We start from the raw sequence: 59149 nt of genomic DNA on the forward strand, positions 1-59149 counted from the left end.
CTACTTATATAAATAAATATAATAAATTAATAATAATAATATTTTTTATCAAAAGATAGTTTAGTATAATGGTCATACAACTATCATGTATTCTTTCTTTTATTTCTCTTATGCAGAAAAAAATCATTCACATCCATTCTTCCATATTTTATCAACAAATAGAAAGAGGATAGATGGATCTTCTATCCATCCCCTCCTTCATCTATTTTTCTTTCCTTTTCTATCTTTTCTCCAATCCAAGGTTTATCTTAACCTTCCACTTCATCTTACATATTTTCATATACAATATTTTTGATTTATTTTAATAAAAATCCTTGATTAATAATCAAAATCAGTGGCTCCTCTCATTAACTCCCCCTATCATTTCTCCTAATAATAGGGCTGCTAATGTATTTGATCTGATGCAAAATTTGAGATGAATACAATTGGATTTGGATCTTATAGACCGGCAAGAAAATCTAGTGCTTGCAATTTTTTATAATATTTAACATTTAGTTTTATATTTTAGTTGTTTTCTGATCAATTCATATGATTTTGTATTTTTCATTTGCAGCATTGTGATTGTTTTGAAGGTTGATCACAGACAATTTTGGTAAGTTGATGCTATAGGATGAAAGATTTTGTTTTGTTTATGAGTTAATTTGCACCAAAATATAGTTGCTATGTTGTTTCTTTCTTTTGACAGAAACAAGATGTATAAGAATTAATTAATGCATAATTTTTATCAAGTCAGGCAATTAAAAGGAGAAGGAAACATGTGTAATTTTGTGATGATGAATGGGCTTTATGATGGAGCATATCTTGATTAGTAATGAATATGTTATTTTCTTCATTCTGATGTTCCCGAAAAGAATGCTAAAAATGCTGGTAGGAAGTTTCCAATACTTAAGGTTCCTTACATGGGGTTCCCATGTAAGTTCCTTTTTGAACAGGTAATGATATCATGCTCACATTCCAGGAAAGCAAATTAGGATGGCATATGCATTTATCGATTTAATCTCTAAGCATCCATTTGGTTGGAGTATATTAGATTATAAAATAATTTTATGACTCCTATGAATTATTTATTTAAAAAAATAATTATAAAAAAATAATTTTTATTATATTTAATTGATAAAAAAATTATTCTAAAAAATAATATTAGAAAAAAATTACCGTATTTAATTGATGGTAATCCTATATACGAATTTGATCAAATTTATAAATATATCCATCAATATAAAATATTTTTTTAATTTTAAAATGATATTATCATTCCCAATCTATTTTTACATAACGACTATAATCACATAACCATTTGCATAATATTATCTGCATCTTATTTTTTTTATAAAATTTTTTTATTAAATTTAAAAAAATATTAAAATAAATTTAATGACTACATATGTACTTTATTTTTTGAGCTTTGTTCTTTCGATATTTTCATTGTCATCTATGTCTCATTCTGCACTTCTCTTTATTAAATATGTTGAGGATGTTTTTATCAAATATGAATTACCACCACTTAAAAATTTATTAAGTACCAACCCTCATGGTATTTGTTTTATTTTCTTTCACCGGAAAATAAACATGAGACTTACTAATTTTTTTTACCATCTCTCTTTTCCACTTTTCGTATTAAGCATAGTAATTTGATATGGGATTCATTTTTTTATAGCAGATTACCTCCAATCAAATGAATCCCAAGGGCCTATTCTTTTGTGGGTAAAAGATTTATACAGAAACTATATTTTTCAGAATAAATATTTCTTAAATAATATTTAAACAGTAAAATAATTTATTTATATTTTTTTGTATATTGATAAATAATTTAAAAATATATTATTCATGTCCTTTTATATTATTATTTTTCTGAATAAATTACTATGATGTGTCCATATTTTTCATAATATTTTTTAATATATAAATAATATTATTATTATTATTATTATATTATATTATATATATATATATATATATATATGAGGCGGCACTTAAGTCTCCCCAAAAACTGTTTTTTTTTTTTTTTTTTTAAAGTAACAAAAGGCAGCTTATATTTGTTTCCAGGAATATCTCAGGGCATATCAGCGGCCCCAAAATTAAAACCAAAAAAATAAGTGCAGAGAACCGAGGAGAAGAGCGTTAGTTTGATTCGGAGTGGAACCTGGCTGCCGGCCTTCCCGGGGGTGCGGTGGGAGATGGCTGCCAATTCGATCTTGGCCCAGCACCTTACAGCGTTTCTGGGCAGGGGACGTGGTAGCCCGTCGGAGCGCCTCGTTGGCGGCCGTGACGCCTTCTGCCGGCGGCCAACCCTGTCGACGACGAGGAGGAGGATTGCCTGCTATGCTGATGAGCCCACCAGAAAGAGACCTTCTGGCCACGACGACTCCACCGCTGGGATTCAGCTCTACTCTCAGATTGAAAGGTACGCCACCTCCCCCCTCTCCCGTTAATCGTCGAACAAGATTTGATTTCTTGGAGTACGATAGTGAGGTTTTTCATCATGAAATATCTGTAAAAGATTCCCCAAGGATGACGTCGAAGCGATCGAATTCTCTTTTATTGAGATTAGAAAACTACTGCGGCCATGGAATGACATCCAGACTCATCTAATCCTGCCTGAGTTAGGGGACTAGATGGAGGAATTGGCTAATGGAATAGTTAGCCACCAGGAATCGTTCTTGTCCATGTATTCTGCTGTTTAAGGACTTGATTAGCGTTGGTGTGGAGGTCCTTGGATATCTGATAACATGAGGTTTAGAAAACTACAGCGGCCATGGAATAATATCCAGAATCATCTAATCCTGCCTGAGTTAAGGGATTAGATGGAGGAATCGGCTAATGGAATAGTCAGCCACCAAGAATTATTCTTGTCCATGTATTCTGCTGTTTAAGGACTTGATTAGTGTTGGTGCAGAGGTCTTTGATATCTGATAACATAAGGCTCGTGCCAGTGTCCTGATAGTGCATGCAACTGCTGCACGATAGTAAGGCACTGGCGCGATACGGGCCAGGCCATTCCGGTGTTGCCAACTGAGTGTAATCTATATTTGAGAGAGAAAGAAGCTGGCCAGACTTGTCCGATGTAGTTTTCTTTCTTGTCTTGAAATTCAAAAGATTCTCCAGCCGTAACAAATGTTCTAGTGCCTCTGTAGATATGGTCAGATTTACAACTTGACAACCAAGTTAAGTCCATTTAGAGATTGATGCATGAAGAAACAAAACTGATAACGAAAATGTGCAAGGCTTACCTCTCTCAATCTTGAAGAAAGGAGAAAAGGGTACAGTTACCTGATTATTGCTAGAAGACCTTGCAACCATGTCTTAGTGTTTCTGAGATACTCCAAAATATTGGTTTGTTGTGTTCAAACAACATGTAGTTGCCCTTGAGATGGAGATATGAGCATCAAACTAAGCCAACCTGTCCCAATGACCTAGCAATGGGGCTACGAGTCAAATGGTGGAATCATATCAGGGTCCAAACACAATTTTGCTGAAAAATATTTCCTTTTCCAAGTGATCCTACATTTGATCAAGTTCTTTGTACGTTTTGTGCCATTCTTCTAATCCCACACCTTTTCTAGTTTGCAAAATTTTATTCTGGATCTCTATGATTGTATTGCCTCTTGAAGTGTGAAGACATACTCAATTTTTTTAACATATATATTACAAATTTGATCAGTTGGAAAGAAGCATCTTATGTCATGAAAATATTTTCACAAATGTGAAAATATTGATCTCACATGTGTTCATTGTGTTTGTCAAATATAGGTGTGCTTCATTATGCAAAAGAAAAGGTTACATGGTATATCTGCTGGTGTTGTACCTGGACATGGTATACCTGCTAATGCTGGCATTACAAAAATGAGATGCCTACCATCTGCTGGTGAAAATTGGTACCACCGGTACTGAAACCTTTAGCAGTCCAATGTGGTAAGGCCCCTGCACATCAATATTTCATTCCATAGTGCAAAGCCTACAAACACAACCTAGATTTTTGATCTATTCTTTATGATTTACATATGGTCTAAATAAATATTTGTGGCTTTGTGCTCTGATTATTAATGGAAAAAGCATTTGGGGGAGGTTGCTAATAGAGATGTTGAGGAAGGCCAGTGGTGCTACGTGCGGAAATGGTGACGATGCTAATGGTAGTGACTGAGTGAGCAAGAGCAGGAAATAGGAGGGGTTCAACATTCCTCGTTTGGCGGCAGCAAAGTAGCATGGGGAGAGAGATAAGGAGACATGGAGGAAAGTGGATGGAAAGTGGGGATGGTGCAGTCTAACCGAGGAAAGAGGGCTGACTCGGGTGGGCTAAGTCAATTTTTTGTGAATCCGAGCCTGGACCAAATTCTTGTTGAGCCAATAGATTCTGGCCAAGCTAGCTGGCTAGCTCTCAATTGCGTAGGCCTGCCGAAGGTTTGGTTGGATGTGTTGGGCCAAAATGTACAATTCTGGTTCCAAACTAGGGTTACAGGGAAAAATTGACATCTATGAATAGAAAGTTTCCTAGTGCAGATTGAGAAGATTATTGTATCCATGGGGTATTGACTAAGAGTTATTTTAGTTCAAAAAGACCTAATAATTTGAAGAGGCAAGAAAATAGGGTATTGTTTCAAGTTAAAGCAGTAATTCAGGTTATCAAGTGACAATGCATCCATGGCTCAAGACATTTCTTGTCAAGATAAGTTTCTAGTTGGATCTCTTATGTAGCTATATGATAGTAGCATTACAGCTGCGAATATAGATAATGATCTAAAATCAAATATTGTATAGTGCTATCAAAAAAGATTATAATTTTATATGGGAAGAGTTGAAAGTAAAGTAGTAACTGCATATGCTGAGTTAAAATGTCCAATTGTTAATTCACTTACCAAAGCCTTGGGAAGTAACATCAATAGCATACCACCTACTAATGGTGGTGTTTTACGTTCTTCCCTCTGTAAGTGTTTATCCTATCTGAGTATAACAGAAGCATGACTGCTTATTTTTCTTCATGTAGTCTTCCTCTAATTTGATTCCATAGTTACATTTCTTGTACCAGTCTACATGAATTAAAATGAGAGGGTCTTATAGATGATGTAGCGGAAGATTTTCACTTGGTTGTTCCATTAACCTAGTGGGCACACTGATAAATAACAATATCTCAAAAGAAATTCAACCAAAGGTGGATGGAAGTGGTGATATGCCACTTGACTCTTGTATGATCCTCATTATTAGTGGGGTAATGATATGCTTATAGACAAACCAAGTAGAATGTTTGTCAATGCCCATGACACAAAATGAGAGGCACATATTGGAGATAACCATGTCAAGGTAGGGGCCTTTAAATCAAGAAGAATGAGGAAAGTAAAGGAGGCTTTAGAGCATAAGTCTTCTATTTTTTTTTTTTTTTTTAAAGAATGTCTTTGAGTTCAGGTATATTCCCAGAATCTTCTACTTATAGCTCTTTTCCTATTATATTTGAACTTTACTCAAAAATTATTTGCTATTGTTGCTGCAATCATAGGAATTTATCATATGAATTGCCTATTTTGCTTATTCCTTCTCTCACACACGTGCGTTTGCGCATGCACACCCATGTTCCACTAATTGGAGGGAGATATAAAACCATTTCATGTATCCCTCTACACCTTATTTAGTGTTAAAGGAGAGCCATAGATCCCTGAAATTTCTCAAATTACTCCAATATTTCTTAGACAACTCTGCTAAAAGCATTAATTTATCTAAACTCTGCAACTAATTCCCTTGCCAACTCCAACTTCAGCACCTATCATACTTCTCTGTAAAATCTAAAAGTTGGCCATATATTCCCTTGGCTTTTCCCATTAATGTATCACATTAAATGAAGTAACAACAAATAGGAGAAAAACTGATGGCATATGAAACAAATTCTCTTGTCTTTTTATGCTAAAAATTTATGCCTAGTTGTGTTGGGTTGTGCATGGTGCCAAATAATGCTTATTGCTACCATATGCTTCCACTTGATTTCTATTATTTGTGGATGCGAGGAATGGTTAATGTGTTAGAGTTAAGGCATGAACAATTGGTCTTCCAATTTTATTGCTTAAGATTATTTGCCATTTAAGAGGTATATTTGTATTGATAATATATGTTGTCAGGTTGTTGATTTAGTAATATTATTTTGATTTTTTATACTTAAAAAGTATAAATTCATGTTCTAAGCTTCTACGCAAGAGAGTTACTGATATGAAATCATGATTGATCAATTATTTGAAGTGATTATTAGCACCATGCTTAGCCGTACAAATTTAGTTCTTTTATGTGAATTTTTTCACATACAAGTGCTCACATAAATAATAGATAATAACTCCATGTGCAATAGATAGGCCCATATACTAGTAAAGGACATAGCTAAAGCAAGCTGTTTGAGATAGTTTACACAGCTGCAATACCTTGAATGTGAGTAGTTGGAAGAATCCTCAGTATCTTCCTATTTTAGCTCACTTGGCATTGGATAGGATATGATGAAGAATGAGGATGCAGAAAGCAGGGTCCAGGTATATGGGGTAACAGTAAATGTGATATGTATATTTTATGTTCTGTAGGTTGAGATATAGTTCAGCAATGTGGCCACCACTTGTCTTGTTTACTCAGCTATATAATATTCTTGCCTGATGATAGAATGTGATGAAAGTTATCATGTTGTTGCTGCAGATTAATCACTGAAACAGCAAAGCGATCTCAAGATGGATGGGGTGCTTCTGGTGATTGGAATGAAATTGAGGTCTTGCCCTTGGTTTTCTTTTACTGTCTGATGATTTTTTTTTTTTTTTTTGTTTCTCACTTTCACAAACGTGTAGCCAGTATTAGGCATTTGCTTCAGGGAGTCAAGTTACTTTTTCCTTTACTTTCGTTGAATTTTAATTAAAAAAGGAAAATATGGTTTGCTAGGATAGGAAAGGAACTACTAAGAGGTTGAGAAGTGAGAGAGAAATATGGTTGTGCAATGCCAACAGCCTAAGCATCTTTGCCTTGAGAATCTTGTGGTCTTGCTAATAGGGTGATAGCTGATTTTATGATCTATGAATATGGAATAACAGTTTCTTCTATCATAACATCTTCAATTTTCATGAATTCAGAAAAAAATAAACCTAATTGATTATTTGATCGGTAAATCATATTCTCCTTATTCCTTAACTCTTGACAATATGAATGATCATTATATATTTTTGAACAAGCTATGATGGTACACCATTTACTAAATTGTATGCCTCATATGATGGAATACAATATGATTTGGTGCACAATGGTGGTATTTGAAGGTTGAATTTACCAGAACATACCTTGCTTGTCTTCATTAACTTAGACAAGCCAATTATTGAACTCTCATTACACAATGAGAAACAAGATAGACCTTGTACCCAGAGATTTTAACCTAGACACATGATGTGGATAATAAGGCACAAGGTCGGCAAAAGAAGCTGCACAAGAACAGAACCCTGAATTAGAATGTGTGTCACATTATGGTCATTAAGTAGATGAGATTGGTCCATCTGGCGAGTCTATCTATTAGAAGTCATCAGATGATTGTGAATTGTGATCCTTATAAAGTAGAAAATTAGTTGATCTAGTCCATATATCCTTTATTAGTGTATTCACAACTTCTGGGTGATTAGTTTTGTCGATTAAAAAGGTAGACAGATCAATCTGGAGCATCTGCTTATTTAAGAAATCCTTATAGCTGTTAGCTTTTATGAATTCGGTGATCAAGTCACTCCAAACACTTTTGCTCCTCCTCTCTCTTTGCTTTTCCTTTCTCCTCTTCTTTTGTTGTTAGTTAATTGTTGATTGTTGCAAAACTAAGTGGTCTGAGCAAGTGTTGTTACTTGTGATGGTAGCAACAATTTTCACTGCTTGTACAGTGGTATTTCCCTGGGAGGATATAAAAAGGTGGAAAAAAGAGGAAGAGAGCAAAGAGAAAAGGAAGAAGAAGAGTTGGTCAAGTAAAAATATGTGGAAGGAGAGAAATGAGCAAGAAAAGATGAATAATCTTGTGGAAGGAGAGAAATGAGCAAGAAAAGATAAATAATCTTGCACCTATGTTTTTGTCACCAAGTCTGATACTTCTGGAGCCAAGACAAGTGACCTCTCTCTCTCTCTCTCTCTCTCTAAGCTTCTTTTATATAGTGTGAAGGAACAAGTGTTTCAATGTAACATTAACCAGTTGCTCATGTCAAACTTGACATAACCTGTATTAAGCACTTTATTTGACCCATGTAACATGCCCGAACTACCTTGAATGGGCATTCTGGGCACTTGCATTAGCCTAGGTGGGTAATCTAGGCAACTTTGCATTAGCTTAGTCACCCATGTAGGCCACAGACCTTAGGTGACGCACTTGGGAACCGGCCTGTTTGAGGTTTGCACCTACGTAGCCCCCCCAAGCTTTCTTCAAAATGTCCCTGTCTGCATGATTTGATGCAGTTACTTTCTGGACAAGTGAAACAACCTCTTGCCATAGCCATCTTTACATCTAGTTGCAGTCTTAAGATGTATGTTTTTAGCGTCAAAAATTGTGTTTGCCATGCATGAAACCCATGTGTAGGTCATCCAAAAAAGGGTGTATGTACATACATGCATGCCTATGTACATTATGTACTCATGAATGTGCATATACAAGTACATATTTGCATAGGTATTTGTATGTACATACATGCAATAATTACATGCATAAAAATTGAGATAGACAAGATGTATTAAAAATCTGCAATGTAACTACATATAATTTGCTTTGATGCTGTAGCATGCAATTGATGATATTCTAAGGTAATGAAATGAAAATTTTGATCTCCAATTCTCAACGTTCTCCTATTTGCTGTATTTGATACTATTAATCATCTTCATGATTATGGAAAAACTGTACTTAGTTTGACAGTTTTCCACTAATGTGATGTTAATATTTCAATTTGAATTAATCTTACTGGGTGGTCACTGTGCTTAGTACACTTAATTCAAAAGGTATGCAAATGTGTATAACCTTGCTTCAATGTGACTATTTTGGAACTGTGCTGTGTTTGTTGCTTGGGCAAACCGGTGACACCCATATCTTCAATGCATCCTCGCATTCATTGACAAAACAGCCTGAATGTTACTGTTTATTGATTTCATCTCTAGAGTTGTACATTTTAATGTGATTTCGTACTATGAAAAGAAGAATAACTACCAATGGATAGATTTGATAATAAGTCATTGCTGTTATTTTATTCTTGCTCACAAAAGGTAACTTATGCATTTTGTAACTCCTTAGTTACAAGCAAAATACCATGTATCGTGCAGCAAGAAGTTTTTAGCAATCAAACTTGATTGTGTTCACATATGTATGTGCCTGTGTACATGCACAAGCGAAAAAAATGAAGAAACAGCCAAGATAAAGCCTTATGCTTCAAGAGACATGTTCACTTTTCAGATTTCTCATTATTGCTTAACTTTAGATCCTCAGCTGGCTCCAGACATCAACCTGAAAAGTTTATCTTCCATTACAGGGAAATAAACATGGTTCTTTGCTGTATGTTGTATAATTCTTTTTGAATTTTGTTTGTTATTAGGGTGCATGGGTATTGAAACCAAAAAATGCAAAGCCAACATCAGTTGTCCATTTTGTTGGTGGAATTTTTGTTGGAGCTGCTCCTCAGCTAACATATCGCTTTTTTCTAGAGCGTCTTTCTAATAAGTAAGTGGCGATTTAATTAATTTTCATTTTGGTTGGTTATAGATTTTTTTTTTACCTGTTAATAAATACTTTTATTGACAATTTTCATTGTAGTGGTTCAGTCTTTTATGTAAATAAAAATACACTGGATTCTTATGCTTAGATTGGTCAACCATGAGTCCATGATAATACCATTTTGGGGAAGCAAATTGCCAACTCATTTTGGTGATAAAATGAGTTTGCCTCTGAAGTCTGAATATACAAGAAGGAAAAATAAGATAATTTCCATTCTTTTTAACCAATTCTTGGTTGATATGGTCTTTCATTTAAGCATGCTGTTGGTGAGATTTTTCCTGTTCCATTATAATCGATCTCAACAAGTGCAAGACATGTGATTATGCAACATATGTTATTCATATCTATGCTTGACCCTGCAATGACATGCAAAGAGTATCATGTCATAATATTAGAGCAGATTTCAGCGTGTTATCCTTATAGACTTCTGAATAAGATTGCAACTCAGCTGGATCAATTCATAAATCATAAGACTAGTTGTCTCTAATCTGACTCTAAATTGATACCCAATAATTTATTATATAAGTCCAAAAATCCAAGCTGATCATATTATTGCTAAATTTTCTAGTTCAATATTTTAGAAATTAGCTTGACCTTCCGTACTTGGAGTTTTACCTTTCCTCAGCTCTGGGATTATCAATTCCTAAATGAACCCAATGTGTTGGATACTTATTTGTGAATGTCTCACTTGTATGTTATAACTCGTGGGGTAAGTCAAGCTTTTATTTGGTGATTGGAAACTGGGAACTTTTGCCTGATCTATGGTATTATAAGTGAAGCTTTTTTCTTTTGGAGCAATACTCACATTTGAACCATAGACCTCCTCAGAGGGCTAGCCCGTATAGAAGAGGTGCCAGCCAACAGAGCTGACGGTTGTTAGCAGAAGTAAATTGTTTTATTTTCATAATTCTTGTCAATTTCTCCTCTTGACAGTTCCTTCCATTCTTTACTCATGTTTAATTTTGTTGCTGTTTTCTGAAAACTTTACAACCGAACATCAGATTCTGATGAACATGTAAAAGTAGTTCTCACCTTGTTGGTACACATTATGGACATAGGTATGATAATCTAAAATATGATGATTGTCATTAAAATGTTGCTAAGCTAGTTTCATATTGTGCACTTAACCACTTGTGTTATCATTAAATTTAAGATTCACAGCCTTAACATCATATAATGCTTTTATAGTTTTAGTCAGAAATTGGACATAAATTTATAGGACTAGAATAGCTTCTAATTTAGGATGAATTTTTCCTATGTCATGGCTTATATTCAGAAATTGAAGAATAACGACTTGAAGTAGAAGAGGACAAGATAGTGCTCAAAAACAAAAACAAGTGATGGTTCTGGTAAATGATAAGAATCATGAGCATCTTTTAATATTTTGTCAATGTAGGCCAGTGGGATTTGTGAGTCAACAAATGTTATGGGAGGAATGACAAGAATAGGAGGTGATTATTTTGGTTCACCTAATAATGCACCTGATATTTTTTTGCAACCTTCATCACAATTATCATTCATCTGTTTCTCTGTTTAGCAGTACAATTTCCTTGGTCATTCAGTATCTTCTATTTTGCAAGTTTTAAGTATTATATGCCTAGTACCTCTTCCATTACTATGCTATCATGTGAAGGTTCCTTAGTTGGGAAAATCATTATAAAATCAATATTTCTGTCATATTTGATGTGACAATTTGTGGGCCAGCTTGGAAGAGTTCAGATTTCAAAAATCTCTTCATGTTGGGCTCTATTAATGTAGGACCTTATTGTAACTCTCAATATTGATTCATTCTCTAATTGGCATTTTATGTATCCTTTAAAATTTATTTCTAAAATACAAGTTTAAATGTTGTTATGATGTAGAATGGCTTAGGCTGAAAACAAACAAGGCCTTTTGAAAGGAGATGGAGGAACTGAGGTCAATGGAGAATAAGGATGGTCATGATTGATGCACAAAGTCAATGATTGGGCACAAATCAGAAAAATAACCAATGTGTTTTAGATCTGCTGCATCTGCAATTATAGTCATTTTCACAGATTAAACCTTTGACTGGATAAGGACAGAATAATAATAGGCCTAAGTACCAAAATAAAGTTGGCTGGTAGTTTTCTTAGGGTCATGAGACCTTGTTTTAGAATTGGTTGAATCTAATCTGTGATCTGATCTGAAAGGCCTTTTTGTTGGCCCTAATGATGGCAGATTGTTGCAAAGTAGAGGTTTGTTGATGACCAGAATCAGTATAACTGAGGAAAAAGAATTAGTTTTACCCCTAAGACAACAAAGTGAAACTGAAAAAGTACAATCGGAAAGAGAGAAACAAGAACAGGAAAAGGGGATTGAATCAGCTGTGGGAGAATAGGTAAATACAAGATCAGAACACAGAACTTAAGAAAAGCATAAAAAGGATAGAGAATATGAAACTTTTATCAGGACCTAGGAATCACACCTTGGGTTCCAACTTCCAAGCCTCACGCTCACACCATGGTAGAAAAGAAAACCAATAACTTCATTCATATTCTGCGTAAAGAGTCTGGTTATATAGCTGATTACATAACTCACCTCGCCTATTTAAAGGAAAAGAAACCCACTACACTTTTAGTGTTCCTAAAATATCCTTCATAATGTACTGGTTACTGTTCATGATTATTGTAGCACAAACAATGCTGTAAACAGTAATTGCTGCAGTATTTATTTTACACTAAACTATTAATATCTGATCTTACTTTATTATAAAGTTGTGCCAGAACATCACCTCATCTGAACATTTAATGTGGCTTCAAAATCATGTAATATCAGTCGTGTACTAATTGAGGTTCCTTATAGATAAGTTTAAACAGAAAAAAAAGGTACATAAAAGAGTAATCCATAATTTTGCAGCATTCTTATCCATTATGATGTGATATTAGATCTTCATCATTCGCATGCTCTGAGCAGGAATGCACCTCAAATTCTTTGAAATTAAAGCAGCATTGATGAGTCATACATCTGGTGGTTAAATAATGATGAATGACTCGCAGTCGGTGTTGCATTATTCTTTGATTAGAATTGGAACTCCAGTTGGGTGGAAGTCCAAACAAGCATGAGGTGCCAGTCTCATAGCAAGCATGAGGTAGCTGTTCCATGATTAAATATAAGGTGTCAGTTTACTAAACAAGCATGACGTGGCAGTTCACTAGCAAGCATCATTTGTCTGGATTACACTCAGTCTTTGATATTAAACATTTTCTTGGAGATCTTAAGCCTTTTCCAAATGGGCATTTTCTTATTTATACTTAAACCATTCATATCTACTATCACTAAGTGTCCTTTTTGATGTTGCAGTTCACTAACAAGCATCATTTGTCCGGATTACACTCAGTCTTTGATATTAAACATTTTCTTGGAGATCTTAAGCCTTTTTCAACTGGTCATTTCTTATTTATAGTTAAACCATTCATATCTGCTATCACTTAGTGTCCTTTTTGTCAATATACTAGAATATTATGCGTTAATTTGACCATATAGTTGATTCTTCTTATAGTAAATATTTGAAGTTAATTGATTAGATTTATTTTTATGATTCAGGGGTGCTTTGGTAGTTGCCACACCTTTTGCTAGTGGTTTCGATTACTTCTTAATTGCAGATGATGTGCAATTCAAATTTGATAGGTGCCTTCAGTTTTTACAAGACACTGTGAGTCCATCATTTAACACTCACATTATTTTGATGATCTTTTTCAAAAATTCAAGCTTTGTTTTATGACTTCACAGGTAAATGACCTTCCAACATTTGGTATTGGTCATTCTCTGGGATCTGTTATTCACCTTCTAATTGGTACCAGTCCTCTGTGAATGCTTTGACTCCTTTGGTTCTGGTGTCAATGTATTGTAACTAAATTGTTGAATGATAAACCAGGTTCAAGATATGCTGTACAAAGAAGTGGGAATGTATTAATGGCTTTCAACAATCAGGTAATGGCTCTCACTCATGGCAATCTATAATTCCATAGAGATGTAACTGTAACTTCTGAATAACATTGTAGCCAACGCTGTTTGCATCCGGAACTCTTTTCCATTTCGAGGTTAATATAGCAGAAAACCTAGCCTGTGTTGAAGACTTATAGTATTCATCACCAGTGACCATGTTAAGGTTTTCCCATGCTAAAAGAAAAAAAAAAAATCAATTTTAGCTCTCCGGTTCTTTAACAAACAAAAATTTCTAGCAAGCTGAGTAGCTTTTTCTCTTTGTTTTTTTATCCTTCTCTACTCCTCAGTGGTGTTTTAATTAATTTTTTTTCCCTCGTTCACTTATAGATGTCCTCTGTTCTGTCTTGGCTGTCTGATCATCTTCTCAAACCAGAGCAGTTTCATTGGCTTGCCGAAGTATAGATCAAGATTTGCTTTCTTTGTTCTCTGAACCCATATTGTTATGGCTAACTGACAGATTTAAGTGGAAGATGAACCTCAAAGAGAAAGCTTTAGAAACTTCCAATTTGGAAAAGATGCATGACTTGTGGTAAGTAAGAAGGCAAGAATTCAGAAAGGATGTTACTGATTGAGTTTTAAGTGCATGATGAAGATCTTGTTTGCACGATTATAGATGATGCTGAGTGCTCCATCAACGTCATGACTGTTGGTACTCATTAGAATGCGGAGAATGTAGGGAAAGAGGTCTCTAAAAAAAAAAACAGGTTTATTTTAAGATTGAAGTTTGAAATAGATACTTTGCTACATGGTCATTTGGTTCATTTATTTTGGCAGTTCCTGATTAATGAATTAACTATTCAGCTTAGTTACAACTTCAGGTAGCAGGATTTTGACATCAGATTTTCTTAACAAATACACTGATGAGAATGAAGGCTTTAGTTGATACAAAATGTAAGTTTTCTGCATAAAAGAGGTCAAAAGAATCAGTTGGGAACCTTTCATTTAACATCTTCCCATCTTACTGCTTTTGTGACAATGAATGAACCGACTTAAAAACATGGAAAAATTGTAGTGTCAGAGAACCTTTTTTCTGTATCTTAACTTTGTTGATTTGTTTTTAAATTCATGGTATCTAATAATGTGTACTTTGGAGGGGAAAAATTATTGGATGTGCATTTGCTTTTTAGGAAGATCTTAATTGTTACATAGCCAGCTTAAAGGTTTGAAAAGTGCTCAAATTATCTTAATTGTTATGAAGTCGACTGACATAAGAGCTCAGCATTTGCTTAACCAACTTTTCTATGAGAAAAAGGAGTGATTGCGTACAATTAAGTTCTGCAAAAAGAGACATCCTGTTAATTTTCCTTGGTTCTATTTTAACTTTCATCAATATATGCAAATTTCTGTTGCTTGGACGAACTGAATGAGTTCCCAATAACCTTACGTGCATGAATGTATATTTTCTTATGCCGCGAGTTCATTTTTTTTATGCTTGTGTTGGCAAATAGAAAAGGTGGTATCAAGTTTTGACCATGAGATTATTGCTCCTCTGCAGAAAGCAAGCCTAGCTATCCCATTTTTTTCTCCTGTTATTGTCCCAGTGGCTCAAAGTTTTAGTCCACTTCTATCCCAGCTCACATCATCCCCAACGATTCGCCTTGGGGTGAGAACTTTTGTCTTCCTTTTACATACTAGAGTTGATAAATCACTTTCCGTGCTTTGGTTGCTGCTACATATTGTCCAGTTAATCCTGATTTTTGTTGTCAATCTTTGTCATGCATAATACAATAATTGTGGATTCCTGTTTTCTTTTACCACTAGACAATCTTGTCTACACTGCATAATTGCATATCAATTTCTTTGAACAGAATTTCTGCAAGAAAGCAGGCAAGTGTGGACCTAAAGGTTGTCAACCTTACTTTTTTGAAAACTGTACTATTGCATGACTAAAATAATTGCTGTTGATGTTTTCTTTTTATGTTTTCCTTATGGCATAGTTGCATTGCCATATCTAAACTAGGGAGTGAAATATTTAATTTCTCCTTGAGCAGAAAAAGAGTATACAAGCTGCAAATATGCACCTTGAGCTCAGGCCAGTCATTTTCTCTTTTTCCACATGTTTGCTAATTTCTGCAAGATATTCTAGATAAATTAATGTTATTGTGCATTGAGTTCTTTTAACCCATGGCACTACAATCTGGAATACCGAATATCATTAAGCAACTTCTTTTCTGCATGATGCCAGTATCTTATTTTCCTTTGCACCTTTAGATCTAGGTCATGGTAACTGTCATTGTTGATGATTTAATTTGCTTTACGCAAGCCAAATCTCAAGTGTCAAATTTATTCAACATTTTGCCACAACAGCTTACATTGATTGTAGGGTCATTGAGACCTCTTGTTTTAATCATGATATTTAGTACTTGTTAGCAGATTTTGTTCTTTACTTTCCAAGTGAATTGCATATCAGATTTCTTGTGCTCATTCTTACCAACTAAATGGCTTTGTTGAGGGTGAAAAACTGTCACATTCTTGAGACACCTTGCTTGTAGTATGTATCATTAACCAGACATCTCCAAAATCATTGGAAGTATGTCTTCTTATGAGCACCTATACTCTTGCCATCCTTTCCAAATCCATTACTATGATGTTATTTTTTTTATTGCTGTCACCTGGCAACTTCGCTTGGGGCACAATCCATTTCCTCCTCCTTACTTCAGCTTTGAGTTTTTCCAGTGTTGATTTGGCTGGCGATGTTACTGATTGCTGCTCCAGTATCAGCTGCAGTTCTTTTTGTTTCCCTTTTCCTCCGGGGATTCTTGTACTTCCTATGAGGTCAAGAAGCATGATGTAGTTTCTTGCTCTGGGGCTGAAGCTAGATATGGTGTTATAGATAAGAATACTGCCGAAGTAGCTTAGTTTTTTAGGCTATTCGCTGCTATTGGTTTATCATTGATATACGTATACCCATGGTTCACAGTACTGGACCATATTGTCTTGTACCAACCATACTATACCGTATTGAGTATTGGTACCATGAACTGACCGGTACTGACATTGTACCAACATGGTACTGGTACAGGTACCAAAATTGGTACTGCAAACCATGCCTATGTCTTTCCTTTATAACATCAAAAATGCAATTCAAATATTTCATGAGTATACCAAGCATATAAAGATTTATTAACTCATCATCACTGTCTTGACATGCTCTATCTAATTGTATATCGTCCAACTAAATTCTTCCCAGAATCTCACTTGTGTAGAGTTTGCTTCTAATTGCTCTTAATGTGTGGTCCATTACGAGTTCCAGAGAAGTTGTTAGACCATGTGTATATTAACCTTTTTATAGGTCTTATTATCTTGTACTCTATATTTTGGTAGCATGCTATTGGGCTGTTGCTGTATTTGAATGCAAAGCTTTTGCATCTGCCTACTGCCTATTCTAAATAACAGGCTTACGTGCATCATGATATTCCATATGATTTGTCTCTCAGAATTCTAGAGAGTTGCTCTTTGTTGCATGAACATAAACTGCAATAGGTAAGGTGGACTTCCTACCCACCATTTGCTGTTACTTAGTTCATGACAGGCCTCTCTGTTGCCTAAATTCATCCTATTCAGGAATCTACCATCAATTTCTGGAGAATGGAGAGTTAATATGAGGCATGCAGACTCCATTGGCAACCACCTTTTGGTGGAAATGGCTTGGGTGATGGTGGTGATGATGCTAATCGTCATCGTCGTCACTATCGTCATCAACCAAGCCTCTTGCCATCACATATGGGTTGACTACAAAGAAAGACTGAAAGTTGAGAATGCTCTGACTGTCAAACCGACATCAACCAACTAGAAATCAGTGACAAATTTCTAACCAATGCAAATCTAGGCAAAATAGAGCGATGCCATGTAACGGTGCTCTTGCAGTTCCTTAATAAGAAAAGAAGGATTCCGAATTGTTAATCTAGAGATTTTTGCCCCTTTTCTAGGGAGTGCGTATGCGCCTTTTTTTTTTTTTTTTCCAAAGGGATGCTCATGTTTTACTGTGTACGAAGTAGTATGTGGAAATAAATCCAACAATCACTATTTATTTGAAAACTATAATGTTCAGTAGATCCAAATATAATTCTTATATAAATCCAATCTGTACCTGACCTGTTGATAGGCCTATGCTTTAGCATCTTTAATGTATGTATCTGCAACTTCAAGAAAATGATTTCATTGCAAGGAAGCATGTGTTTTGCTCTAGTGATCAGATCTAAACTGACACGTATGGATAGAATTAGGTCCCTCGGTCACCACACTGACCAATCTCTTCATGATGAAAACATATAAAAACTGAAAGTAAGTAAAATATAATTTTGAGCCATAACGAGGAAGAAAAGAGCTTTGAGTGAGGATGTGACTGTGAGTAGGTTCAAAACTGCTCGTAAGTTTCATATAATGGACCATAAGATTTGAGACTTTTGTTTTGGTCATCGCCTTGAAGATTCTCGGGAAAGCTTCCAAAATTGTAGTTAATAAAAGATTTTCTCATATGTCCACTTAGAGTGCATAACATGACCGCAATCCAACATTCTGTTCCTTAATCTGCCGCATCATAATGAATAAGCAATATCCTTGTTCGCATTAAGATCATTTCTTCTCCATTTAAAATGTGATCCATCTGTTCCTTTCTTTCTTCATTTCTTTCTTTCTTCTTTTTCTTTCAGTCACGGTGGTTAGAGGGGGAGTGGGGGAAGCAGAAGTCAGCCATATTTTTGCTTACATGTTGATTGAGTAATCCATATGAGGTATTATAAATTTCTCCAATGAACCTGGACATAGTGTTGACCTTCCAGAGAACCCACTGGGGTTAGAGGCTAACAGAATGGGGTGTCAGTTTAAAATATAATATTAGCAGACACAGCTTTTTCATTGTGTTATGGCTGTATATTGAATGATATCATTTGCTTTTGATGGGTTGTCTTCTTTCATGAACTTTCCTCCTTATGTACAGGTTTTACCATAATAGTGATGCTTGTCGTAATAACAAAAGTTGAATCCTGCAATTTTGGAATGTGTCAATCATGAAGCATTGGCAATTCATTTCAAAAGGAAAAAGTTTAATTTCTTTATTTCATTATATTGTTTTTTTGTTTGTTTACTTTTTAAGATGATGGATAATTCAATTCTTAATGAATGAATGAATAGGCAGAAATGGCTATGAAGCAACTAGAGAATCTTAGTCCTCCAATCATGAGGCAAGTTATTCCTTTAGTTGAGCAACTTCCTCCATTTTATATGGATTTAGTTAAGGGGAAAGAAGATTTTACTCCAAAACCAGAGGAAACTCGCCGACTGGTATGTAGCATCCTCCCCCAATGAGTTCGTCTTGTGCTAAAATCAGGATGTCCAGAGTGCATACATGCCACATCTTGTGCAGATAAAGTCTTATTATGGTATTTCACGGAACCTCTTGATAAAGTTCAAGGATGATAAGATTGATGAAACTTCAACATTGGCACGAATCCTAAGCTCAGAATGTGTCATAAGCACGCTACTGGATATGTCAATTAGGTCCATGCCTGGAGATCATGGACTTCCTTTGCAACAGGTGCAATCCATTCCATGTCGAGTTCACTAAATTCAGATCTTAGATGTCTAGTATTGGAAAAATTACTGAGAAAGATTTTTGGTTTCATAATGATCAGGAAATTCATATAATCCGAAATCCCAATGATTTATCATACAAAGTGTCACGTACATATGATTTTGTTAGTGTATCCATTCAGTCTTATCTTGATGTGAATATGGCTGACATTTTGCAGGTCTTTCCTGATGTTCCACCTGCTATGGCAGATGCTGTAAATCGAGGAGGTGAGCTTCTTGTAAATCTAGTAAGTGCTGGAACACCATGGGAAGCTGTGGCAAAAGAAGTGGGCAACTCATTGGGTGTGGACTCAGGGATCGTGCGAGCACAGATTTCAAAGCATGTTAATATGCTTGTTGATGTAATCACATCATGGATGGCTTCAAACTCTGGCCCAAAACTTCTTCAGCCATGAGCACATGGAGATACGGGAGATGAAATTGATGAGCAATGACAACATCCAAGGATAAATTACACAGATTTATATGACACCAATAGCTGTTGTACATATAATATATGTAAACTTCATGTATCTAAAATTTATCTGTACATATTACCGAAGCCTTCGCGTCTTTACAGAATCCAATGTAACCATAGTCATAACTGGTCATAACAATCAAGGGTATATGTACATATTACCGAAGCCTTCTGTGGCGTCTTTACAGAATCCAATGTAACCATAGGCATAACTGGTCATAAGCATCAAGGCTTGTACCAGCAAATTATGTGATGGCGATAATTGTCTGCGCCAAAAGAGAATCTTCTCCGCACCTATAATTGTTATTCCATGTACTTCATTGCAGGCTTGTTTCACTCCATGTGATTAAATATATTGTCATCCAGATACTGCTAGTTCAAGTCCGGTTCTTGTTTTCATGCAAGTTTATATGTGTTATTGCAAGTAAATATTCATGCCTCCAGACTAAATCTCAACTAACGACCAAAATGGCCATAGACGGTGGTGGGTGACATATTACTTAGCTTTCTTATGAAAATGTTACTAGTTAACAACGATACTTGATTAGCAACCTTGCTTAACTGTCTGAAAATCCTAAGCCATCCAGTCTATGCACGTTGTTGATGAAAATAAGTAAAATGAGTGTCATCAATATTGTGGTAAATATAACATTGAATGCAATAATACCACGTCAAATAATGCAGTAAATACAAGAAAATACGAAGTAAGCTCCCTTCTGGAACTATTAGATCCAATTTTAATTTGATACCCTGCCGGCATTGTTTGGGGAAAATACAAAAGAAGGAAGACCACAAAGCTGAAGAGCAAGTTTATAATCCTGATTTCCCGTTTGCTATATTAGCGTCGGAATTGGGTTCATAATCAAACCCATGCAAGTCTGCTTAAGGGATTTTTTTTTGGGAATTGATTCGAAGGTTTGACTTCATACCCTATCTGAGCTCGAGTTTAAGCTCGAAAATGTTTTCAGAAAAATATGATCGGGACGCCCCCATTCTGGCGCTGTGATAGCGTTGCTTATGACCGCCTCCCTCCGTACCGCTGCCACGGCGGAGAGATGGAGGAGGCCGAAGTTGGCAAAAGCCATCATATGTGGCTCTCACCGCACGTCTACATATTATTGATGGGTTTAATACTCTAACTGCCCCTTGATACAAGTCATCAAAAGCAAATAATAGAAGCAGGGTGATGCAATTTTATTGGAAAAGCAATCAAATTTCAAACATTATATTAATTATTCCATTAATCGGTAAAAACCAAATGCCCTCAGCTGTCTTTCACAAAATGCCATCAGATAATGAACCGCAATCCAAATTACACAAATAACAACTAATTAAGCTCAAGAAAGATCAACAAGAAAAGTGAGAGGCATCATTAGAAAAATCACTGGTGAATTTGATCATTCTTTCTAGCCATGAACAGGCCCCACCTCTGCTCACCAACGGAACTTCTTTTCAGCTTTGCTTTCCAACCACCAACAATTTCATCATAGTCTTCCTGAACATCCCGTTGGAATGGTATATTTAGAATTATGTCTAACAAAGGAACACAATTGTACAAGTTATGTTTACAAACAGGCATACCTTTGAAAATTCTTTTATGAAAGCATCCCTATCCTTCTCAACAGCATCCAATTCCCTCTGAAGAACCTCTAGAAACTGAAAGAAAAGTAGCGGCATCCCTTAAACATGTGTAGAACTCTAAACACAAATGCAATACATAAAAGCAATAATATTGACATTTTGCTTTTGATTTTATTCCCCAATTACTAACCAAATGGCCGTTTGGCTCTTCACATCAATAAAGCCATTGGCCACTGCATCACTACATAAACCATTCAATAGACTACATGCAAGAGGGAGGGTGAAGACAGAACCTGAGTTGTCCGATCTTCTGCAGTGACCTCGTAAAAACCAGCATCTTTTAGCATCTGATGAGACATAGATAACAAGTACAATATTTATTTACACCATCTATTTTAGAATTCGACAAACTCTGATTGTGCACACATGCATGCGTTTGTGTGTGTGTGTGTGAGAGAGAGAGAGAGAGAGGCTAACCTGACCGTAAGCCTCTACATCATGGAGATCATATCCTCTTTGCTTTATATACTCTGCAAATTCCTCTGATGGTGTCCCAGATCTCTTGCAGTAATCAGTAATAAGAAGCTTCCCTCCTGGTTTTAACCACTTAAAAAAGCTTCTGAACAGCATGGGCTTGTCCTGAAAAGACCACATTATTGGAAGTCATCCAAACCAACTGTTTCATGTTAAGAGGAAATTTGCCGAAAAAGTGGTAGTTCACAATTGCAATGTGTCAGGAACTCAGGATCAATATTGCATATGCAAGTGAAGCATAAGGAATGAACATTTGCTTGTTAAAAGCATACTCATGACAGTAACCGACAGCAAAAGTTATGAGCACTAAAACCTTCATCTTGATGGTGGTCTCTACAGCAACAGCTAAATAGAACCTTTTAGTTGATCAAGCATGTATGCTAGCTTAATTAAAGGAAAAAGGGATTTCATCATAGATTCACAGTTATTCCTCAAAAAAAGACCATAGATCACAGTTCCTAGTTCAATATCCGATTGAGATCTCTATTGGAAGAACGAATGGAGAAAAGGAAAAGTATTTATCGAAGAATCATGAAAGGAAGGTTTGGACTTGATGCATGAAACAAAATTCAAAATTCTGTATATTTCTCTAATGGTAAATAAAATTTGGACTTGATGCATTACAAACATGCAACCAACCACAACCATGCGATAGGAGTAGACTGTGAATTTCTTTTAACCATTCATTCATATCTAGGAAAGCATCCTTTGACAACACAAGCTTCATCAGTTAAACTTGTCTCATAATTTCAATCCTATTACAAAATCCACTAAGCCATCAACACAAACTCTAGCTACTTATCATGGTTTTCGATAGTTTTCATTTCATGCATCTAGACTAGCTCACTCAGTCAAGGTTTGAACTTCAAACTTTTAGTCAAACATCTTGTTAGATTTCAAGGGTCATAAAAACAGTCTGCATGACAGCTATTGGCCAGTTCTGGGGTTGTTCATAGAGGTCAGAATTATTGTCTAATCTAATACTAATATTTAATAGTATGGTGTGGGCCAAACTGGGCTCAGGTTTAACAGATGCCTCAGCATATGACAGTCATCAGAATTTTTAACCTCATAAAGAACCCTGATCATGGTAAAAGAGAGAATGAAGCAGCAGAGGAGCTACAATCCAACCCAAACAACATGATAATACTCTGCATGTACAAAAACCAAATGCACAAGTTGTTCCTACCATACACTATGCGAGTCCACGTACTTGTATGTGAAGGATGGTGTCACGGCTGTAGATCACAGCAAATGTATTATCTGAATAAATTTTTTTGGTGCAGTCAGCAACCTCAAACTCAACTGAGCACTTGCACCCGATGGCGCGTTCAAGAGCAAAGGAAATCATATTTATCGAAAGATCAATTCCAACGACATCGACATCAAAGTTCTCGGCCATATAAAAGTCACCTCCCCCAATGCCACATCCCACATCAAGGACTTTCTGTCCAGGCTTAAGTTCCAGCTTTGCCACAAATTCCTTTGTAGTTTCTGATCATTAAAAAGACTATAGTAAGCATAACTGGTGGAAAAATTAACAGAGAGAAGCAACAAGAGTATTATTGAACCAAAGAAATGAAAATAAAAAGCACATGGCAGACAACTGCCTGCTTGTGTACGGTCATTATGCACTAAATCATTTTCCATATGACAGAGAGAGAAAGAGTACAAAATAAATAATATTCTGCATACCAATTCCTCCAGTGCTCACGAAACCTTCCCCAAAGACACGTTCATAGCGTAAAATTCCACTGCTTTTGTACTGTACATTATCCAAGAAGCGCTGAAACCCCCTGTCATCAGTTGATTTGACCTTTTGCCATAACCAACAGATCTACATAGTTTGAACACTCAATTACCCACTCTGGCTGGGAATAAATGATGCAGTAAAAAAAGCTACACACAGAGAGAGAGAGAGATTACTTGATTTTGATTTTTCTTGTTCCTTACATACGCCCTAATGCACTTAAAAGTAACGAGAGATAGTTCAAAGGAATTTCCTACACCACCATAGGTTTGGTACTCTTTAAACGCCTGCATGAAAAAACTTAAATCAGAAACTAGAAACATGATAAACTGAAAAGAGCTGATCTATACAGCCACAGTGCTTCTACAAGCATTTAAGCAGCCAATTTATGGAGTTCATCAGAACTAGAAAGTCCCGTACCATCCTGGATGACAACATGCTTGAAAATAAAGTGGTCTATAGAAGAGAATGGCAAATGAAGGAGGCCCACAAAATAAAAAAGGAGAAACAAAGATACAAAGTAGCACGAACAGTTCTTGAGACAACAGAACTTATATTTGTTTCCAAATTTTTAAGGGGATCTACATAGTTACAACATTCTTACAAAATTGACCTTTGAAGGAAAAGCCAAGTTAGCAACTCAGCAGTAACATGGCATCCATCTAATAGTTGATTTCACACCTTAAGAGAGAGGTTACTAACTAAGGGTTGTCTTATCAAAATGGGGCTTGTCCTAATGGTCACACCCTTCTGCTTAGCAACCAGAGGTTCCAGGTTCAAATCTTGGATGGGGCATCCCCAAGAACCTGGACCTAGGTAATTTGATGGTGGCTCCCACTCCTTCAGACTCAAAAAAATATCTCTATAGGGGTTGTATAGAGACCAATGGGGTACAATATTGAACCATATGTACCGACACTCAATATGCAAATACACAGGTTCAATATCTGAAAAACATTTTTAGCTTTTTTCATTTTTTTCAATATTTTTTTTTCTGTGGATTATTTTATGGTTTACAGATGTTTAGACATATTGTAGTATTGTTAGTACCTAATTAAGCTTTGGTTACTGTTCAAAGCCAGTTTTAGTGATGTTCAAAATATGGTTAAACTAACCATCCATGTGAGAAAGGAAGAAACAAAAGGAAAGGGAGGACGGACGGAAAGAAGAAAATGAAAGAAAGGAAGGAAAAAAAGACCTAAAGGAAGGAAATGGAGGGAAGGAGAAAAATAAAAAGAAGAAGAAATGGAAAGATAGGAAATAAGGTAAGAAGAAAAGAAATGAAAGAATAAGAAAAACAAACAAAAAAAAGGAAGGAAACAAGAAGAAAGAAAGAAAAGAAGGCAAGAAGAAGAAGAAAGGGAAAGAAAGAATGGAAGGGAGGAAGAATAACAAGGAAACCAAGGAAAGGAGAAGAAAAAGAAAGAAAAGAAGGAAAGAAGAAGAAAAAGGAAAAAGCAAGAAACGGAGAAGGAAAAGAAAGAAAGAAAGGATAAGGGAAAGAAAGAAGAAGGAACAAGGGAAGAAGAAAAGGATAAGGGGCCAAAACCACTCCAAATTGAGTGGCACTGGGCAGTTCCACTTGGTTTGGACTGGCTCGAGCTCTCTACCGACTGAACAACCTAACCAACTGGATATCATGCCAGTTCAGGTCAGTACGCCTCAATTGGGACAATTCGAATTGGCAAGGCCTTCCATGGGTAAAACATATAATACATTTAGTATAAAATTCTAGCATACTCGATGAATTTTACTATATGCAATATCATCTTTACACCAAAAATGTCAAAAAATTTACATAGAAAGAACCGATATAATACAAAAGACTCTAAATTAACGTCTAATAACTTTTATTATCTTCTTTTAGTTGCTTCTTTTTTTCAAAAGTTTTTATTGAATTTTTCCACTTTTTTTACCAAAATCCGAAACTTGGAGTGAAACTTGGAAAACTACTAAAATTGCAGAAACCAAAATGTGGAAAGAGATATGGCACCTTGTAATGGAGCTAGTAAAGTTACCCCCAAGAAACTGTAAATTGTTCATGTTTTATCTCATATTCATTTTTCTTATTCCCATCTCCCAATTTCATGAAACCCACATCAACAGAATCTGAGAAAAAATTCTCAGTGTTTGCAGAGTTTCATTTCATCATGGACTTTGCATAATCCTTTGTCCCTTGAAAATTGACACAAGCACAGATTCGAACTAAAAGTCTCAACCTTCTATGGAGGATTGTCACCTTTGAGAATTAACATTTTTGGCCCGAGGAAGAAAACACTCACCCAAATTTCAAATCAAACTGCACAAGCATCAATAAACTGGATGGCAAAAATGACTAAAGCACAGTGCTGGTGGGAGGTTAAATTGAACGTATGCTACCTTGGTATAGAACCTTGGTTCCCGATAATGTGTTGGGTTGGTTTTCCTCTTAGAGTCCCCAGACTGGTGGAAACAAGATTCTCTGAAGAAAATATACCCGCCAACCTTTGACCATTTTACCATCCTTTCTGCCAGCTTTTCCACCTTTATCCAAAAATCAAAAAGAGAATAGAAAATGGCATGGAAAACAGTTAGGGGAAAAAACTAAATTTGGATGCCAGCTTCCACAAGAACATGCTTCTTAATGCACAGCATCAAAGGTCAATACATGAAATGGATAACGCAAATATGACCAGTGTGAGCATCTAAGAACTACAACGCCAAGCAAACATCCCAAAAAAGCACACTGAGTTTAATTATCTCATCAATCTAGTATTCCTACTATGAAGGTCTGATAAATTTTTGATATGATGCAACTAACTAAGCTATCTTAAAAAAAAAAAAAAAAAAAAAAATCTGATAATCTCAAATTTACATATCTATGCATTCATGTGCACGTACATACATGCATGATACAGTTATCAAAGATGCATACTGATTATATGTATCATTTAGCCGCATGATACAAGATCATACTATAATTAGCATGTAATCTGGGTGATTGCATCCAAATATTGTAAAAACAGTTATATGAGATGGAAAACACATGAGAATGGTTGTAATGAAAGGACATGTTGATGGCAGGATATGATTAGTGGCCATTTGCTTTGAATCAATAGGCACCTCTTCATAAGTGACTATGGATTGAGGGGCATGATGGTAAAGGGATGCACCTCTTCATAAGCAACCATTGTTAGAGAGACATGATGGTAAAAGGATGCACCTCTTCATAAGTGAGTATAGATGGAGGGTCATGATGGTAAAGGATGCACCTCTTTTACATAATTATTGATAATTTATAAATACACGAGACTAGATTATCCCAAGCCACTCACTTCTTTCCGTCACCACAACCATTATTCATACTACCATTCTCTTCCCTTCTTCGTCTTTGTTTCTTTCCAAGAAAGTTTGTCTTCCCAACCATCCTTATGTGATCACCAGTCTAACGACAATCATACAAGGATTTATTCTCCATATACAAGTCCTCAACAGTTATTTGCTTTAGCAGGTGAAACTTTTAAGCAACAGCATACTTTTATGTCAAAAAAAAAAAAAAAAAAAGCAAGCTCCAGAAACACAAAATTACCGAACTCTTGCCAAATTCAGTGAAATACTTCTAACGAAGTCAAAATAAGAGCATCACTTGTCAAGTGCAAATCACCTCATTATCTGAGAGATACATCAGCAACCAGTTTGAGAATATCAAATCCACCGATTCTGCTTCAATCATCAAGTCTGGAGATGTTACATCGGCACACATAAAACTTATATTCTTAAAATGCCCGTTGACACTCTCATTCTGCAGAAATAGGGGAAATTCAAGATTAAATTTGACATCTAGTGAGAATATACATGACTATTGCATCAAGATCTACTTTTCATGAACCAATAGTTTCTCCACAAGAATGAACATTCGAGTACCTTTTTAATCACATCTTCGATGAAATCCAAAGCCAGAACATGACCGGCTTCTTTTGCCAGCTCACCAGTGAAGCGACCGATACCAGCCCCTAGCTCCAGAATTGATTTTCCTTTATACGGCGGAAGTAAAGAGAGGACCTAAAAAAGAAAAAAAAAAAAAATCGAAGTATTATCGAATGAAATGGCACTACGCGGTGTCAAAAGTCTAGTGCATTATAACATGATAGTCATGAAGAATAAAAAACAGTACTGCAATCCCAACACAAAAGGCAGAATGGCATTCTACTTGAAGACAGATCCTCGTTTATCATAATAAAAGCATCACAAGGCATGGATAATCCCATCCGGACTCCTATTTACAAAAACCTGAGTAAAATAATCCATAACAGCGCCTGCGATGCATGAGAGAGAGAGAGAGAGAGCAGCAGCACCTCGGGCCTTTCTTCCTTGTCGAGATCGGAGGCACGGGAGTCGAGCATCATGGCCTCCACGTTGAGGTCCTTGGAGTGCTCCATCCAGAAGCTCTTCTGGACCGTGCGCTCCTCCTCTCCCGCTCCTGCCACCAAAGTACACTGTCACCATGATTACCGCAGAACTCATCATGGCACATCGTATCAGAAATCCAGAAACAGGACAGACTCCAGCTCAAGAGCTGGATCTCTGCGTTCCCTTTCTTTTTTTATTTTTTTCGATCGTTCGATTTCTTTGGTTCTATGTCAACGCAATTAAAAAATAAAAATAAAAATAATGCCAATAACAATAATATTATCTTGTCTTGTTACATCCCTATTTAATTCGGTGACTAGGAGAGGACCTTGTTCATATCCATCGTTCAATGTTTCTTTTCTTACTATTTATGGCAGCCATTCTGGTCGTTGAAGTGTGGCTGGACAAATGGTTGCTAAAGCAGGGGAAGGAAGACAAACAGCTGAAAAGGAGAAGGAGAAGCTACGAGCCCTCGATAGCAACGCGAGACCGGGAGAAGCTCCGAGAACTACGGTTGTAAAACCTCCCCTTCTGCCGCATTAACTAATGAGCACTCCTATCTCCCCCACTCTCCTCTCCAGTGATGAAAATCAGAGCCCCTCTTCTGCGAATATATAGGGCGCGAGCGCCCGGCAGGAGGAGGAAGAGGGAGTTTTTTATTTTTATTAAAATATAATACAATTTTTAAGTGTTCTCTCAGCTTGTCTGTCGCGGGCGGTAGATGCAAGTTCGAAATCTCTAATTTCTCTGATGCGCAGCGCGCATCGCGATGCGATTGGGCTGGCCCAGCGCGAGAGGGCTGAACGAGACGAATCTACGCGGCGCGCATCGCGATGTGATTCGGATGGCGCAGCGCTGACGGGGCTGCACGTGACGAATCGGCGCGGCGCGGATTGCGATGTGATTGGGCTGCCCCATTGGTTTGTCGTATCGGAACGCGCTCGTACGCTCGCATTGCTTGTGTAAAAAAAAAAAAAAGTTCGTGTTTCCCATAGGAAAAATAATAAAATATAAAGAAAAGTACACGCTGTTAAGTAAGTCCTGATATATTTAAGATGGTCCACATGTTCAACCACTTCTCACCACGCAAAATGGGTCCCGCCACCAATAATGGACTGTTTGAACGTCACGCGGCAGACGCTGTGGCTATGTTCTCTCATGCGTGCAACCGCCCACCTTTGATAATTTGAACCCAGTTAAAAGGAAGTCGGACCGTGAATGACTAGCCCATCTTAATAGATCCATGTACTTAAGAAAAAAAAAAAAAAAAGCTCGAAAGAACCAAGAAATTCTCTCCTATAATTTTGAAAAGGATAAAATAAACCCTTCTTACACCACCTGTTCCCGCAACGTCGAATTTAATTATATCTTATTTTTTCAAAAAAAAATTAATAAAATATAATCCAACTTATGTCCAACTTAACTTGCATTTAAATCAAATAGATACGTATCACAGATCAATCTATTTAATTTATTTAATATAAAAAATATATTTTTATTTTAAATATAATTTATTTAATATTTAAATTTAATTAGATTAGATAATCTATTTAATACATTTGATCTAATTAAAATATATTTAATCTATTTGAAATTTATTTAACATATTTATATCTAATTTAATTCAATTCATTTGACTTATTTAATTTTTTAAAAATTTATTTAATATATTTGTTGGTGCAAAAATCCGCCGGCGTCGGAGAAGCTGGAGTCGGGAGAGTCGCGGTCGCCGTCGGGACCTGCAAAGGAAGTCTAAACCGGAGTTGGGGTTGCTCCGACAAGACCCTCCGATGCTCCAGTCAGTTCTCTACCTCAACAAGAATGGAGTGCTCGAACGAAAATTTTAGCAGAGTTTCGAGATAGAAATTAGAGCTTAAAGAATAACGTATCTGGGGTCCCCTTTTTATAGGCGGAGGGTGCAACAGATTGATAGCGACGTTTGTAACTGCCTGCTAGTGGGCCGTTCGGGGCCAGGAGGAGTTTCTTACGAAGAGTGGCGGAGTGGAGTCATGGCTATCATCGTGGCCTACCACGTGGAACCTGTTATAAGGAGTGAAGCAGTGTCCCGTAGGAGTCCGGATGAAGACTACCTGCAGGTAGAGTTTGGGGAACACGTCCGGCTCCCGTAGGAGTCTGGATGAAGACTACCCGCAGTCGAAGTTTGGGGAAGAAGTCCGACTCCCGTAGGAGTCCGGATGAAGACTACCTGCAGTCGGAGTTCGGGGAAGAAGTCTGGATCCCGTAGGAGTCCGGATAAAGACTACCTGCAGCCGGAGTTCGGAGATGAAGTCTGGCTCCCGTAAGAGTCCGGATGAAGACTACCTGCAGTCGGAGTTTGGGGAAGATGTCCGGCTCCCGTAGGAGTCCGGATGAAGACTACCTGCAGTCGGAGTTTGGGGAAGACGTCCGGCTCCCGTAGGAGTCCGGATGAAGACTACCCGCAGCCGGAGTTCAGGGAAGAAGTCCGGCTCCCGTAGGAGTCCGAACGAAGACTAGAAGGTGGTCGACCACCGCAGAAACTTGGGTGGAGTCCGTCCATCGTGGAGAATCCGACCTACATTGGTGGGAGTTTATCCGTCGGCAGAACTTGGGAATGTCGCGGAGGCTCGACCGCCGGAGAGATTCGAAAAGATGCTGCCGAAGGTCGGACGTCGGTAGAATCTCTGGAGGGTCACTCCTGACATGAACTTCGACTGGGGGGTATTTTATACCCAACATCAGTCCCCCTACTTTCGAGTTCGAGTTTCGAATGAAGTACAGAGAAATTTTCACAGCCGAAGTTACCCTCTCGAATCCTGCGCACGACCGTCCTCGAAAATCCTGGCATTTAATGCGCACATGCTGGAGTCTTTTTCCAATTAGGGCGATCCGAAGAGTCCTTTCAGAATTCCCGCTGGAGCGTTGTCCCAAGTACGGTGCAGTAATGGCTTTGTCAGCTGTCAGCCACTTTTAACCGTCTGCTGTGGCGAGTGGGACACGTGGCGAGCGTGGGTCGGCCTGGGGAGATCCGCGATCATTATAGCATCGGATCCCAGGGTCTATTTAAACCCGCCTTTCCACCTCCAGGAGTCTCATTCTGCCTGAAAGTTCTGTCGGTGTCTGCCTTCTCTTCGAAAGCTCTGACCTTCCTTGGCGTCCACCTTGGCCCTAAGCGTTCTTCAAGTCATCCCTGTCATCGCACCTCTGCATCCTTCGGAGCGACTTAGGTTAGTCCCGGAACTTTTGTTCCTTTTCTTGCCATCTAGGTGGGCCTTCTCCTCTATTTTTCTTCTGCCGCATTCCTCTGGTTTGGTCCCCCGTAAACCTTTCGTCTCTTATTTCGCCTAATTCCTCCAGGGTTTTTAGGGTTCTTGTTTGAAATATCTTCTGGCACCTCCGCCTCTAGCGGTTCCAGGAGCTCGTCCACCTCAGTCTCCCAGAACCCTCATACTGTAGACGAACCCACATCTAGGACTGGGCCTCGTCCGATTTTTGCATCGGGCGCCATTCCCTGTTCTCTGACTCCAGATGAACTTTTACTGATAAAGGTTCAGTATGGAGTTCCTCCGGAGTACGATCTGGAGCTTCTTGATCCCGTCGACTGGACTAGCACCCCCCACCTGGCTGTTTCTGCCTGTACCAGGAGGCCTTCCGTGCTGGACTCCGGCTTCCGCTTCCGCCCTTCGTCGTCATTCTTTTTCATTTTTTAGATATTTCTTTAGCTTCAGTCGCGTCGAATTCCTTTAGGTTTCTGATAGGGTTCCTCTCCCTTTGCCACGTAATCGAAGTTCAGCCATCTCTTTCTTTGTTTAGGTATTTTTATACCTTCAAATGTCACCCCTCGGCAAAGGACTGGTGGTACTTCTCCCTCCAGTTCGGCAAGAAGGGGTTGCTGAAGGGTGCTCCCTCTTCAATCCATAATTGGAAGGGGAAGTACCTCTACGTCCAGTGTCCGACCTTGAAGCAGGGACTGCCCCCTTGGGGCTCCCTAAGGGACTCTATCCGTCGGGCCCCCAGCCTGGGGGAGGACGACCTTCAGGCCGCCTGGAAGCTTCTTAGTTATCCAACTCCTTCCCTTCCCAATCTTCTGAAGGAGCAGTTTTTGTTCAACATTGGCTTGAGTCCCCTGGATCCTGCGAGTATTCCATCTTTCTCTTCTTCTTTTCTCCTTTTCTTCTCCCCTTTCTCTTTTTCTCTTTCTTTCTTTTTTTTTTTTTGTTACGCGTCACCTCTTCCTTTTTCATCCCATTACTGATCTTTCTTTTTTTTTCAGGAATGGACGCCGAAGCAGTACGGATGCTTGCCAGGGGCTCCAAGGTACACAAAAGGAAAGGCGCTGCGGCCTTCAGGTAGGCAAAGAAGGCCAGAACGGAGGAAACGAGCTCGGCCACGTCTGCCCAGGCGGCTCTCGCGGTCGACATTCCTTCAGACGCCGAGCATCCGACTCCTCGGGCCTCTTCAAGGAGTTCTCTCTCTGAGGTTCCCGCTTCGAGGAGGTGCCAGGGGTTGAGAGGGGGAGGAGAAGGAAGATAGTGGCCCACAGGGTGAGTAGCCGTCGAGCCGCCATCGAAGAGTCCCACGGTTCCAAAGAAGAGCCGGGGGAGAATCCCTTTAATGACAGGGACCTGATAAAGCGACTGATCGATGGCTGCATCCTGTCCGAAGTCGTCCAGAGGATCGTTCGCACCGATCCCGAACAGCGGGTTTGGAACTCTCTAGGGTCCTTTCTCGAGGTAAACAGATTCACTTTCCTCCTTCCCCTCGCACCTTCATTTAATTAGCTTCTCAACTTTCGTTCTGACCTCCTGGCCGCCCTTGCAGATCGAGCACCAGCTTCTTGCCAACATCGAGGCGACGAACCGGGCGAGGAAGGATGCCATTCAGGCGGAGGAGGGTCGCCGAGCCGAAGCCGCCCGCCTTAAAGAAAAGGCTGCCGAGGTAGCCAACCTCCAAGAGGCCCTTGAGAAAGAAAAGCAGGCCTCGAAGGAGATGGTGAGAAAGGCGGAGGCCGAGGTCGCAAATTTGACGGAGCAGATTTTGGTTCTGATCTCGGAGGCCAGGGTCCTAGCGGTGGAGGAGTTCAAGGCCTCTGTGGAGATGAGGGACCTGAACGTCAAGTTTGGCCAAGAAGCATTCATCAAAGGGTTCGAGCTCTGCCAAGAGAAGATGGTCAAAAAATTTTTCGAGCTCGACCTCAGCTTCTTGGACGAGACGTCTGAAGATGAAGCCGGGCCCTCTCCCACTGCCGCTGCCACCGCAGCTCCCCTTCCAAGAACACCGAGCTCCCCAACTCCTGCTTCAGAGGTCTGAGACTTCTGACTTTGTACCTTTCTTTTACTGCAATTTTTCTTTTCCCTTTTGTCTTTAAGAAACATTCAATCAATAAAATTGGGTTTCTCCTTATGGAGGGCTTCTCCACTCCTTTTTCTTTTCTTTCTGCAATGAGACGCGCCTTGACGCTTTTGTCTCCCGCTGGCAGTGTCCTGCCGAAGCACTTTCCTTGCCACAGGGAGTTCCGCTGAAGCCTACGATCCAACATCTGAGGAAAAAAGTTTGTCATTTAACAAAAAAGTCGAAGAAGATGGAGGGCGAACTTCGCAGGTTGAGGAAGAGCCACTCTGAGGCCACCGCGGAGGCCACCCACTTTCGGAACCTCCACGTGAAGGGAATCATGGAGTATAGCCGGAGGAAAGCGAACTTCGGGAAGGAGCTCGAGGAACATAAGAAGCGCGCCAACGATCGATCTTGGGCTCAAGCTTCCAAGATCAGCTCTTTCAGAGCAGAGCTGTCGGCTGCACAGGAGAGGATCAGCCAGTTGGAAGGAAGTTCGTCCTGGCTTTCGACCCGGGCTGATTGCGACCGAGAATGATCGAAGAAGTTCTCTGACCTTCAGCAACAGCTCCAGGATGTCGAGGCGAGCTATAACGCGTACCGGGCCGGCTGGTGCAAGCAGGTGGATGACTATAGGGGGAAGCTCAGGATGGCGACCGATGAGGTTGCCCGCCTTCAAAGGCAGTTATCTAAAGGAGCTCCGTTCGCTCCTATTCGGGATCCTGACGAACTCCAATCCCTGAGAGAAATCATAGAAGAGCTATCTGTCGCCCTTGGGGAGGGAAAGGTCGAGCTGCAGCAATTGAAGATCCAGCTGGTATACGAGCAGCAGACAGTCAAGGATGCGGAGGCGGAATCCGAGGTCCTGAGAAAGAAGCACCGAGAGGCGAAGAACGAAAGCCAGCGGCTTCATCGGAGGTATATGGAGATGCTAATGAGGGAGAAAGAATTGGAAGAAGAAGTCGAGAGCTTAAGGAACTCCCTGATGAGGGTCGAAGCTAAAAGTTCGAAGTCGGAGGAAGCCAGGCCTCCTTAGGGCTCTTTTTGCCTTTCATCATTCTATGTGTCTTCTTTTGCCGTTTGTTTGTTTGTTGTTGTTATTTTTTTCGATGCCGATGTCATCTGGAGGTTCTTGGTCGTCACCGTGTCGGCTTGCTTTTCTTGTCATCTTTCTTCTTCAGCCTCGAGGGCTCTGTAATGTATACTTAATTAATGACATGAGAAGAAAATTTTTTGTTACCTCTTTTACTCATGTGTTGAATTATCGTTTGCCGAGCTCCTTTCAGCTTTTGCCCTGCTCGATATCGATGCCGTTCGGAGGTACCCGATTGTCGTCGCATTGATCTGTCCTTTTATTTATGGCCGCAGATTTGTCCGGGGCCACTCGGGTTTGATGCCTCCTTTCAGAGTTCGAGCTCGGAGGTCTGAGCTTCTCATCGCCTTGAGGAAGCCGTCTTATCCTTGGCCTGTGTTGAGAGCTCTCTTGGAGACCGAAGATTTTGATAAGAACCCCAATCTTCGCTGAGACGAGGTTTCCTGTATCTTTGATGTAATTTATTTTCCATTCGTCGCTGATGCAGTTCGTCGCTTTCCTTTTTAACCCCCCTCCCCTTTTTCTTTTTTCTTTTCTCGAGTGAGGGTTTCCCTCTGCTCTTAGTGGGATCGCGGGAGCGCGGAGGGGCCGCTGAGAAGGTTCTCTTTTTCTTATCTGATCTCGAATGACCGGACCTTAGTTGGTGTCAGGACGATGTTCTTCCCTTATTTCTGATACGGTCGATCTCAGCTCAGATTAGGATGAGGTTCTTCCCCCGTTCCTAATAGGGCTGTGGGGGCACATATGGACATTGCAGGGCCTCTCCCCCTATCCGATCTCAGAGTAATCGGGCCTTCAATTTTGCTCATGTTAGGGCGAGATTCTCCTCATGTCCCTAACAGGGCTGTGGGGGCGCATATGGGCGCTGTAGGGCCTCTCCCTCCATCCGGTCTAAAAATAATCGGGCCTTCGACCTTGCTCATGTTAGGACGAGGTTCTCCTCCTGTCCCTAACATGGCTGTGGGGGCGCATATGGGCGCTGTAGGGCCTCTCCCCCCATCCGGTCTAAAAATAATCGGGCCTTCGACTTTGCTCATGTTAGGACGAGGTTCTCCTCCTGTCCCTAACATGGCTGTGGGGGCGCATATGGGTGCTGTAGGGCCTCTCCCCCCATCCGATCAAAAAATAATCGGGCCTTCGACCTTGCTCATGTTAGGGCGAGGTTCTCCTCCTGTCCCTAACATGACTGTGGGGGCGCATATGGGCGCTGTAGGACTTCTTTCCCCGTCCGATCTTAAAATAATCGAACTTTCGATTTTGCCCATATTAGGTGTTATTTTCATTGTCTGAAGGGGTTATCCCCCTGTCATTACAAGTCCATGCCAAAAGGGAAAGATGCGCAAATCTGAAAGGAATCTTGATTTAAAGCGAAGTCATTCGTAATATATTTACAGGTTTTTCAAATCTCAGGGCTGTAGAAGGTCTGCTCCCCATCAAGGTCCTCTAGAGACGGAGTTAATGATCCCAATTGGAGGCCGATCTCCGGACTGCTCTTCCCTCCTCGGTGGCTCAAGTTGCGGCAGGGCTCTTGGCCGATCTTCTCTACTCTCAGGTCAGCACCGAATGAACATATCGAGCCGACCTCATCTGATGAGCTCCTCGATCTTGTCTCAGAGTTGAATGCATTCCTCTGTGTCGTGGCCGTGGTCACGATGGTAGAGGCAGAACTTGTTAGGATTGTACTTTTCGAGATGTGTACGCATCCTTTTTGGCCTTGGGAGCTACTCTCTGACTTTCATCAGCACCTGGATTTTTGATGCGTTGAGGGGGGCATAGCTGCAGAATCTTCTTGGGGGAGAGCCCCGGCGAACCCGGTGCTCCAGACTTCTCTGTCTGCGCGCTCTGGGAGGAGTCTGGGTGCACCTGTACCCGGGAGGAGTTCGAAAACGTGGCCGAGCTTCTCTCGGCCCTTTCTCGACTGCGGGCTTACTAGAGTCTCCTGCCAGCCGCTCTCTCGTGGTCTCCTCACCCTTCATCTTGAAGGCTTCTTCTGTTCAGACGTACCTTTCGGCCCGAGCCAACAAATCAGAAAAATCCCTGGGGTACTTCTTTTCCAGGGAGAATAGAAGGTCGTTCTTCTGAAAGCCGCCTTTCAGAGCGGCCATCGCGATCGATTGGTCCAAGTTCCGGACCTCCAACATGGCGACATTAAAACAGTTGATGTAAGCCCGAATGGACTCCCCCTCCCTCTGCTTGATGTTGATGAGGGACTCCGAACCCTTCCGGGGACGCCGGCTGCTAACAAAATGAGCCGCAAACTGGTGGCTCATCTGATCAAAGAAAAAGATGGTACCCGACTTCAGCATCGAGTACCAGTTTCTCGCCGCTCCCTTCAAGGTGGATGGGAAAGCTCGGCAAAGGATGGCGTCTGGCGCGCCATGAAGCAGCATCATTGTCTGGAAGCCTCCAGGTGGTCAACTGGGTCCGAAGTCTCGTCGTAGCTTTCAAATTGAGGAAGCTTGAAGTTTGGCGGGATCGGTTCCTGCATGATCATTTGAGAAAAGGGAGGGTCAGTACAAATGTCCTCACCATAAGCGGGGGGAGCGTGGCGGAGTTCTTCGATCCGTCGGTTCATCTCCTGGAGCCTCCGGTCCAAAAAATTCTCTCGACTACGGGTCTCGAGGGTCTTCTGACAGAATGGAGGTAGAGATCTTTCAGGAGTAGAATCGTGATCTGACTGAGGGCTCTCCACCCTCGGATTCGTCTTTTCGAGAAAGATGGGGCGACTGGCCCAAGTGGCCCGTCCTACCGTCGGATTTTGGAGTTCCGACGACGTTCTCTCCAGTCGCACTGACGCCTGCGGTTGTTGCTGCTGCTGCATGGCCTGCACCGCTTCAGCGAGGCCTCTGACCTGCTGAACCAGTAGGTCGAATTGCTCTGCGCCAACCGCCGTTGTCGAAGGAGAAGGAGGAGGTTGGGAAACTGGAGGTGAGGCCGGAGCCTGAGATCTGGTCATGCAGGCCGTGGATCGCCGAGTGGATGCTTTACGGGGAGGCATCGGACGAAGATCTAGTGGGGGAAGGAGAAGAGGATGTTGGAGAAGAGGATCGGAGGCGGTCCCGTTGAGCGCTCCTTTAAGAACAAGGGTACTGCGAAGACACAGCCACCCTTCCTCTAGCGCCAATCCTGTTGGTGCAAAAATCCACCGGCATCGGAGAAGCTGGAGTCGGGGGAGTCGCGGTCGCCGTCGAGACCTACAAAGGAAGTCTAAACCGGAGTTGGGGTTGCTCCGGCAAGACCCTTCGACGCTCAAGTCAGTTCTCTGCCTCAACAAGAATGGAGTGCTCAAACAAAAATTTTAGCAGAGTTTCGAGATAGAAATTAGAGCTTAAAGAATAAAGTATCTGGGATCTCCTTTTTATAGGTGGAGGGTGCAACAGATTGATAGCGACGTTTGTAACTGCCTGGTAGTGGGCCGTTCGGGGTCAGGAGGAGTTTGTTACGAAGAGTGACGGAGTGGAGTCGTGGCTATCATCGTGGCCTACCACGTGAAACCTGTTATGGGGAGTGGAGCAGTGTCCGTTGTCGTGACTTGCCAGAAAGTGGTGGAGCCACACGGAATCTGTCGCAGGGAGTGGAGCAAAGTCGTGGCCATTACTATGGCCTGCCAGGGAGTGGTGAAGCCACGTGGAATCCATCGCAGGGAGTGGGGCAGAGTCGTGGCCATTACTATGGCCTGCCAGGGAGTCCAGGCCTGTCGGTCGAAGCTCGGTTGAGGTGTCTGACGGGGAGAGGCCGCTATCCATCTGAGAGGAGCTCGGATGTTGCTGGCGAGCCTTCTACCGTTGGGTGCCTTGGGCATTAATATTGCAGGCGAGGGCCATTTGCTGTAGGAGCTCGGCCAGAGACTTTCCGTAAATGAAGTTCGGTTTCATGCAGAATTCGGCAAAGGGTCGACCGGCAGCGGATGTCGGATGGCGCTGGAGAGGTTCATCCGCTGGAGGGGTCCAGCTGCTGGAGTCCGTGTGCCGCAGGAGTTCATCCGAAATCTATTCGCTACAGGAGTTCGGTCGGAGTCCGATCTCCGTAGAAGCCCGGATGAGGATCATTTGTCGAGGGAACTCGGTCGAAGCCTGCCTGCAATAGAGATCCAGAAGGAATGCATCCATAATGGGAGCTCGGATGAAGGCTTACAGTGAAAATTCGGTGCGGACCGCTCGTAGTAGAAATTTGAAGTAGACCGCTTGTAGCAGAAGCTCGGAGTAGATCGCTTGTGGTAGAAGTTCGGAGTCCGACCTTTGTAGGAGTTCGGATGAGGTCTACCTGCAACAGAAGTTCTGGGCGGAAGTCCGGCTCCCGTAGGAGTCCGGATGAAGACTACCTGCGGTCGGAGTTTGGGGACGAAGTCCGGCTCCCGTAGGAGTCCTGATGAAGACTACCTGCAGCCGGAGTTCGGGGAAGAAGTCCGGCTCCCGTAGGAGTCCGGATGAAGACTACCTGCAGCCGGAGTTCGGAGAAGAAGTCCGGCTCCCATAGGAGTCCGGATGAAGACTACCTGCAGCCGGAGTTCGGAGACAAAGTCCGGCTCCCGTAGGAGTCCGGATGAAGATTACCTGCAGTTGGAGTTTGGGGAAGACGTCCGGCTCCCGTAGGAGTCCGGATGAAGACTACCTGCAGTCGGAGTTTGGCGAAGACGTCTGGCTCCCGTAGGAGTCCGGATGAAGACTACCCGCAGCCGGAGTTCGGGGAAGAAGTCCGGCTCCCGTAGGAGTCCGGATGAAGACTACCTGCAGCCGGAGTTCGGGGAAGAAGTCCGGCTCCCGTAGGAGTTCGGATGAAAATTACCTGCGGTCAGAGTTCGGGGATGAAGTCCGGCTCCCATAGGAGTCCGGATGAAGACTACCTGCAGTCGGAGTTTGGGGAAGACGTCCGGCTCCCGTAGGAGTCCGGATGAAGACTACCTACAGTCGGAGTTTGGGAAAGACGTCCGGCTCCCGTAGGAGTCCGGATGAAGACTACCTGCAGTCGGAGTTTGGGGAAAACGTCCGGCCCCGTAGGAGTCCGAATGAAGACTACCCGCAGCCGAATTTCGGGGAAGAAGTCTGGCTCCCGTAGGAGTCCGGATGAAGACTAGAAGGTGGTCGACCACCGCAGAAACTTTGGTGGAGTCCGCCCGTCATGGAGAATCCGGCCTATAGTGGTGGGAGTTTATCCGTCGGCAGAATTTGGGAATGTCGCGGAGGCTCGGCTGTCGGAGAGGTTCGGAAAGATGCCGCCGAAGGTCGGACGTCGGTAGAATCCCTGGAGGGTCGCTCCTGATATGAACTTCGGCTGGGGGGTATTTTATACCCAACAATATTTAATGTTGCCCAGCTATGCAACCCAAGAGGGGGGGTGAATTGGGTTTCTAAAAAATTTAAACTTAACTTACAACTATGAAGATTATTTAACAAGAGAAAGATAAGTATGGAGAGTGTAATTTATACAAGGATAATAGTTGGATGCAAGAATACAAGAGAATAAAGAAGTTTAGAAGGAGGACAATTAAGCATAACACAAACAAGAGAATTTATAGTGGTTCGGTGCCCACCTTGCACCTACATCCACTCTCCAAACTCCTACTTAGGAATTTCAATCCACTAAATTGTATTCAACCTGAATACATTCGTCGGAACCTCCGACTCTAGCTATCCCAAGCTAGACCACTTATTTTTCAGGTACAAGCCAACCCAATACAATCCGATTCAAGGTTCGGATCAATCTTCTCACATTTTGAAACCCTTCCAAAATCAGAAATAATGACTCGAAAAGACTATTACAGTTAACAGCACAGAAATACAAAAGAAGCTCCTTTAATGAGCGAATAAGAAATTAAATATACTTTACACAATTTGAAGGAAGCTCTTTCTGATTTTCTCAAGGTAGTTGGAGACTTGAATGAGAACTTGAGGAGTTGGTGAACTTGAATTAAAAGCTTCTTGAACGCTTTAAGTGGCCTCTTGCTTAGGTTTGAAAAGAATGCTTGAAGAAGCTTTTTCAAAAATTTTTTTCTATTCTTCTTATCTTTGATTTCCTCCTTTAAGTCCCTTTATATAACTTCAAATAATGATGGAGAGTAATCTGGACTGAAATAGAACCGTTAGAGCATATTAAATGAGCATTAAATGCAATTGAAATGGGTTAAAAACTAGCCGTTGCGAAATTTTTTCATCACAGGGGTCGACTCATAGGGTCGACTCTTGCTCATGGGTCGACTCATAGGGTCGACCTTTGTGGAACAGAACAGAAAATGACTGTTCTGTAATTTTGGCCTGTGAAGCAACAGAGGTCGACTCATAGGGTCGACTCATGCCAAGGGGTCGACCCATGGGGTTGACTCACAGAAAGTACCGGCCAAAATTTTAGCGTGCTGTTCAGCCCTTTAAGCCATGAGTCGACTCATGGGGTCGACTCAAAAATAAAAATTTGATTTTCTTACAAAATACACTTCCAAAAATATTGAAATTTCCTCCAATAGATTGTACGTCTTCAGTTCTTGCTCTTAAGGCTTCTGAATCAGGTCTTAACAAAATTATGATTTTGCCCCTGAAATGCAATACGTCTTTTTCCAAGCCAAGATTATTAGTTATCCCCTCAAATACTTTGTGATCATCAAAATCAATTCAAGGAGCAACAATCTCCCCCTTTTTGATGATGACAAAATATTTGAGCAAAAACATATAGAAAGTATTGAACATGAATTTTAAATTTACGAAGATGTATCACTTAAATATTATAGCCAAGTATTGTAACGAAATGCATCATAAGCAGTTTGAATACAAATTTGAAATTTACTAAAAATTTGAAATTTGTTTATAAGTTCATTTGCTTAGAAAAAGAAAGAAGAAAAAAAAACATGTGACATAACAATTTACTTAATGTTCAATCTTTATTGCTCTTATTGCTCAACCTCAATCTCGATGCACTACTCTCCCTTTTTGACAGCATCAATTGAGATTCTTTACTTTCCCCTTTTTTTTGAATATATTTTCTCTATTCCTTCCTTTTGATGGGATCAATTTTACATTTTTAGCTTTCTTCTTTATTGCTTATTGTTTTACTCTCCCTCAATATAGTAATCGTAATATATATATATATATATATATATCAATTTGCTCATTGAAAAGATATTGCTATTCAAGTATTTCAGAATTTAAAAGTAACTCCATTTGATAAGAGATATTCATTGAAAGTTAATATATATATATATATATATATATATATATATATATATATATATATATATATCCAAAGGATGAGTGAGTACAAAGATGTTTCAATACATAAGTGTTGACTTAGAGTACAAAAGACATAGATAGAAACTATCCAAGAGTCAATCAGTCAACATTGCATTACATGGCCTACAAGATAGATCCTAGACAAAAACTAAAGAAAAGACAGACTACACTGGATCTAATAGATATCATGACTGGATGGATCGGAGTCTGATGAATCAGAGATGGAGTGAGGAGATGAAGGATCATATCCACGAGCTCGACCTCGATCGCGTCTGCCTCTGCCACGGGTAGAGGTGCCAGCACGAGTGGATGGGTGAGAAGATCCTGAAGGCTGAGAAGCAAAAGACTGAGCTACAAGAGAGAGTCTGATTGTGTCTAGAAGGTTCAAAGCTCTCAAAATAGATTGTAGCAGTGCAGTGAACTGAGTGGAAGCATGCTCACTAGAGCCCCTGATCTCTCTCCTCAGAAAGTCAAAACCACTCTCTAAGACTCCTCGCAGTCTGGCTGCCTCCGTAGATAGGTCTGAGACCTCAGTGATGTCCTCATGTGGCTGTGGATGGGCTAGAGCTAGCACTTGCTTCTGCAAGTCAAATACTCTGCCAATCAGTCTCACTATACAACCCTCAAGCTGCTCGATGCGTACTGACTGATCAGAAATCATCTGGAACACAGTGGAGATGTGGGGGATCAGTGTCTGATCAGATATATCGTGAGATGTCGATCCCTGAGCAAAATCTGAAGTACCCAACTGACGTGAGAGTATGGAGGCTACACGCTGAGATATCATCTCTATCTGATCATCAGCCAATCTGATCTCTGAAGGATGTGTTCTGCTGTCCGACTGCTGAACTGCAGTGTGCCTCCTTGCAGACTCTGATGGCCCAGCCTCATGGTCAGAAACAAACTGAATATCTGGTGAAGCTGCTCTGTGATCACGAAGGGGTGAGGATGGTCCTTCCTCCTCTGCTCTGTCCTCAGCTCTCTCGTCCACACCCTTTGTCCAACCACCATCAGTCTTGAAAAATTTCATGCGGTGCAGAGTATGGCGGTTGATAGTGTCGGAGTGAGATAGCCTAGCTACTGCCTCCCCCTCAAAGCTAACTCCAAACCTCCTAAATACTAAAGTGAGAGCCATACCGAATGGCAAATGTGCCTTGGACCTATTCAAGATCTCTCTCATAGCCTCAATCATCAATGCTGGGAGGTTCCGGGGGGTTTGAGTAATAATATGATACATAATGCAGATGTCCCGACCAGAGAGGAGATCATGTCTACCACTTCTAGAAAAAAAATAACTTAGTTACCATTTGGTGTAGCAGCCTCATCTCAATGGAAAGAATCTTAGCCTCTAATTTGTTTCGGCTTCCAGTGAAGGTTCTTCCTAGAATAGCATTTATTCCCTCCTCCTTAACTGGGAGTTTCATGTTTGTGTATCCCTCACAGGGTAAATGAAGAATTTCCCCCAAGAGCATAGGATCTAAGCTAATTTCTATATCCTTTACTATGAATTTTACTGTTTCATTGCTGTATCCCAAATTCAGATAAAATTTTCTAACAAGATCCACATAGGTATTTTCTTTTAGGGAGCAGTAGAATTCTCAATCTTGGTCCTTAATTTTTGATCCGATAGAGAATCCTTTCTTTTCAAAAAATTTGAAATCAATGTTTTTGCCAGTCTCTACCTTCCTATTGGAAAGGGGTACCTTAATGGGGCTGATTGGAGACCGAGTTATAGCTGGAGTAGATGCAGGAGCAGAGATTGAAGCAGAAGTGGTCTCGGTTGCTTGTCTCTTCCGCCGCACACTTTCTTCCAACCTGCGAACTGATTTCTTCCTCTGTGAAAGCTTCATCTTCGGAGCCATTTACACAAGCAGAGCTAGCAAGGAACTTAGGAGAGCAAATGTGGGAAGAGATAAAGGGTTTTTAGGGGAAAGATAAAGATTTTGGAGAAGAGAAGTGCCGATTTGGAGAAGACGGGTAGAGTCTAGGGTAAGCTCGACTTGCTCCAAATGAAGAAGGAAAAAAGGGAGGAGCTTGGTTCCAAGAGGACGATTTAGAGGATGAGAGATGGTGGGAGAAGAGTTTTGGGAAAAACTTGGGTTTGAGGAAGAAGAGAGGGAGTCTTTTGGCTTGGTGGAAGGAAGAAGACGAAGAATTGGGTCGGCTCAAGGGAGGTTTTCCAACAAAAAGAAAACGTCCGAAAAATTTAGTCAATATTACAAGTTTACCCTAAGGTCGACCCTAGGAGTCGACTCATGGCACAGAGAAATTCAGAAAAATGATGAAACAATTTCGAAAAAATTTGAAATATTAGGAGAAGGATGTTTACCCAAAAATTGATCATGAAAATATTTATTTTGGGCTTTTAAGCTCAAAAGAAAAGATGAGAATTAAGCTAAAAGAATTTTTGGCATTGATATCTTGGAATCAAAGAGACACCTAAGCAGATGGATCAAGGATTCCTAGTTCTTTCCTAATTTCGCAAAATCTATCTTCACTTAAGGCCTTGGTAAAGATATCAGCTAATTATTTTTCAGTGCAAACATAGTCAAGAATTATGTATTTATTTTGGACATGTTCTCTTATGAAATGATGCCTGATTTCAATATGTTTTGACCTAGAATGTTGAATTGGATTTTTAGTGAGATTTATAGCACTAGTGTTATCACATCTTATGGGAGTTTCATTAAGTTTGATACCAAAGTCTTCGAGTTGTTGCTTAATCCACAAGATTTGAGCACAACAACTTCTGGCTGCAATGTATTCAGCCTCGGCTGTAGACAGAGCTACCGAATTTTGTTCTTGCTAAACCAAGAGATTAGGTTAACTCCAAGAAATTGACAAGTTTCACTAGTACTTTTTCTATCTAATTTACATCCAGCAAAATCGGCATCTGAATATCCTATTAAGTCAATTAATGAGTTCTTAGAATACCATAATCTTAGAGTTTATGTACCATTTAAATATCTAAGGATTCTTTTAACTGCATTCAAGTGTGATTCTTTTGGATTTGATTGAAAACGAACACGTAGGCAAACACTAAACATAATATCAGGTCTACTAGCAGTTAAATATAATAGAGAACCAATCATGCCTCTATAAAATTTTAAGTCTACACTTTTACCTTCTTCGTCCTTGTCAAGCTTGCATGATGGGCTCATGGGAGTGCCAATTGCTTTGGAGTTCTCCATTCCAAATCTTTTGAGTAATTCTCTTGTGTACTTGGTTTGGGTGATGGAGATTCCTTCCTTCATTTGTTTGATTTGGAGTCCGAGGAAGAATGTGAGTTCTCCCATCATGCTCATCTCGAACTCTCCCTGCATGAACTTTGCAAAATCTTGACAAAGAGTTTCATTAGTAGACCCAAAAATAATGTCATCAACATATATTTGTATAACTAATATATCATCTTGATTTCTTTTAATGAAAAGAGTTGTGTCTACATTTTCTCTTGAAAAATCATTATTAAGTAGAAATTTGCTTAGCCTTTCATACCAAGCCCTGGGTACTTGTTTCAAACCATATAGAGCTTTATTTAATTTAAAAATATGATTAGAAAAAGCATGATTTTCAAAATCTGGAGATTGTTCTATATAAACTTCTTCAGTGATATATCCATTCAAAAAGGCACTTTTGACATCCATTTGGAATAATTTAAATTTCATAAAGTAAGCATAAGCAAGTAGAAGTCTAATTGCCTCTAATCTAGCAACAGGTGCAAAAGTCTCATCAAAATCAATTCCTTCTTCTTGATTATAACCTTTTGCAACTAATCTTGCTTTATTTCTTATCACATTTTCATGTTCATCCAATTTATTCCTATATACCCATTTTGTACCAATTATTGAGTAGTTTTTAGGTCTTGATACTAAGGTCCATACATTATTTCTTTCAAATTAATTAAGTTCTTCTTGCATTGCATTAATCCAATTATAATTTTTTTCAGCTTCGTCTATAGTTTTAGGTTCAAGATGAGAGACAAAAGCAAAATGATTGAGTGCATCTTTAAGTGAGGAACGAGTTCTTACACCATGTGTAGGATCACCAATAATTAGTTCCTTGGGGTGATTGTGATCATACCTCCATTCTTTGGGTAGATTATTTGTACCTTAAGGTTGTTCTTGTCGTTCTTCACCTTCCTCATTTTGTTTGTCTTCAAGTTCTTCATCATCTTGAATTGTTGAATCTTTTAGATTGATCTCCTTTATTCCTTCTATAAGAAGATCTGCATCATCAAAACCTTCATTCTTCCTTGAAGGAAGATCGTTAGTTTTATCAAAGATAACATGTATTGACTCCTCTACTACTAAGGTTCTTTTGTTGAAAACTCTAAAAACTTTGCTATAAGAAGAGTAACCAAGAAAAATTGTTTCATCGAATTTTGCATCAAATTTTTCCAGTCTTTCTTTACCATTGTTTAACACAAAACATCGGCAACCAAAAATATGAAAATATACAATGTTTGGTTTTCTACCTTTCCAAAGCTCATAGAGAGTTTTTTTTAAAATATGTCTAATTAAAGTACGATTCAATATGTAACATGCTGTGTTAATAGCTTCCGTCCAAAAATATCTTGGAAGGTTACTTTCACATAGCATGGTACGGGCTATTTCTTCAAAGATTCTATTTTTTCTTTCTACTACTCCATTTTGTTGGAGTGTCCTGGGTGCCGAAAAGTTGTGTCATATTCCTTTTTCATCACAAAACTTTTCAAAATCTTGATTTTTAAATTTGGTTCCATGATCACTTCGAATATTTTGAATTGAAAAATCTTTCTCGTTTGTGACTTTTCGATAAAATTTAGAGAAAATTTGAAAAGTTTCATCCTTGTGTGCCAAAAAGAAAATCTATATAAAACGAGAGAAGTCATCAATAATTACAAAATCATATCGTTTCCCTCCTAGACTAGTAGTTCTAGTAGGTCCAAATAAATCCATATGCAATAATTCTAATGGCCTAGTAGTTGAAACAATATTTTTAGATTTGAATAAAATTCTTGTTTGTTTACCTAGTTGGCATGCATCATAAATTCTATCCTTTTCAAAGTTCAATTTGGGTAAACCAATAACTAATTCTTTCTTAATGAGTTTTGAAAGTGAATGCATGCTAATATGTGCAAGCCTACGATGCCAAAGCCAACTAGTCTCATTAATCTTGGCATTCAAGGATACTAGGCATTGCATGTTTATTTTGGATAGATCATTCAAATCTACCATATAAACATTGTCATGTCTATGTCCAACAAATTTAATGTCTTCATTAACAGGACTAGTTACAATGCAAATAGAAGATTCAAAATAACTTTGTATCTTTTATCACAAAATTGACTGATGCTTAATAAATTATGTTTTAAACAATCTACTAATAAAATATTTTCAATATACTTGGAGGGAGTAATACCAATGTTACCTATACCGATGATCTTTTCTTTGCCATTGTCTCCAAAGGTGACCATCCCTCCATTTTTAGCATCAAATGTGATGAATTGGGATTCATCACCAGTCATGTGTCTCGAGCATCCGCTATCAAGATACCATTTTCAATTTGCTCCTTGGGATGCTAGACACACCTGCAAGCAAAAGTCAAATTTTTACTTTAGGTACCCAAGCTTTCTTGGATCCTTTTTGGTTAGTCACAATGGTTCCTTTTGAAACCCATATTTTCTTTGCATTAGAATTTAAAAATTTATTAGAGAGACAAGTGTATGACTTGTGATCTATTTTACCACATTTGAAGCAAGTAATGTTTGAAAACTTGTTATTTGAAGAGTTTACATAGATATTTTTTAGAAACTTTTATTTTTTTGAGGGGTTGTAACCAAGACCAGCCTTATCATAAACAGCCTTTTGATTTTCAAGAATCATATTAAGTTTATTAGAACTTAAGGTGAATTTTTCAACTATTAATTTTAGCTTGGCAATTTCACTCTTTAAGTTCAGATTTTCTTAAAATATGGTAGATTTTTCATTCGAAATGCTCTCATTTTGTTTTAGTAAAGATTGATTCTTTGATTTTAACTCTTTGTTCTTTACCCCTAGCTTCTTTAGTTCATCAATTAAATCATAAAAAGCTTCATGAAGTTCTTCAAAGGTAAAATCAACAGGAGTTGCAGAATTTACCTCATTTTCATGTGCCATAAGGCACAAGTTGGCTTGTTCATTTGAGTCTTCTTCTTCGGAGCTTGACTCATCACTTCCACTCCAAGTAGCCATCATGGCTTTCTTCTTGTACTTCTTGGGACCTTTCTTCAATTATGGGCATTTAGACTTAAAATATCCCAATTTCTTGCATTCATAGCAAATAAGGAGTTGTTCTTTATCCTTTTCTTTGCTATATTCTCTTTTTGTGGGTGGCCTCTTCCTCATTCCTTGTTTCCTTTTTCTCAAAAAATTTTTAAACCTTCTAGTAATGAGAGCCATTTCTTCATCCTGCTCTTCATTTTTCGTATCATCAGTTTTTTCATCAAATTGAGCCGTGGATTTGAGGGCGATTGTCCTCTTCTTTTTGACTTCTTCTTCTTGATGTTGTTTCATGCTCAGCTCATGTGTCATCAGTGATCCTAGAAGCTCTTCTAAGGGTAGGATGTTCAGATCCTTGGCTTCTTGGATAGCGGTCACTTTGGCTTCTCAAATTCTTGGTAAGGACCTAAGAATCTTCCTCACGAGGTCACTGTTAGAATAAGACTTATCAAGATTTTTTAAACCATTTATAATATTAGTAAAGTGAGTAAACATTTCAGTTATAAATTCATCGTGCTCCATTTTAAAAAGTTCATATTTATGCACGAGCATGTTAATTTTGGATTCTTTCACTTGATTAGTTCCTTCATGAGTTACATCTAATCTATCCCATATTTCCTTAGCAGACATGCAAGTTAAAATACGATTGAATTCATTTGCATCTAGGGTACAATATAAGACATTCATGGCTTTAGCATTTAGTTAAGTCATTTTCTTATCAACCTCATCCCATTCTATTTCGGATTTGGTTGATTCCATACCGTCAATAATTTTAGTGGGTGTGTGTGGTCTGTTTACTATGATACTCCACATATCATAGTCAAGTGCTTGAATGAAGATTTTCATCCGAGCTTTCCAATATGTATAGTTTGACCCATTGAAAAGTGGAGGTCGGTTAGTGGACTGCCCCTCGGTTAGAGAAGTGACAATTTGAGTTGCCATAGATCTTTAGCTCTTTGATTTGTTAGATCAAAGTAAGGCTAGAGCACCGAGCTCTGATACCACTTGTTGCCTAGCTATACAACCCAAGAGGGGGGGTGAATTGGGTTTCTAAAAAAATTTAAACTTAACTTACAACTATGAAGATTATTTAACAAGAGAAAGATAAGTATGGAGAGTGTAATTTATGCAAGGATAATAGTTGGATACAAGAATGCAAGAGAATAAAGAAGTTTAGAAAGAGGGCAATTAAACACAACACAAACAAGAGGATTTATAGTGGTTCGGTGCCCACCTTGTACCTACATCCACTCTCCAAGCTCCTACTTGGAAATTTTAATCCACTAAATTGTATTCAACCTGAATACACTCGTCGGAACCTCCGACTCTAGCTATCCCAAGCTAGACTACTTATTTTTTGGGTACAAGCCAACCCAATACAATCCGATTCAAGGTTCAGATTAACCTTCCCATGTTTTGGAACCCTTCCAAAATAAGAAATAATGACTCAAAAAGAGTATTACAGTTAACAGCACATAAATACAAAAGAAGCTCCTTTAACGAGCGAATAAAGAATTAAATACACTTTACACAATTTGAAGGAAGCTCTTTCTAATTTTTTCAAGGTAGTTGGAGACTTGAATGAGTACTTGAGGAGTTAGTGAACTTGAATTAAAAGCTTCTTGAACGCTTTAAGTGGCCTTTTGCTTAGGTTTGAAAAGAATGCTTGAAAAAGCTTTTTCAAAATTTTTCTTCTATTCTTCTTATCTTTGATTCCCTCCTTTAAGTCTCTTTATATAACTTCAAATAATGGTGGAGAGTAATCTGGGCTGAAATAGAGCCGTTAGAGCACATTAAATGAGCATTAAATGCAATTGAAACGGGTTAAAAACTAGCCGTTACGAAACTTTTCCATCACAGGAGTCGACTCATAGGGTCGACTCTTGCTCATGAGATGACTCAAAGGGTCGACCTCTGTGGAACAGAACAGAAAATGACTGTTCTGTAATTTTGGCCTGCGAAGCAGCAGAGGTCGACTCATAGGGTCGACTCATGTCAAGGAGTCGACCCATGGGATCGACTCATAGAGAGTGCCGGCCAAAATTTTAGTGTGCCGTTCAGCTCTTTAAGCCATGAGTCGACTCATGGGATCGACTCAAAAATAAAAACTTGATTTTCTTACAAAATACACTTCCAAAAATATTGAAATTTTCTTCAATAGATTGTACGTCTTCAGTTCTTGCTCTTGAGGCTTCTGAATCAGGTTTTGACAAAATTATGATTTTGCCCCTAAAATACAATAATTCTTTTTCCAAGCCAAGATCATTAGTAATCCCCTCAAATGCTTTGTAATCATCAAAATCAATTCAAGGAGCAACATTTAATCTATATAATTTGATATAATCTATTTAATAAATAGATTACATAAGTCAAATTGGATTGCCTATTTAATAAATAAATCAGATCAAAATTATTGACCTATTTAAAAAATAGGTTAAGTTTAAATTAACAAATTCTTGATCTGATCTATAGGGGTGTAAATAGACTGAATTGGATTAGATTATACCTAAATCCAACTCCAATTCAAAATATTTTGGATTTGAAAATTTGGCTCCAAAAATGAACCAAATACTCTACTAGTTCTATCCAATCTAGTCTGAAAAGTTCGGATTGGATTAGACTGAATTTTTGAAGTTTTATATATATTAGACTGCAATTTAAATCATAATCCAAAAATAAGTTATATAAATTCAAAACATATACTATTTATAGATACTCTACAATATCGTCCTACATCTAATAATTGATATTATAATAGTAATAAATAAAAAATAAAAAAAATATAAATTTCAATATCAAAGATCTCAACAAGCCACATTATAATAGCATCATGTCAAAAATATAACATTCTAGATTTTTAAAAAAAACTACATCGTCAAAATATAATAAGTTCTATAACATTTAAAAGAAACTAAACTTAAAATACACACACATATATATATATATAATTCAAAAATTCAAACTAGAAGGATGGATTGGATTTGGTTTGAACCCATAATTTAGACTGTAGATTGGATTTGAATTTTTTAATATTAAATCTAAATTCAAGTCTAAAGTCTAATATTTTTAAAAATTGACTCCAAATCCAAATTCAAAGTCAAAAAATCCTATCCAACCCTTTAGTTCGTTTTGAATCAGTTTGAATTTTGAATTTTCTTCAATCCACTTGTACCCCTACCGATCTTCTTCTAACCCAATTAATATCTGATCCAACCCAATCCAATTGCTACTCCTAGTTTAAATATTATTTTACATCATTTTAATTTTTCATATTATCAAAAATAATAAATAAAAAATATTTTTTTTATTTTTATATTTTTAAAAGACAAGTATGTTTGCTATAGTCAAATTTGTTTAAAATATAAATATCATGATAATAATTGAGATAGTGGATAGGGCAAGGGAGGAGAGGAAGTTGGGGAAAGAGAGGAGAGAAAAAAGTTTTGCAAACCGGCAAGATGAAGGAATAATATAAAGTAGTAACAATGGTACACCATATTTGTGACAAAGGAGGTGACAATAATGATTTTGATGGAAATGATAATAGCAATGGAAATGATAATGGTACGAACAACTACAATGATATATCAATAGTGGAAACAATGGTAGTGATATGGTAGCAATAATGGAGGGAGCGATGAACATAGTGTCAATACTGGTAGTAAAAAAAATAAGTTATTTATTTTTAAAAATAATAAAAATAATTTTTTTATTTTTTAATAATTTTCAAAATAAGAAACAAAAATAGTAGTACCAAACTTATTTTTCTCAAATTTTTGTGATTCTATTTTTTTAAAAAAAATAAAAATAAAAGCAATACTTAATAAATTTTTAGGGTGATATCTAAGGAGCATGATCGAAATAGACAGTCTAATGATGCCTATCTTGCCAAGAGACACAGCTATCAAGCATGAACTATAAACCATTGCCAAGAGATGTTTTCTATGATATCATACCATACACTTTTAAAACATAAATCATGCTCGGACATAATTTTGCTGATCTTATCTTATATATATAATATTTGTATTTTTTAAACCAATTCAATGGGAGATTGTTTGCATTAAATTATGGGTGTAACAACGGACCTAGGAAACATAGTCTCCGCATTCATTTGACAACCTAATATCATCTATACTCCTAGTATCAAGGAGCTTGGATCTTTTGACTAAAACATTATTTTGTTTTCATGATTATGAATGTGAGTGGATCAAGATAGATGTTTTCCCCTTTATTCTCTTTCTCCAGATATTGCAACATAAATTCCTTGGTGGAGGATACTTGCCTGGAATTATCAAATGAGCTAAGCAATTTGAACCCGATTTGACTTCAGTTTGAATCATTAGTCCAGATGTACCAAATAAATAGGCTTGAAATTAATTCCAAGACAGGCCAAAAATCAATCTATATGTGTCTGTGTGTGTTTCTATGGGATGGACTTTATTTCTTGAGAGGAGAAAGCTTCCACTACTCTTTAAGTCTAACATCAATAATTAGATGCTCACATCGAAAATTCATATCATTGATCATGATATATACCGCCAAAAATACTTAGAAACCAAAAATTACATATTTTAACGATTTTTAATCTATCCATCAAATGAATACAAAAATGTAAGATTAAAATAATATGAGACAATACTTTACTATGATGTAAATATTAAACTATTGATTTTCAATATACATGCTTTTAACACGTTTAGATGATCATTCTTGGTATGTATGTGTGTATATATATATATTTATCATGTATTTAGCATATTAACATAATGAAAATCAATTATTTTTGTGTCTATATGATGGATGGGTTGGGAACCACCACAACACATGATGTCTTATTTTACATATATTTAGTAGTATAGATCATGATTTATATCTCTTTACAGGTAAATGATGCAAGCTTTGCTCCTATAGAGAGATGGTATATACTTCTTCCAAATCCAAAATCAGTAATTAAACATCCAAGCTGAAGATCCACATCATTATTTATGACCTATACCAATAACAGCATTTAAAATTGAAAACTATATATTTTAATGATTTCTAACCTATATATCAAATAAGTGCAACAATGAATGGTTAACATAATATGAAAACATAATATTATGATCCAAGCACTAAAATCTATTGATTATTAAATATATATTTGTTTTAGCATTTGTGGTCATAATCACTAAAATGGATTCTCAATTTACATTTGCATCATATATTCCAATAGGTTACAAAAATATATATATATATTCCAATATGCTAGCACAATAAAGACTGCCAATTTTTTATATATATGATGAGAGACCTCCAAAATATATGATTATAGCATAAATTATGATCAACGATATGTATCTTCAATTTAAATGTCTCTTTGTTGATTTTAAACTCGAGAAGAGTAGAAACCTTCTTCTTTTGAGCATAGTATATGTGTCTTATATACTATATAGAGCGGACTATCCTCCTGTTTAATGGAAGAAAATTTCTACTCCTGGGTTCAAAATCAGGAATTGGACATTCAAAACGAAGATTCATATACCATTATCTAATCTATGTATCAAAATGGATGCAAGAATATAAGGTTAAAAGTATGAGACTCTGCTTTGCCATCATCTAAGGACCAAACTCTATTGACTTCAATTTACAGAGGTTTTCACATGCACAGAAGGTGACATGGGGGTGCATGGAAAGAAGATTAGAACAAAAACAAACAGATCTCGGCGACGCAAACCAGATCAACTTGGACTATAACGAAACAAAAGCTGCATTAACAAAATTTGACGAAGAAGCACAAGCACCCATAAGCATGATAACACAGGAAGAGCACATAAGATGGCTTGTCAACATAAACGTTCTACCATATATTTTAGCATATAAGCACAACAAAAAACCATCCATTGTTATGCTTACTTGGTACATAAATTGGAAACTCCAAAACAAGTTATCTTTAATTTCTATGTATTTTAATAATATAGACCATGATCTATTTCTCTACATATATAGATGAACTTTGTTTCTCTTGAGAGAGAGAGAGAGAGAGAGAGAGTATCTACTCAAGTCTCAAGCCCAAATCAATAATGGAGCATCCAAATTGAAGATTCACACAATTTAAATATTTTATTTTATATTTTAGTAAGCTAGCATAATGGAAACTATTCTTTTTCCAATTGTCATGACACATAGGATGAAAACTATACATATGAACATGCGCGCATACATTCATGCATTCATACATACATATATATACACACACATACATACACACACATACATATATGTATCGGTGTGTGCATGTGCACATGCATATATATAAAATAAACCTAACTTTTCTTGGGAGTAGAGGTTATTTATTCATCTCAAGTCCAAAATCAAAAATAAGAAATCTAAGTTCAAGATCCACACTATTGATCATAGTCTATACAAATAAAAATATTTAATCAATATAGCCTTGTGATCTCCAACCTATATATCAAGTGGGTGCAAAAATGAATGGTTAAATAACATGAATCCACATTTTGATATGAACATGAAGAATCTACTGATTTTCAATTATTTTTTCTTTTTAGCATATGTAGATAATGAACAATACAAATGGATTCTAAGTTTAAATGTTTTGACATATGTTTTAGTACACAAGTACAACAAAATTGTCCATTTTTTTATCAAAAGAATGCTTAGGTTGGAAACCATCAAAGATGTGATTTTTGGTTTCTTCTATTTATTTATCCAACCAAATGTCAAAAGATAATTATTCCTGTAGTAAGCCCATCCATTCTATACTGGCCCAATAACTTTTTCTTACTCCCTCCAAGAGAAATATTTTGTGCACCGCGTGCGATACAATAAAATTGATGTGGAGTGCACCGCACCATCTCATTGGACCACATAACCCCCATTTTTCAATGCTCATTGAATTTCTATTTTTTTGTTTAAAATTTTGAATGACAAAAATATCTCTCTGTTCTGAAATTATGACATCCGTGACTTGTCATGACATTCTGAGATATATGACTTCTTAAAAACAGGAAGTCATAAGGGAGGAAAGGCATTTTTGTTATTAAAATTTTCATAAAATTTTTAAAAAGATTAATTTTACACCACTGTTACCTCGTTTAAGAAGAAGCAATTCAAAAGCCAAAAATAAGAGGAAAAAGCTTAAAACCAATAACCCAACCACTCAATGAAACTTGAAAAAGGGAGAAAGAAAGCTAGGTTATAAATAGTACTACCAAAAGAGCTTGTACAAAAAGCAAGGGATTAACCATTAAGAACACATCAAATAAATACAACAAAATGCATACCAAATCAATAGTTAGGCTTTAAAAGAGAAGCAGACGTACTGAAAAGGAAAAGAAAATAATGACAAAAGAAGAATAAAGAAAGAAAGAAAAAGAAAACAACAAAAAAGATCAAAGATAAAGAAACTACAACAAATAAAACAAGTATAGACATGAAAACAGCGGTCCTCTGAGTGGGTGGCAACACTGGAACAGCGGTCCCCTCTGCCATTTAGTGTGGGTGGCAACAGTGGAACAACGTCTGATCTACCGAGCCTATTCCGAGCCGGTTCAATTAAAATGCTACAGAGCAGTCCTCTTCTATGATCATGTTCCACGATCCAAGAAGAAGTTATAGTCAGGATTTTCTACTTGTTTCATTGCGATTTTATCGGGTCACATAGGTGGAAGGTAGTTCATGGATGCCATCATCAAGGTTACCTGTTATGATCACAGGCAAGCCAGCTGAAATAGGGTGGATATTCTCCCTATTCCAGAACTTAGTTGGGCCATCTCAAAGTGGAATGAGATAAGGTCACTTTCTAGAGTGCAAGTAGACATCCACTTCCTATCCTTTCAATCGTTGCAGGCGGAATGGAAAAGCTTGAATCGCACCGTACGCACGCATGCACAGACATGCAGTACTGTCATGCAATTAGCATTCAGGATGGCTTAATGGATGGAGCAAATTAATGCCCAGCAATGAGCGTACTAGCTTATCTTCTATCCAAGTCTATACAACGATGAATGTGCTCACCCACACCGCAGTCATAAAACAGAACTCCAACTATACAATTTAGCATTCAGGACGGCCTGATGGATGGAACAAAATTACTGCCTGGGACAAGCATACTAGCTTGTCCGCTGCCCTAGTTTAGGCGGCTAAGCAGTAAATAATACAGTGCGGGACTAGTCTTTGGACCCAGTGTGTAGCTTGGAAGTCCTTTCAAGAAAACCCAAAAGAATTCATCTGAAGATATTAGCTTTAAATAGCAAGACCAACAACTTACAAGACCTACGTAATTGCAAAATCTGTGTCAAAGTAGCACATCGTAGAAATTTCAAAAAGAAATCGTCAGAAATATACTGGCTTTAAGATGATGATATCGGCGACTCATAGGACTGAAGTAATTGCAAATATTGGTGTCAAAGTGAGGTAATAACTCCGGGGCCGCCAAAATCACAGCCTTATACCAAAAACACACGAAAAAAATATCCCATTTCTTCCTATAGAATGGAACGAAGAGCTTGCCTTTTACTCCCAGAGGCGTTTCCTTCACTGGAGATGAAGACCATTGAGAATCAAACGAAAGCCAACATCCATTGGGATGTTGAAGAATTGAGGAACATACCTTCTGAGACGCAAGGAAAACAAAAAAGAAATCAACAGGAAGATACTAGTTTTAATATCAATTAATCATAGAAGTAAAATAATTGCAAATTTGTATCAAAGTGGGGAATTCAGAAATTTGAAACCCAAAAGAAACAACAGAAAGATACTAGCTTTAAGATGACAATATCAATGACAGGAAGACTGAAGCAATTGCAAACGTTGGCATCAAAGTTGGGAAATTATATAAATTGCAAGAAAACCGGAAAGAAATCTTAAAGTTCACGATATTACCGATAATAGCATTAAAAAATTCAAGAAACCAACGCATCGGTGAAACTTCATTAACTTTGAATTCGAAGATCAAGAAGTCATCAAACGAAAAGGAAGGGAGAAGAAATAAACAAAAGAAAAGAAAAGCAACTGTGCAAGAAGATAACGAAAAGAGGAAGAGATAATGATAAAGAAACGAGGACAAAAATAATAGATTAAACTTGGCTTCTCAAAAAGAAATCTGATCCCTTTCGAACACTTGGAGAAAAGGAAGCAAAGGGGAGAGGAAACATTTTGAAAGAAATCTAAAATAATTAGGGTTAGCCTGCTCAGAAAGAAATATAATTCAGATCGAATTCATGGAGCACAGGGGAGAGGAAATTTTTTTAAAAAAATCTAAAATAAATAGGGTCAACCTTCTCAAGAAGAAATATAATCCCGTTCGAATTCTTGGAGCAAAGGGGAGAGGAAAGTTCTTAAAAGAAAATACAAAATAATTAGGGTTACCTGTCTCAAGAAAAAATCTATCCATTCGAATTCTCGGAGCAAAGAGGAGAGGAAACTTCTTGAAAGAAAATCTAAAATCAAGAAATGAATCGATCGCGCTAGAATATAAACCCAAAAATTAGGGTTAACCTTCTCAGGAAGAAATATAATCCCGATCGAATTCATGGAGAAAAGGAGAGAGAAAAATTTTTGAAAAAAAATCTGAAACATTAGGGTTAAACTTACCAAGAAGAAATATAATCCCGTCCTAATTCTTGGAGCAAACGGGAGAGGAAACTTCTTAAAATAAAATCTAAAATAATTAGGGTTACCCGCCTCAAGAAGAAATATAATTCCGTTCGAATTCTTGGAGAAAAAGAGGAGAGAAACTTCTTCAAAAAAATCTAAAATAATAAACCCTATATATTAGCAAATTCGATGCGGCTGGAACTGTCAAGTAAGAGACAACTGAGTTCTTCTCGTCACCGATCAGAGCGACCGGAGAAAAGACGACGCCTTCGGCCCCTCCATTCGCAGAGAAGAAGGTCGAGGTTGGAGAGTAGCCGGGGGGTATTTAATTATTTTATAGCAGGCGGGTCGGAGTTTTTAAGCTAACCCGGATGACTGAACCGGCTTCAAATAATCCGAAATGGACCGAGACGTAGCCTACAGTGTCGGTCGCTGCATGAGCCGGTTCAGGCGTTCAGCGTGAACCTTCAGCTCGACCAACGGCAGATCTTAATGCAAGTGAAATATGTGAAAGAGGAAGTTAGTGGAAACAATTTTTGCACTGCTGCTTTATTCATAAATAAGAACTTTCAATGACGCCTGTTGCTGCAAATCTTCAACGAAACAGCCGGCTGAGAGCCGAGATATTGCATCTGAATGTTGGAGGACATGAGATTTTTAAAATCAAATTCGTTCATCAAAAATTATCCGGCGAAAGGTCTTCCGATACGTAAGTCAATAGAACATAAAGAACAGTAGAAAAAAACAAAGTGTGAGAGCCAAGAGTTTAACAAAAAAATCTTATTAAGTCTCCCCACTTACCTCCCTTTATATAAGGTGGGAAATACTATTATTGTGTAACTCTCGTCCTCTAGAATGTAGGATCTAAGAGTTATTATATTTAGTAGACGATTATCTCATTAACTGTTATTAAAACTGAATAATAGATTATTAGTGGATGATTATTGTATCCTATGATCTCGTGACCACAAATAATTAATATCCACGTCGAATAACTGTTGTTCGATTTCTATTCTTTCGGGATCAAAATAATTGGTAAAACATCAAAGAAATCATCAACCGACTATCATATAGGAATGTCGGTTGTATGTTGAACTTAGCCAGCTGAATCTTGAATTGAATCATCAGTTGATATCAAAGTCAGTATAGTCTTCTTAGTTAGTTGACCACTCAGACGATTATGAGCCAAAAATTTATCCCAACAATGCCCATGATCACCAATAAGATGGCCTCAAATAGATCTGATTGCATGAATTCCAACTAATTTCATGTCGCAGACACCAATAAAAGGGAGTGGAGACGTGCAAACCATGAGACATGTAGTTTGCCTAATGATGGTAGAGATAATATGCCATCATCATACTTTATGTTGTATGGGTATAATTACTAGTAATGCTTAGTTTAATGGCATTTTCTTGAAAAGACATTGGAGCTTCGGTTGATCGGTTATTATGATTCAAGATTCGGCAAATAAATGGACATCCAACAAAATAAGAAAATCAGTATAAAATATAACTGATTTGGATACCTGCAACAGTAGTAGTATCACATTCATGGACACATGCTACCGTACCTTATTCATATCATATTTTTTTTAAAAATATTTGATTGAGGAGAATTAAGATTTAAAATCGAAACGAGAATGGATAATTTTTATTTCAATTATTTGATTGAAAAAAAATTTCATTCTG

The 59149-nt window shown here is 38.4% G+C and overlaps 2 protein-coding genes across 5 annotated transcripts; one reads left to right on the forward strand and one right to left on the reverse strand.

Annotated features, from left to right (window-relative positions):
- Positions 1-2047: 2047 nt before the first annotated feature.
- Positions 2048-20123, forward strand: LOC105044838 (uncharacterized). 2 transcript variants are annotated; one of them, XM_010922870.4, is made up of 10 exons: positions 2048-2404; positions 6658-6727; positions 9549-9673; positions 13292-13400; positions 13478-13541; positions 13623-13678; positions 15189-15296; positions 18827-18976; positions 19059-19229; positions 19444-20123. In XM_010922870.4, exons 1-10 carry the CDS (start codon positions 2178-2180, stop codon positions 19678-19680), a joined length of 1317 nt encoding a protein of 438 aa, XP_010921172.1. In that variant the 5' UTR covers positions 2048-2177; the 3' UTR covers positions 19681-20123. The 2 variants fall into 2 exon arrangements, with proteins under 2 accessions (XP_010921172.1, XP_073108532.1); XM_073252431.1 differs by lacking the exon at positions 15189-15296.
- Positions 20124-20912: 789 nt separating this feature from the next.
- LOC105044847 (phosphoethanolamine N-methyltransferase 1) lies at positions 20913-28621 on the reverse strand. Of its 3 annotated transcripts, none has more exons than XM_010922895.4 (12): positions 28362-28621; positions 27942-28066; positions 27511-27648; positions 27251-27388; positions 25987-26130; positions 23784-23894; positions 23553-23694; positions 23071-23351; positions 21801-21962; positions 21617-21670; positions 21324-21398; positions 20913-21237 (listed from the first exon to the last, which is right to left on the reverse strand). In XM_010922895.4, the coding sequence occupies exons 1-12, from the start codon at positions 28375-28377 to the stop codon at positions 21124-21126; spliced, it is 1500 nt and encodes a 499-aa protein (XP_010921197.1). In that variant the 5' UTR covers positions 28378-28621; the 3' UTR covers positions 20913-21123. The 3 variants fall into 3 exon arrangements, with proteins under 3 accessions (XP_010921197.1, XP_019711272.1, XP_073108531.1); XM_019855713.3 differs by having other exon boundaries at positions 28325-28589; XM_073252430.1 differs by lacking the exons at positions 27942-28066; positions 28362-28621 and adding an exon at positions 27877-27909.
- Between the last annotated feature and the right edge of the window lie 30528 nt (positions 28622-59149).

Source organism: Elaeis guineensis, chromosome 2, assembly GCF_000442705.2.
Source record: "Elaeis guineensis isolate ETL-2024a chromosome 2, EG11, whole genome shotgun sequence".
Classification (NCBI taxonomy): Eukaryota; Viridiplantae; Streptophyta; class Magnoliopsida; order Arecales; family Arecaceae; genus Elaeis; species Elaeis guineensis.

Coding starts and splice junctions, on each gene's coding strand:
- LOC105044847 (XM_010922895.4), bottom strand. Junction 21,963..23,070: donor ACACCATCCTTCACATACAA/GTACGTGGACTC, acceptor TGGTCTTTTCAG/GACAAGCCCATGCTGTTCAG. Junction 21,238..21,323: donor TCATAAAAGAATTTTCAAAG/GTATGCCTGTTT, acceptor CGGGATGTTCAG/GAAGACTATGATGAAATTGT.
- LOC105044838 (XM_010922870.4), top strand. CDS start 2,178: ATGGCTGCCAATTCGATCTTGGCCCAGCACCTTACAGCGTTTCTGGGC. Junction 13,401..13,477: donor TTCAGTTTTTACAAGACACT/GTGAGTCCATCA, acceptor ATGACTTCACAG/GTAAATGACCTTCCAACATT. Junction 18,977..19,058: donor CAGAGGAAACTCGCCGACTG/GTATGTAGCATC, acceptor CATCTTGTGCAG/ATAAAGTCTTATTATGGTAT.